This window comes from Camelus bactrianus, chromosome 9, assembly GCF_048773025.1.
Source record: "Camelus bactrianus isolate YW-2024 breed Bactrian camel chromosome 9, ASM4877302v1, whole genome shotgun sequence".
Classification (NCBI taxonomy): Eukaryota; Metazoa; Chordata; class Mammalia; order Artiodactyla; family Camelidae; genus Camelus; species Camelus bactrianus.
The window spans coordinates 11,899,800-11,968,707 of record NC_133547.1 but is presented as its reverse complement, the minus strand read 5'-3'; the positions used below and the strand labels follow the sequence as shown (position 1 = coordinate 11,968,707).

The 68,908-nt window shown below is 41.3% G+C and overlaps 2 protein-coding genes and 1 long non-coding RNA gene across 3 annotated transcripts; all 3 read right to left on the bottom strand.

Annotated features, from left to right (window-relative positions):
* Positions 1–8,203: 8,203 nt before the first annotated feature.
* Positions 8,204–9,581, bottom strand: LOC105062846 (EP300-interacting inhibitor of differentiation 2). The gene has a single exon (XM_010947236.3). The coding sequence runs from the start codon at positions 9,410–9,412 to the stop codon at positions 8,729–8,731; it is 684 nt and encodes a 227-aa protein (XP_010945538.1). The 5' UTR covers positions 9,413–9,581; the 3' UTR covers positions 8,204–8,728.
* Positions 9,582–24,311: 14,730 nt separating this feature from the next.
* On the bottom strand, positions 24,312–28,945 carry LOC105062845 (galectin-10). The gene is made up of 4 exons (XM_010947235.3): positions 28,798–28,945; positions 26,751–26,827; positions 26,042–26,252; positions 24,312–24,568 (listed from the first exon to the last, which is right to left on the bottom strand). Exons 1-4 carry the CDS (start codon positions 28,810–28,812, stop codon positions 24,455–24,457), a joined length of 417 nt encoding a protein of 138 aa, XP_010945537.1. The 5' UTR covers positions 28,813–28,945; the 3' UTR covers positions 24,312–24,454.
* Positions 28,946–35,267: 6,322 nt separating this feature from the next.
* On the bottom strand, positions 35,268–37,884 carry LOC141578747 (uncharacterized). The gene is made up of 3 exons (XR_012509401.1): positions 37,714–37,884; positions 36,695–36,869; positions 35,268–36,316 (listed from the first exon to the last, which is right to left on the bottom strand). It is a non-coding gene; the product is annotated as an uncharacterized LOC141578747 (long non-coding RNA).
* Positions 37,885–68,908: the final 31,024 nt, after the last annotated feature.

Below are 68,908 nucleotides of genomic sequence, written 5' to 3'. Positions count from 1 at the left end.
GTATCACTCCCATGACTGTGTCACATTATACAACAAAAAGAATTTTGCATTGAGTTTGAGGCCATCAGATAGATTATCTTGGGTGGGCCTGACCTAATCAGGCGAGCTCTTCCAAGAGACAAGAAGCATCAGAAGAAATTCTCTGGCTTACTTTGAAGAAGTTGTGGATTGTTGTGAGAAGGCCACTTGGCTAGGTCTTGAGGACAACCTCTAAGAGCTGAGAGTGACCTCCAGCTGGCAGGCAGCAAGAAAATGGAGATCTCAGTCCTACAACTACAGGGAACTGAATTCTGCCCACAATAGGAATAAGCATGGAAACCACAAGTGAGGGTATAGTCCCGGCCACCCATGTGATTTCAGCCTAGTGAGACCCTGAGCAGACATCCAGCTAACCCAGGTCTGGATTCCTGACCATGGAAATTATGAAAATTAATAATTATTAAATTTAATAAATAATAAAATAAAATATTTAATAATTATTAAATATTTGTTAAGTGCTTAATAATATTTAATACATTTATGTTGTTTCAAGCTACCAAATTTGCGATAATTTGTTTTGCCACAATGGAACACTAGCACAATTTTGACCAAAGGTTTTTGGCTATGACATTCGATCATATCAGTCACCATAATAACAATAATAATAAAAAGTGACACTTGGAGGACTTACAGTGTGCCATTTCAACATACCATTTGGGATCGTTCAGAGTTTCAACGTTTTGGTCTCAAAATCTTTTTATTTATACAAATTGAGGAACAAAGCACTTCTGTTTATGAGAGCTGTACCTACTAATATTTACTGTATTGAACATTGAGACCGTAAAAATATATGAATTGATTATAAAATAAGATCTACTTTTTCAAGGAGAAAAATCCTTTCCAGAAGGCTTAGCAGATGTGTGATCTTAAATCTGATTGGCTCTCCTCAGATCACATGCCAATCCCAGGCCAGTCAGTCCCTTGTAAATAGGAATGGGATTGCCAAATTTAGAGCAGCAATTCTCAAATTATTTGGTCTCAGGATTGCCTTACACTTGATCACCCAACTGCTTGATCCCCAGTTTTTAAAAAGTCATCCCATTTTTTTGAGGGGGGGTTTAAGTTTAATTACTATTTTTAATGGCAGTACTGGGGATTGAACCCAGGACCTCATGCACGCTAAGCACACTCTCTACTACTGAGCTATGCCTTCTCCCCTCCAAGCAGTTTTTGTTTCTGTAGATTCATCTATGGTTATTCACATCTTAGGAATTAGAACTGAGAAATTCTACAAACTATTTAAAACAATAAGCCCATTACATGTTAACATAAATAATATTTTTAATGAAAACATAACCATTTTCCAAAACAAAAAATAGTGAGAAAAGTGGCATGGCCTCACATTTTTGTAAATTTCTGTAACATCTGGCTTTAGAGAAGATACATGACACTAAATCAACTACGATGATAATAATAAAAAAGAAAGTGTGCGATAAAATAGTTCTGAGTTGGGCAATGGCAATACCTGTTTTCAGATGATTTGTTCTTTTGACCCCCATAGTTTTAAGTTTTTTTGAATTCATTTTCAAAAATGGAAAATAAAGCACTTTCACACAAAATCTCCATTCCCAGCTTTTCTTGAAGCTGTAGTGGTGCTGGACTTGTGTTTCCACATGGCACAACTGGCCAAAGTTGAGTAGTAGCTGATGCCTTTGGAGTCACAATCTGCGAGTCCCCACCACTCCCTGTTGTCCCACACTCACCTCCACTTTGGTCCTGTAGAAATTTGAGTTAATGACCTCTGATTATAAGGGTCATTTCTGGGTGCCTGACCCATCTCCCTCTTAGGATCGGGGCCCCTGCCTATCTCCCTCCTCTGTATAATCAGTACCTCAGGCCCTATAATCATGGCTTTGAGGACTTTGGAATTTCTCTGAAGGGTTTTGACTGGGAAGAGACTGAAAACTGGAGCCACTTATTCAGGGGTTATGAATTCATTAAATGATAGGCAGGAGGAGGGGAGCCAGGACATGTGGGGACCCAAAGGGGCCTGGGTTTCCAGAGAAGCTTATGGAAACAGAGGCCTCCAATTGTTTTAATTGAAGCATAGTTGATTTACAATGTTGTATTAGTTTCTGGTGGGTGGCATAGTGATTCCATGGGCACTTAGGTTGTTTCCATATCTTGGCTATTGTAAATAATGCTGCAATGAACATAGGGGTTCATATTATCTTTTAAAGGTAATATTGTCAAAGTCTTTGGGTAAATACCCAGAAGTCAGGTAGTGGGGTCATGTGGTAGTTCCATTCTTAATTTTTCCATAGTGGGTGCACCAATTTATACTCCCACCAATGGTGTATGAGGGTTCCCTTTTCTCCACATCCTCACCAACACTTGTCATTGTCTTTTTGATAGTAGCCATTCTGACAGATATGAGGTGATATTTCATTGTGAGATAGTAGTTTTCTTGCTTCTGGTGTCTGCCCCCTGGTGGTTGAGGCTGGTCTAGGGGCCTGTCTAGAGGCGCCTGTCCTGTGGTTGGTGGAGATGGGTCTTGGCTCGCTGGTGGGCTGGGCCGTGTCTAGGGGCGTCTAGAGGCGGCTCTGGGCCCTCCAGTCCCCAGGCAGCCCATAGTTGCCTGGCCTGAGGCTTCCCAGCACCGGAGCCCACAGATCGCTGGGCGGGGCCAGGTCCTCGGGCCAAAGAGCCAACGTGGGAGCCTCAGAGTGTCTTCCTCCAGTGTCCACGTGCCCAAGGCAAGCTGCAGCCCCCTCCCACCTTTCCAGGAGACTCTCCAAGATCAGCAGGTAGGTCTGGCCCAGGATCTCAAGCCACTGTGTTTGTCCTGGGTCCTGTGTACCTGAGACCCTGTGTGAGCCCTTTAAGAGTGAAATCTCTACCTCCCCAGTCCTGTGGGGCCTCCCTGCAATCAACCCCCGCTGGCCTTCAGAGCCAAATGCTCTGGAGGCCAATCTTCTCAGTGCTGGACCCCCAGGCTGAGGAGCCCAACTGGGGACCCAGAACTCTCACTCCTGTCTGAGAACCTCTGTAATACAAGTTCCCCAGGTTGTGGGTATGGGCTTTGATTAATTGCAAGCCTGCCCGTCCCACTTATCCCGTGTGGTTCCCTCCCTATGTCTTTAGTTGTGGAAGGTCCCCCCTGGTAGGCACCAGCTCCTTTTCATCGATGGCTGTTGTGCAGACAGCCGTGATCCTGGTACACTCATGAGAGGAGGTGAGCCTAGGGACCCTCTGCTCCACCATCCTGGCCACTTTCCAATTATTTCTTTAAATACATTCTCTGCCCCCTTCTCTCGTCTCCTTTTGGGATACCCACTACCATAATGTTGCCCTTCCTAAAAGAGTCAGGTAGCTCTCGTAGAGTTTCTTCACTTAAAAACTAGTATTTCTCTTTCTTCTACTTGCATCACAGATTTCTACGAGCTCACTAATTCTCTTTTCCATACGGCCTGCTCTATTTCCAATGCTTTCTAATGCATTCTTCATCCCGTTTATTGAGTTCTTCAGCTCCAGCATTTCTGTTTAGCTCTTTTTCAGAGTTTCCATCTCTTTGGCAACGTATTTCTTCTCTTCATTTTATTCCTGAGCTCGCTGAACTACCTTTCTGAGTTTTCTCATAGCTCCTTTGAGTTTCTTCACAGAGCTATTTTGAAATCCCTATCAGTAAGTTACCAGTATTCCGATTTAAGTTTGGTTTCTGGAGAACTGTCTTATTTTTTTCATGTTACAATGTTACCGTGGTTCTTCATGGTGCTCGAGGGGTGTTTCTTTGCTGATGCGTCTGAAGTAGGGGACACCTTTCCGCTTGATTCTAACGCTTTAACAGGTTAGAAATTGAGGCGTTTCTTCTGTTTTTCTAGTAGGTGGTGCTATAGCACAGGTTTGGGTTTCTTACTTGCGCTGCCTCTGGTTATATTTCAGCCTGCATTTTCCACGCTGCACTGCTTTTGTCAGAGGTGTTGCTCCAAGCCCTCCCTATTGCTTCTTGTGCCTCAGGGGTCATTGGTGTTTTGCTTCTGCCAATGTTGCTGGTGTTGCCGCCTAGGGCACCGAGATGGTGCGCGCTTCCCTTACATCCGGGATCTCCCGGGTAGGAGACTCAGCCACTGAGAGGAGGGGGCGGGGGAGCCCGTGTTGCATGGGCGTCACTGCGGTGTCCAGTGTTGTAAGGTTTGCCGGCTCCACCGCTGCGGATGGGTGGCCAGGGGCCGGAGTTGTGAATGCCTCAGCAGCTGGAGGGGCCGGATCCCAGGCGCCACTGCTGCTGCTGCTGCTGCCGCCCAGTGAACCGAGGTCGTGGGCACCGCTGCTGCTGGGAGGCCAGAGTCGTGTGTGCCACCATCCCTGCTGCTGCTGCCGCTGGTGGTGGTTCTCAGGGGCTGCGGGCTCAGCGGCCACGGCAGGAGGGCTGGGGTTGCTGGAACCACCTCCCTGTCCCTTCAGTTCCGTCTCCTCTACATGTCCCAGTACACCTGCCTCTAGATGTACAGATGTGTGGAATACTCTGGACGCCTGGTGTATTGGGCAGAGGCACCTTTGTTGTGTTGTGGATGTTTTACTGGTTGTAGACTGAAGAAGAGGGAGGAGGAGAGTTTTTCATCTGCCATGTTGCTGAGCTCATGCCTCTGAAAGTTATTTTTCATAAAGTTATGTTAACATGTAATGGCTTTTTAAAATATTACAAAGTAAGTCTACATATTTAAAAAAAACTGAGGGGACAGGGTATACCTCAGTGGTAGAGTGCATGCTAAGCATGCATGAGGTCCTGGGCTCAATACCCCGAACCGCCATTAAAATAAATAAATAAGTAAATAAACAAACCTAATTACCTCCCCCCAAAACAAAAACAGAGCAAAAAAAGAAATTAAAACTCAAAACTCTCAGTCTTGGGGGAGGGTATAGTTCAGTGGTAGAGTGTATGCTAAGCATGCACAAGGTCCTGACCCCTCGGTACCTCTATAAAAAACCAAAAACTCTCAGTCTTAATTTCTTTTTTGGGGGGAAGGGTGGGGGAGGTAATTAGGTTTATTTATTTTTTTATTTAATGGAGGTACTAGGGGATTGATGCCAGGACCTCATGCAAGCTAACCATGTGCTCTACCACTTGAGCTATACCCTCACCACCCTAGTCTTAATTTCTAATCTAGTAAATATTGACAAACAATCCACACAAACAAGAGCTCTTCTAGGCTTTTCCCACCCAGGTGACAGACATGTGAGTGAACCAGCCTCGGTATTGCAGCCCAACTGAGCTTCTGGCCAACATCAGGTGGAGCAGAACTGCTGAGCTGAGCAGGGTCAACTTGCAGAATAGTGAGCCAGGATAAAATGGTTGCTTAAAGACATTAAATTTTAGGGTGGTTTGTTACACAGCAATAGATAACTGGAACATCAGTGTTTGGAGATGGAGACTTACTTTCCTCAGAATTCACAGAGAGGACAGGATTAGTTTGGAAGAACCATCAGATTATACAATAGATAATCTGATTGGCCTTTGTCCCTGATTCTTAGAAGCTAACCTGTAAATCTTTGGAATTTCCAGGGAGTGTCTTTGTGACTCATGGTGGGCCCGCTGGGCAACACTTAAGAGTTTTAGAGAGTTTGAGCCTCATGATTTCAGTCTGACTTCAGGGCACAGTGGCGAGATTCCCTGGTTGGTTATGTTCATCGTGCTTTCATATATCGTACCGGAGGATGACACATCCCTAAGGATGACAGCGATGTCGTATTTGGGTCCTCCCAGACCTAAGTCTGGGGAGTTGGTGTCAGAAACCACTATACATGCTGACACGCAGCTTAAATTGTTCAAGGAAGAGAAAATGCTCATTAAAATCCTTTGAGGAGGGGGAGGGCAGAGACCAGTGGTAGAGAGCATGCTTACCATGCACAAGGTCCAGGGTTCAATCCCCAGTATCTCCATTAAATATAAACAAACAAACAAACCTAATTACCCTTCCCCCTAAAATTAAAAAAATGCTTTAAGAAGTATTTACAATAGTCAGGACATGGAAACAACCTAAATGTCCATTGACAGATTACAGGATAAAGATGTGGTGTATGTATATGTATATGTGATACTACTCAGCCATAAAAAGGAATAAAATAATGCCATCTGCTGCAACACGGATGGACCCTGAGATCATCATTCTTAGTGAAGTTAAGCCAGAAAGAGAAAGAAAAATACCATATGTTTTAATATTTTTATTTTGGGGGGAGGTAATTACATTTATTTATTTTAATTATTATTTTTTAAATGGAGGTACTGGGGATTGAACCCAGGACCTCACACATGCTAAGCATGTGCTCTACCACTGAGCTATACCCTCCCTGAAAAATACCATATCACTTATATGTGGAATCTAAAAAGACACAAATGAACTTATTTACAAAACAGAGACTCACAGACACAGAAAACAAACTTATGGTTACCAGGGAGGAAGGAGGTGGGAAGGGATAAGTTGGGAGTTCAAGATTTGCAGATACTAACTACTATATATAAAATAGCTAAACAAGTTTCTTTTGTATAGTACAGGGAACTATATTCAATATCTTGCAGTAACCTATAATGAAAAAGAACATGAAAACAAACATACGTATGTATACGTATGACTGAAACATTATGCTGTACACCAGAAACTGACACACATGGTAAACTAAGATAAACTGCCTTTGTGAATGATGTAGTAATAGTAATATAAACAAAAATAGCCAGAAACACTCTGAAAATGAAGTATAATCAGAGGTTTGAGCATTACTAAACATAAAACTAGTTAGAGAATTTAAAATACAGTTTAGTAAATGATGAAGAGGCATCTTTAAGCTAAGTTAATGGGGAAAATATGGACTAGTTACTAAGTGGTACTGGGATAGCCAGGTAGCCATCTAAAAAGGAAATTTTGGATCCTTACCTCATACTGTACATCAGGATAAATTCCAAAAGGTTTAAAGATTCGAATATGAACAATGAAACCACACACACACACACACACACACCAAGAAAACCTGAGATTCAAAATCTTGAGGGTTTAAAAGAAACAAAAGCAAAAATCTTCATGCCAAAAGTCTTTCAGGAAAACCAAAAGCAAATGACAAACTGGGAAAAAAAATCCATAACTCACATTATAAGCTATTATCATATCTCATCTCACTATTTCAGTAATAGTTACTAGAGTTAATAAAGAAAGGACAAAATTATTCACGAGAGAAGTGGAAAAAGGATGTGAACAGATAGTCCGTGGAAAAAGAAATATATATGATTCAAATGAAAAGATAATTAACTTCACTCAGAATGAGAGGAAAGCAAATTAAAATTGATATACCATTTTTCAACTATATAGATTGGCAAACACCAGACATCTGATGACATTGTGTTGGCCAGGCTGTAAGGAAGCGTCTGTGTTCATCAGTTGCTGGGGGTGGGGGTGTAAAATGGTGCAACATGTATGGAAGGCTAATAAGCATTATCTATAAACTTTCAAATGAGTGCATTTGGCTCAGAATTCTCACTTTTGGAAATTCATGCTACAGATATTATACACAACGAAGAATCTAAGAAGCTGCTGGTTATAAAGTACAGCATTGTTTTTATGAAAATGCTGTTATTATGCCATCAAATGTAAGATATACCTCAATTTCAGAGACGTTGATATATGAAAAGTATACTTAGAATCACAGCAATACTGTATTTGTGCACATGCCCTATGATATGCATACTAGATTAAGATAGCAAATTTTTTGGCCAATATAAAATGATGGGAAGAAAACCTAAATAACCATCAATATATTCCTGGTTAAGTAAATTACACCATAACCACAGAATGAAATAAAATGCAGCTCTACAAAAGAATGAGGAAATGTCGTGGTTTGGAATGATCTTTAAGATAAGTTCTTACTGAAAATGCAATGCATAAATCACTAAATATAACTTGCCAACTTTTGTGAAAAAAATGAAAAGCCCCTGTATACACAAGCAGATTTGTATTTGCTTGTGTATACAGGGACACTGGAAGGATAGACAAGGTATTGGGGTTACAGATGGGGACTGAGGTAGGTAGTGGAGCGAGGGGGACAGGGATGGAAGACTTTTCATTGTACATTTTATATTTTGGGAGCTTATAAATAGATTATTTACCAAAAAAAGTATTAAAAACTGAATGAAAGATAAAACTCGGAAATTTCAGATATTTTTGAACACATAATCATGTAATATATACAGTATTTATTTTGCTTGCCCTTTGAAATGCCTCAGAAAACACAAAACCAATCTTACACTAAAAACTTCTGTTGAATCTGACAGGAAGAAAGCACATATTCTGACAATTTCACATTCTCCCCATGGCCTTCCAGTCCTAGTAACTCAGCTGGAACTCATATTTCTATCATTGCTATTTGAGAATTTCTTTCATCATCATTAGTTCCGTTACTGGCAATTTTTCTTTATCAAACCTCAATTTTATAAAACTATTCTTCACTTTAGTGAAGCAATTTTGAAAGACGTTTCTACAATGCAGGGAAAAGAATCTTTATCAATCACAAACTCAAAGGATTTTAGAGGAGTCCTTTTGACCTTTTCTTCTATTTCTTTTCTGATGCTTTTTCATGAGAAGCTTTCTTCTTCTTCTTTTTTAAACTATATTGTCATATACTTTGACTTTTAAAAGTCAAGTTGCAGGATTGGTATGACTGTCTTGAATGCAGACGTTCTTCTTTAAGTAGCTTCGTCACTAAACTATTCTCTACTTATAAACTTATCACAACCAAGTTCTTCTATCAGAGGATTGATAACTTCAGATGCAGTCAGAGCTATAGTCAATGTTAAAACATCAAAATCCATCCTTCGAGGATTCCGCTGATATTCGGCATCAAACGCCGCTTCCCTGGCTCTGCAGGCTTCCACAAATCTCCTGCGGCGTTCTTCAAGCTCCTGTATTCTGCCCGGAGCAATCGGGTAGTTTTCCAGATAGTGGCGGAGGAACTGCTGGTAATTAATTCCTAAAACTCGAAGCGGGTGACGGAGACGGAGATACGGCAATGCAGCCAGGCCTGGGCCGTTCCCCGGCCTGGACCGGGGTCTGCCCTCAGGCCCCTCTTCTTCCGCTGGGTCCGCCAATAATCGGGCGACCTCTGCCATCCGGGCGTCCCTGGCCGCGGCCACCGGACCTTCCCTGGGCGCCGCCATCGGACCTTCCCTGGCCGCGGCCACCGGACCTTCCCTCGGCACCGCCATCGGAACTTCCCTGGCCGCCGCCATCGGACCTTCCCTCGGCGCCGCCATCGGATCTTCCCTGGCCTCCACAGGCGGCGCCAGGGCTGGCTCCCGCCTCCCTCTGCCTACCTCCGCCTGCGGGATGTCACCGTTGTCATTCGCCGCGTCCGTCGACGGGACACTGCTGTCTGCGGGCAGCTTGGACATCTCCCACCGCTGGGTCAGCTCCGCCGCTCCCAGAAAAATAGGAATAACGAGACCGCACGACTAAGGGTGAGCACGTAAGTGCGCGTGCGTGAGCGTTATGCACACGGGTAAACGCTGTGTGCAAACCCACGTGCAAGAGCCTAGCGTCCGCGGCCGCCCCCTAAGAGCACACTGCGCACGCGTCATCCCGATGCGCCCGCGATCCTCCAGGTGCCTCCTAGCGGCCGGGAGAGCCAACACGTCTGAAATCATCCCCTGTTCCCCAGAACGTCGAAGGGCAGAGCTATATTTTATGTCTCAACCAGTTTAAATGTTTATAAGGAAAGTCTCACAAGATCACTTCCTGTTGGCTTTCCTAAGATTACAGCCTAGGCTATCTCTAATTCTATACCAAGATATTCTAGGCTTATGGGTTTCTTTGGGGGGGGGGTGACGTTCTTTATTGTTTTCCATTTATTCATTTGTTTATCTTCATACCAATCCTCTTAACTACTAAAGTTTTATAAAAATATTTCCTTGTTATTTTAAAAGTTGCTTTGGCTATTCTTAGACATTAATTTTTTAAATAAATCTTATTTATTAAATCTTATCTGCAATATAATGTGCAGAAAAAAGTATACAAAATGTAAATATACAGTTGAATGACATATCACAAAGTGAATATCCATGTAATCAGCATTCAGATCAAGAAATTTAATACTTCCAGTATCCCAAAATCCTTTTCCCCTTCTTATCACTATCCTCTCCTTTCTAGCCAGAGGTGACTGCTATCCTGATATTTATGGTAATCATTTCCTTGCTTTTTTTTTTTTTAAACTACCTAAGGGTACAGTCCTGATACTGTAGTTAATTTTGCTTGTTTTTTGCACTTTATGTACTCCTGTGTCTGGTTTCTTTTGCGCAACATTGTTTTTATGAGATTCATCCATATTTTTCACTGTGGTTATAAATAATTTTCTTGATAGTTACATATTCATCACCATTATTTTTAAGTATCCCATAATATTGTAACATGCATCTTAAATATTGACTTTCCAGTTACTTTCTCTTTATAGTAATTAACGTGAGAAACCTCATATAAGGATTTCACTGGTGGCGACTACCACCATGATGGAGTGATTAATGGATGTCAGCAAATTACTTCAGTGACTCAGTGTTCTCTGCCTTGTTGGGAATAGCTATTCTGAGGCATTAGGTCTTATCCGCAGATCATGAGGCTGCATTTTTATTTCCCTTGTCCAAGCACCACATTTATAAAACGCAACAATCAGCCTACGTGCTGCTTCAAATGTGGCTTCCCACCAAGCATCTCTGCAATCACTGGATGTGTGGCTTCCTTAAAAGGCAGCTTCCGGGCTAGGCTGGAGGCTCAAGGTCCATTGCTCCCATCCTCAGGCTGCCTGGAAAATCACAAATATGTAACAAAAGAATTCCCAGACTTAGGTAATAAAGTATATTATTCAAGGAGAAACTATAAATTGTAGTAATTTGCTATAATCCTACAGAGACAGACAGAATCCTGCCTTCTGAGGCCAAAAATCACCTTCCAGGAGAGGCTGAAAGTCCCTCTTCTTATGAGGGAACAGGAATGGCTTTAAACAAAATTGTGGTGTATTAAACAGAAGTGCTCATGTGGGGAGATAAGAGCAAACATCTGAAATAGATTCCAGGTTAGCTCTTGCTCCCAAGACTGTTCCCATAGCAGCTGCAGCATCTTTGCCTCTGACTCACTGCCAGTATTTCAGAAGCATTTGAGGACAATTTCAGTCACGCTGCAGACTAAACAACTAAGGAAGCTGATATCAGGAGTTCCGTGATATATTTTTACAGGAAAAAAATAGAGAAGAGAATTTAAACCCATGGTCATCAATTCATATTTTTAAAGAGGAGTGAAGAGTTTATAAGGAAAGACACAGGATCTGCTTCTCCCAAAGGCTGCAAAGCCTGAAATAATTAACACTGGTGGGAAATTTGTCCTTACTGTGAACAAAGATTTCCTTTAAAGGATAAATACTCATGTTGACCTTGGACCTTAAATCAGTACATTTAGGGCTGTGGGATGAAACCATGACTCAGAATCTGCACCTGGCTTAGGACAGTTGGGGAAATCATGATGTCATTCTTGCATCTTTATTGCCCCTGATTATTCTAGGCTTTACGACTTGTGCTCACTAGATGGGCTTGAGCTTACTTATGAGTAAGTGGTAGTTCTTTCTCTGAGCTCTGACTAGTGGATTTTCCAGATTTGCTTATTTCTCCTGAGATATTAAATGCTGTGCTGAGGTCTAAACATGATGTTACAAGCCTTGTCTCTTTTCCCAAGATTGTACTGTGCTAGATTAATTGTAAAAGTGGCCCACATTCTCCATCTTATTTCTGCACCCTTTGGACAATGAGTTTGCAGCTCTTCTCATCAAAAGGTAGATTCTTTTTCTCCGTGCCTTGAATCTGAGCTGGCCTTGTGACTTACTTTGACCAATAGGATGTGGCAGAGATGATGAGGTGTCAGTTTTGAGACTGAGCCTCGAGGCATTTCATACTTCCATTCCCGTCTCAACCATGAGAACAACTCTGAACTAGCTTTCTGGATGGTGGAAGACAATAATGGAGCTGAGGAAAGTGGTCTCAAGATCAGTCAGTCCCCAGCCGACCTACCAGCTGACTTCTAGGCTCATTGACTAAATAAATGCTTGTTATTTTATGCTACTGTGTTTGATGTGATTTGTCATGCAACATTGTTATAGCCATAGATAACTGCTCCAGAAGTTGGCATCAGGAGTTTTAGCCCTAACAAAAGGCTAATATACATAGGGAAAACGGGAAATATTTTTATTTGAGCAGGAAAAATGGTGACTCTATGTTATGAGGTAGTGAAATAATTTGGTAACCTGTTGCCTGTGATTACCCAAAAGATGGAAAATATTTCTAATGACCTGTGTTATTTGGCTAAGGAGATACCCAGGCATAATGCTGTTTACTCCCTCATGAGTATGATAAAGTGTAGCAAGAGAGGGTTGACCTATAGAAGGAACTGGCTGATTTTCCAGAAGAATTTAGAGGAAATATAGAGAGACTGTGACTTGCTAGGTTGGGAAAGGAAAGCTTTTCTCACATCCAGTCTCTCCAGCCACAAAATATGGTCAAAGTGAAAGACAGCCCGAATATAGATCAAATGAAAGGTGTGGCTTTATGATCCTTTGTTAAGAGTTCAATAATGAGAGGCAGTGCCTAGGACAGCCTCCCAACTAGACAAAAGGGTTTCTAGGAAGCTTATGGTCACAGTCCTGCAGAAACCTGATCTTGAAATAGCAAGAGATCTAGGGAGAAAGGTATATTTTATTCCTCAGTTTTATTGAGGTGAAATTGATACCTCAGTTCTCAACGACATTGTAAGTTGTACAGTGTGATGGTTTGATACACGTATATATTTTGAAGTAATCACAATAGGGTTAGTTAACACTTCCGTCACTTCACATAATTACTTTTTTTTTTTAGTGGTGGAAACATTTAAGTTCTACTCTCTTAGCAACTTTCAAATATATAATACAGTATTGTTAATTATAATCATCATGATGAACATTAGATCCTCAAAACTTACTAATCTTATAACTGTAAGTTTGTACCCTTTGTCTATATCTCCCCATGTTCCCCACCTCCCAGCCCCTAGCAACCACCAATCTACTGTCTGCTTCTGTGAGTTTGGCTTTTTAAGTTTCCACATATAAGTGATATCATATATATCCACATATAAGTGGTATCTGTCTTTCTCTATCTGGCTTATCGCATTTAATATAATGCCCTCCAGGTCCATCCATGTTGTTGAAAATGGCAGAATTTCCTTCTTTCTCATGGTAGAACAATATTCTATTATGTATATTACATATATTATATATCTGTATATCACTGTATCTATCTATCTATCTATCTATCTATCTATCTATCTATCTATCTATCTATCACATCTTCTTTATCCATTCATCCATAGACAGAAATGTAGGTTGTTTCCATATCTTGGCTATTTGTGAATGATGCTGCAGTGAACACCAGAGAGCAGATATCTCTTTGAGATCCTGATTTCATGTCCTCTGGACATATACCCAGAAGTGAGATTGCTGAGTCATATGGTAGTTCTATTCTTATTCTTTCAGAAACTTCCATATTGTATTCCATTGTAGCTGTACCAATTTACATTCTCAGCAAGAGTGCACAAGGTTTCCCACTTCTCCACATTCTTTCCAAGACTTGTCATCTCTTGTCTTCTTGATCATAGCCATTCTAACAGGTGTGAAGAGATAACTCATTGTGGTTTTGATTTATACTTTCCAGATGATTAGTTTTGCTGAGTATCTTTTCATGTACTTGTTGGCCATGTGTATATCATGTTTGGCAAAATGTTTATTCAAGTTCTCTGTCAATTTTCAAGTCAGATTTGTTTGCCTTTTTTCCCTGATATATTTTGGATATTAGCCCCTTGTCAGATAGATAAGTTTGCAAATAGTTTCTTCCATTCCAGAGGTTGCCTTTTAAATTTTGTTTATTGTTTCTTTTGCTGTGTGGGAGGTTTTTAGTTTGATGTAATCCCACTTATTCATTTCTTTTTGCTTTAGATGTCATATCCAAAAAATTATTGCCAAGACAAATGTCAGCATGCTTTCCCCATATGTTTGCTTCCAGGAATTTTAGTGTTTCAGGTTTTATGTTTAAGTCTCTAATTCATTTTGAGTTCATTTTTGTGACTGCTGTTAAATAGGGGTCAATTTTCATTCTCTGCATGTGATTAATCAGTTTTCCCAACACCATTTATTGAAGAGACAATTCTTTCCCCATTAGGTATTCTTGGCTCCCTTGTCAAATACTAGTTGACCATACATGGGAGGTTTATTTCCGAGCTTTTGATTCCATTCCTTTGGTCTATGTGTCTGTTTTTATGACAGTACCACACTGTTTTGATTATTATAGCTTTGCAATATAGCCAGAAACTTTTGTTTCAACGACTTGTTTTTTTTTGAGGAGGAAGATAGGTTTATTTATTTTTTTAATGGAGGTACTGGGGATTGAACCCAGGACCTTATGCATGCTCATTCGTGCTCTACCACTGAGTTATTACCCTCCCCCCTGGTGAGGACCTATTTTTCAACATGCAAATGGATAAGTTAGTTCCTGTCAATAAGGTTAATCAGTTTACTAGCTTTAATTTATGATTCTTTACAGTATCTGAGTTCACTTCAGAAGCAGCCAAGACAAAGATAGTCAAGATGTAGTCAAGACAAAGGCAGGTTTGTACTCATGAGAGATAGTTTCAGTCCATCCAGATTCAACAAATTGAAGTTATAAGCATATGAAAATTTGATGTCGTTTCACTAAAGATATTTTCCTTCACCCCACCCCTTGTCCCCAGGAATTAGAATGGTTTGGAATTAACTGTCAGTAGAGCTGGAAAGTTATTGGACAACTCTAGAATGCAGGTTGAATCCTGCTTGTCATCTGCCTGTCTTCAGGATTAAAGTAGACTCGGGTAGACTCAGGATGCTTTCAGGAGCACCCAGCATGATTTCTCCATGGTTTGGATCGCCAATGAGAAGTGCGTTTTGATTCTATTTGGGGAGAAAAGTCAAATCAATAGTAAGAGATTACTGAATTAAATTGCATAATTAAAAATTACTCCAGGGGGTTCTTACATTTTGTTGGTTACAAATCAGACAAATGTGGTCTTGAGCCCGAGTTCTGATGAGTAATCACCTTTGTAAATTCCAATAGATAGCTCTTGAAGCATGACTGAGATTCTATATTCTAAATCCACTGTTTCTCTAACTGGCAAGAAATTCAAGGACAAATTCTTGCCTCTGTACATTTCCCCCTTTGGTCTCAATGTGTCTGGAGTTTTGACTCATTAATTCCCCTTGTCCAGTTAATGTCAGTTTATACAGGATAAAACACTTTTCCAATATCCCACTGGATCAGAAAAAAGGAGAGGGATCAGTGTGGCTTCTGTTCGTTGTGGGTTTTGCCCAGCAAAGATCCTACCGCGGAAGAAATTACTCAAGACTTTATCAGGTCAAGAGAGTGAGAGGGAGCTGGAGACCAACTCCCTGAGCTCCTCCAAAGCTCTTGTATTTATTTAGACTAGTCAAACAAAGAGTCAAAGTAAAATACCTCATAGGAATGAGTAAGGGGCATGGCGTACCTGCAGGGATGCAGGTCAGCAGTTTCAGTTCTTGAAAAACAGAAACACTATAATCTTAATTTATATTTAGAGAAAAGGTTACAATATTGATAATACAAATGGTTATTTTAAGCCTCAAACAATCATGAGCAAGGTTACAGTGTTCCAAATAATTGATAATGAAAACCCAGACCACCACAAAGTCTCCATACAATGATTAGAAATTGTCTAAGCATGCGAAGCAGCCCAGCTGTTCCCAGCTAAGGACTAAGTTACAGTCTTCTGTGAGCAAGAACAGCCTACACCATCCACCTACGCCTGATAAGGGAAGCATGTCCTGCCAGTTAGGGCAAGGGACGAGTTATGGTTTTCCACAAGTATAAGCAGCCCTCAATCTATGACCTTGAATTAAGCAAAGCAAGCAAAGCATGTCCCTGCTTTTTACAGCAAGGAGACAGATTGTAGCAATTCCTGCTAGCAAAGCAGCTTCAAGGCAACTAAGCTAAGTTCCATAGATAAGGTGGTGACTGGTATTGAGAGTTTAGTCTTTTAAGCTTTTGGACATTTTGCTTTGAAGCAGCAGTATAAAGTCAAATATAGAAAGCATTGGTTTTTATTATACATTTCTTATGTGTTTACATAAAGGTGAGAATATGACTTGGTAAAAGCAATTATTATAATATCAAAGTTTGTTAACCCAAGTTTGCACTCCCACAGATCAACCTTGTAATAACATCTGTCCTGCAACAAATTATTTTCTAACCAAATCCTTGTAGTATGTGCAGTCACATTGCCCAATAGCTAATCAGACGAACAGTGACATCGTGCAGATCCATGATGTTAATTCAATTGTGTTATCTTCACTCCTTGTTCTTCCCAACCCACCCACATTGGAGACCAGCCTACCCTTGGTAAATATTTCACTCTAATAATTCTATGGGCCATCCTTTGTTTACTACTTGAGCACTGATAACAGTGTCTGGTACAGAGGAAATGTTGAACACATATTTATTGAATGAAATAGTAAGTTCTTATTTTTTTCACAGACCAAATTTTTCCAGCATAGCATGACAACCTCTTTCTTCTCCCCAGTTCTAAACAAATTATTTAGGTTATGTTGAGTCTCTGACCAATCAATAATCATTTAATAGACGGATGACCTAGCTCTTCTTCAAAAGGTGTATTAAAAAAAAAAAAAGATGGTCATTTTGCTTTACTCTCTAGCCTACAAATTTTTGGTAACATTCTTACGCTGTCCAAGTTTGATTTTTTTCTTGCTGTCCTTTTCCCCAAGTCACTACTGTGAACGCATCTTGGAAAGATAAATTTCCACATAAACCTCTAAAGAGAGTTCAGTCCTCAGAGGGTCATTGAAGTGCTTGTCCAGAATCCACACTCCGGTAGGACCATGAGGCAGTGTAGCCCAGCCCATGATTTCACTCGATTGTCACTCTTGGATGGGTCAGTCTTCTGCCCACTAGAGGGCAGTCAAGTTCAATTCTTGATGGAAACAAGGGCTTGATAAAAAGGAGTTCTGGGGCTTTTCCAGATTTGCTGATGGCTTGTGAGACCATGGATGCTGTGAGAAAACAATGCGTGAGCTGTCACACACCATTCATGTCTTCCTGTGAGTGTTGTCTGGGGTCATGTCAGAGTAGTGTATTAAGTACTTACTCTGCTGTTAACTTGTTGAGTGGACATCTTTTCTGGAATTTCATCTGTATTTGGAGATAGACTATTTCTGGAAGTACCCACAGAACTGGAACTGAGCTTCCCCATTCAAAATCTACTGGCTCAGTGACTTCAAATAAGCAAAAAAAAAAAAAAATTGGTGAAACATTCTTGTCTTGGTTCCTTTTTACCCTTTGTGCTTCACCGAGGGAAATGACACCAAAGTGGTCTTATTCATTCTGCTGGGTTTGTTAAAATTAGGCCGCATTCAAATAAGTGTTTCCCTAAAATTTCCCAGTGCCTCTTGTGGAGAATATTACTATGCTCCACAGAATAACATCAATCCTGGGACAAATTATTCTTTTAACCCACTGGTTCTCAGTTCACATTCCAAACACCTGGAGCTTTAAAAATTACCGATGCCCAAATCCCTTCCCTCGAGATTCTGACTTTATTGTCAGAAGCATCCTAGGATTGGGGTTTTTAAGAGCTTCCCAGGTAATTTTAATGCATAGGCAGCATTAGAACCACTGTTCTAACCAAACACTTGCAAGAGCCCCACAACTCTGGTTTGAAAGCTAATGAGAATAATCTACTCATTTGTTAATTCAGTTATGTTGTCTTCATTTCTCGTTGTTCCTAATCCACCCACAATCCTGGCCAGTTGAAACACTATGAACTATGTCACTGTAATACTCCTACATTTCCCATCCCTTGTTTATTCCAGCACTTTTAACAGTTTCTGACAAAGTATGTGTTAAGCATATATTTACTGGATTAATGAGTCCCTATTCTCGGGACATATTCTTTCACAATACCAAGGTCTCCAATATACCCAGAACCATTCTCTTTTCGTCCAAATTTTAAAATGTAAGTGACACTGTGTTTCCTGGGGAATCATTACTCCATGAATACATTGTTTCTTATGGGCTTTTACTTCACTAGGTGTATTAAAGAAAGATGGACATTTTGCTTTTGTGTCTAGCCTGTAAGACCAAGCTTACAAAGGAAAATTTCTGTTGTGCTTGATATGACTCCACTGGCTAGGAGAGCATACTCCGGCAGGAGGCTGGTGGATCTCCACATCAGGGAGAGACACTGTTCTCACGTTTCCCAGACCTATTGGAGTTTCACACATGCTTTTCTTTACAAATGAATGAATACTGCCAATGATGGGAAACCGTATTCATTACCCCAAGGGCATTATAAATAACTCAGGCTGAGCCCCTGAAACTTCTAGCCCTCGTGATTCTCTTCTAAATGCTTTTGAAGTTGTCCCACCTCCCTGTGCACGGCTCTTTGCCACGTGTGATAACAAAGGATGTGTATGTGTGTGTTTGGAGGGGATGTTACTTAGTCTCTTCCCTGTCCTAAGGATGTACTATGTACTTACAGGAACACTCAGAGGCCACAGCTGAAATGGTCAGGAACTTGAACTTCGGGGTCATTCAGATTCAAGTCCAAGCACCTTTCCTTTCCTTATGGTTTGTTTGGCAGCAAGCACCTCTTTCTCTAGGCCTGACCCTCTCATTAGGGGGCAGAAACTCTTTCCCAATGTATGTGGCCTCCTTGGGATCCCTCAAGAACCAAGTGAAGAAGACTCCAAGCTGGTTTCAGAAATCCAAGGAAATTCCAGGTGATTCTATGAACCTTTCGATGTCCACCGGCAGTGTCAGAGCAGGAAACGGTGAAGCCCAAAGTGAACTCTGAAGAGAAACCATTAGAATGTGTTTAAAGTTAAGGAGATGGCTACATGTTACCTTTGAATGTCACCAGTTTAGCAAAGCCTGCTGCTACTGTAAGGCTGTGGGACAGACGTGTAATAAATAAATACAGGGTAAACAATTCAGAAACTGCTATATTCTCAATCAGTGGGAGAATATTTTTGCTGAAGCAAAGAGCTCTTCTTCCCAAAGAATCATTCCAAATGGTTCTAAAGGGAAATCCAGATAAGTAACCCCAAAGGATGACTTGGTGTCCATCAAGCATTTGCAGTGGTAATAAACACCACCAAATTCTTAATGGTTTATGACAATAGTTTATGCTTTTTACTTACACCACATATCTGCTCTGGGTGGGCTATAGCTCTGCTCTCCGCACCTTCCTCAATTCAAGATTCAGCCTGAAGAAGCCTTGCCTATTTGGGACATCCCATTCATATGACAAGATGGAAAACGTAAATGATGGAAACGGCCAATGCTCTTCAAACTTGTATTCAGAACTGACATTTATCACTACTGCCCACATTTCACTGGTCAAATGGCCAAGCCTGACGTCATTGGGTGGTAGGTCTACTCCTCTGTTGAGACCAATAACATAACTGACCTCCCCAATGCACTTTTGTTGTTGTTGTTAGTTGAGGTCCTGGGGATTGAACCCAGGACCTTGTGCATGATAAGCACTCACTCTCCTATTGAGCTATACCCTCCCCGGTGAAGGCATTTTGGAAGAACACGTTAAGACCTGATAACTGTGATTCTGTGTGGGGTTGCAGTGGGAACTGAGTACATGGGGAAAAGGCAAGGAAGACTCTTCCCCGTATTTTTTATACCTTTTCTCTTATGAGCCTGGTGAAGCTACTACCTACTCAAAAAATAAAATATATGAAAGTGTAGAAGTTAAGCAAAAATATGTCCTTTTCATATTTCAGATGTTCTTGAAAACACTTTAACACATAATATATACAATATATGCTTTGTTGTATTTTGATTTCACCTGTCACTTAAAATATCTTGGAAGAGACAAGATTAATCTTCCACTAAGTAATCAGTCTTTATTGGTTATGACACAAAGGGATTACAGATTCTGAAATTTCCGAAGTTCCTCAGTAGACCTCCATTCCTAATTTTCCAGATGTAAGTTTAGAAATTTGGGCCTTGTAGTTGTTTCTTTACTCATCTTGGTTAATATCCATGGGTTTTAGTATTGGCAAGTTGTTGAGTCAAGTTTTATTCTTGTAAAACCAACCTTTGCAGTGAGGCAAACGTAAGATACTTTCTACAATGCAAGGGAAAGAATCTGCATCAATCAGGATTTTTCTAAAAACCTGCTTCAGAATATCCAATATTTATTCTACATGTTTTCTGTTGTTTTCTGCTGACACTCTTCCCTTTTTTCCAACGGTGCAAGAATTGCTTTCTTTTCCCTTATTTACAGCCCGCCTCCCCCCAATAAAACTGTTTTAGTTGTAGAATTAGCAAACGACTCTGTGTTACATGAATTGAAAAGAGAATGAATGGCAGGATTCTCTAAACGTAGTTTCCTCTTCGATGTACAGGACATTGTGTGTAACTATTCTCCGACTTTCAGCCAATCGCAGCCAAGTTCTGTGGCCAGACGACTTAGAGCCACAGATGCAAAGAGATCTTCGATAAACGTAAAATAATCCAGGTAGACGTTGGGGGTAACGCGTTCGCCAGCTGGCTTCGTGGGCTACTTCCCTTGCTCTACACACATCCAGAAGCACCCAGTTGGGTTCGTCAAATCCTCTTAGCCGGCTGCCGTGGGCGCTGGGCACCTCTTCCCCACAGGCTGCGCTTTCCCGAAGCCAGGCCCGAAGCCAGGCCCGAAGCCCCCGGGGCTTGTGCTGGGGACGTGTGAACGCAGCCAGGCCGGGCCGTCCCCGTGCCCGGCCCGCTCTCGGGGTCTCCCTCGGCCAGCCCTGTCCGTCACCCGGCCTTTCCCGGGTTCCTCACGCCGCGCTGGGACCGCCTCCCGCCAGCGGTAGGACGTCGCGGTCGCCATTCACCGCGCCCGTCGGCGGAACACTACTGTCCGTGGGCATCTCTCGCACCTCCGACCGCGGGGTCAGCCCGTACGCGCTCTGACAAAACGGGAATAACGTGGCAGCGCGATTGCGCATGTGAATACGTGCGCGCGCGTGAGCATATACTCGCGAGAGTGCGCGTTTAACTCGCGGGTTTATGTGGAGGGAGACGCTGCTGACCAGAATGTTACTCGTGCTAAGTTTGGGCCAGGCTGCGGTTGCTCCGAGTCCCAAACGAACGACGAGGGCTGCTTCCTATTTTAAAATTTAGTCAAGTAATTCTTGGTAAGACACCTACATCATCGATATTTCGGTCCCTGTCCTAATTTAGAAAGCTGTGCACATTTTGGTGCTGGAGGCCTGAAACTGTTCTCCGATGGCTGCTGTTACGTCGGATACTTTTGCCCCTCTTGACGTTCCCCTCGTGCTTTTCTCCTTCCCCTCCCGTCTTCCATTTCCCCCTCTTTCCCTTCTTTTCCACCCTCTCTTCCCCTGCTACCTCCTCCTTCCACCTCTCCCCGACTTCTCTCTCTCTTATCCTTTTCCTCATCTTCTCTCCTTCCGTCCTTTCGTTTTCCTTCTCCCAGTCTCCCTCTCTTCCATTTCTTCCTCCCCACCCCCTAACCCTTGCCCTCCGTCTCAAGTCGAAGTCCTTCTGGTAGGCCTCCCTGCCTACTCTACTGTTGTGACTCCCCGAAGTTTCAGCCCAGACCGCTTCTAACTTCTAGCAGATCTGTCTTCCAGACTCACTTGTAATGCCACCTTTTCTATTATTTGTTTTTTATCGACACCAATGCAGTATGTCTTACTCTGATTGTATCAAGCACTTTAATATGTGATCTGTTGACATCAAATGAAGCTGAGTCTTCCCTCCTAGTTCTTCAAGATTGTCTTACCTATCCTTGACCTTTTTACACTGTGTGTGAATTTTTGAGTCTGAGAATTTCTTTAAAGTCCTATTGGGATTTTGCTTAGAAATTCATGACTGCTTCGATTAATTTACGGGAGAACTGGAATCTTTAAAATTGATTCTTTTCCATTCATGTGATGTGTGTGTCCACTTATTCAGGTTTTGTATTACATTCTGTAAGTTCTATAGGTTTTTTTCCTAATTGATTTGTGGACATAGATAGTAAAACTGTAACTCGAATGAATGAGAAACAAATTCAAAATAGAGTTTGCTTGGGAAGGTGAGTAAAGTGGAGGCAGTGGGGAGGGACAACTAGGGAGATTATAAGGTACTAACGTTTTATTTCTGAAGCTTGGTGATGGGTATATGAATATTTTGTTTTTTTAATTTTAATTATTCTGATTTGTTTTGTAAGTTTTATGTGCATAATTTCACAATTTAAACAAATCCTTCGTGCCTTTTATTTGATTGAATTTTAGGAGCATTAAGGGTTTAGTTGCTATTGTGAATAAGTTCTTTATTGCAAATGGACTCTTAAACTGGTGTATAAGAATGCCATTGGTTTTCATGTCTTGTCCAGTAACTTCACTGAATGTTTGTAAGTTCTAATAGACTTTTAAAGTTTCTTTGCCAATTGTTAATAATTTGAGCTTTCTCTCTTTTTTCTTGCTCAGTATACCTAAAGGTTTGCCAGTTTTGTTAATCTTTTCAAGGAACCAACTTTTGGTTTTTGATTTTGTCTATTGTTTTTCTCCTTTCTACTTCATTTATTTCTTTTCTCATCTTTATTATTTCCTTCTGCTTGTTTTGGATTTAGTTTGCTCTTCCAGTTTCTTAAGGTGAAAGGTTATTTATTTGAAAATTTTCTTTTATGTTAATTTAGGAATTTATAACTATAAATTTCCCTGCAAACATTGCTTTTGCTGCATCTCATAAGTTTAGGTATGTTGTGTTTTTGTTTTTATTTATCTGAAAATATTTTCTAATTTCTCTTGTGATTTGTTCTTTGACCAGTTGGTTATATAGGAATGCGTTGTTTAATTTCCACACATTTGTGAATTTCCCAAATTTCTTTCTGTTCTTGGTTTCTAATTTAGTTCCATTGTGCTCAACATACTTTGTATGATTTCAGTCCTTTAATGTTTTTGAGAATTGTTTCATGGCCTAACATGGTCTATTCCGGACAATAATCCATGTGCCTTTGAGGAGAATCTGCATTCTCTTGTTGTTGGGTGAACTGTAGATTTCTGTTAAACCTAATTGTTTTATAGTGTTGTGCAAGTCTTCTATTTTCTTTTTTTCTTTAACATTTTTTGTTGATTTGTAATCATTTTACAATGTTGTGTCAAATTTCAGCGTTCAGCACAATTTTTCAGTCATTCATGGACATATGCAGACTCATAGTCACATTTTTTCTCTGTGAGTTATCATAACATTTTGTGTATATTTCCCTGTGCTATACAGTATAATCTTGTTTATCTTTTCTACAATTTTGAAATCCCAGTCTATCCCTTCCCACCCTCCACCCCCCTGGGAAAGTCTTCTATTTTCTTGATCTTCTGTCTAGTTGTACTATTCATTATTGAAAGAGGAGTATTAAAGTCTCCAATTGTTACTGTTTTTTTATTTTTTAAATTAAATTAAAAAAATTTTTTTTTGTTTTGGTGGGGGAGGTAATTAGATTTATTTATTTATTTTAATGGAGGTACTGGGGATTGAACCCAGGGCCTTGTGCATGCTAAGCACGCAGTCTACCACTGAGCTATGCTTCCCCCCTAGATGAAATGCTGCCTTTTACAATGTTCTTCTTTGTCTCTAGTAATAATTTTTATCTTCTTTTTTTAATTGAAGTGTAGTTGATTTATAATGTTAGTTTCTGGTGTACAGCAAAGTGATTCAGTTGTACATATATATATTTTTTTCTGATACTTTTCCATTACAAGTTATTATAAGAAATTGAAGATAGTTCCCTGTGCCACACAGTAGGTCCTGTTGTTCATCTATTCTACATGTATAGTAACGTGTATCTGTTAATCCAGAACTCCTAATTTTTCCCTTCCCTGCCTTTTCCCTTTGGTAACTATAGTTTGTTTTCTATGTCCATGAGTCTATTTTTGGTTTATAAATAAGATTTGTATCATTTTTTAAAATTTCACGTATAATAGATAGCATATGATATTTGTCTTTCTCTCACTTAGTATGATAATCTCTATGTCCATGTTGCTGCAAATGGCATAATTTCATTCTTTTTTATGGTTGAGTAATATTTCATTGTATATATACACCACATCTTTTTTAATCCAGTATCTGTCCTCGCTCTTTCCCATCTGCTGCCACACCCCTCTTGGTGGGGACCACTTACTCTTTTTTCCCTGAAGCAAGAACCAAATTCTATTAATTTCTTAGAAGTTTTAATGACCAAGTTTTGGGGAAGGGTGGGGAGGAAGCATTCTGTTAGTGAACTCTGGGAGTCTCATGGTCACTTAGATGGCGGGATCTCCTTGACGGTGGGGAGTCTGGTCACATCCCTCTCTAGCAGATACACACTGAGGTCAGGGAGACATCTCTCCACACCTGCACCAACTTCACAGATTGTGGTGGGAGTCGATGGTTAAGGCTGTAAAGATGCTTGCCATTTACCATTACCTGAAAGAGAAAATGTGTCAGAAATACAGTATGCCATCAAACAAACTCAGTCTTCCTTTCTGTTTCTGCCCTAGTATACACACCATCCACTAGGAAAACCCCTTCTCATACTTCAAAACCCGGTAGATATGCTGCTTTTTTATAGACTACGTTTGTGACTCTTTTGGAGTCTTGTTCACTCTATTTTCGGCTTCTCTTATTCCTCCAGTGAGGTTCTACCACTGTCTGTTGCATGGTCTATATTTGTTTGGCGTTTCCTCTCACTTCAAAGATTCTCATGGCCAAGAACTGTCTCTCATGAATCTTGAATCCCTGTATCTTGCCCAGAGTATCACAGGCTGAACGGTTGATAAGTGTTCATTGAATGCATACATCTCAGTTCTGCAAATCTTTGCTGCCATTTACTCTGATGACCCAGTTTTTCCTTTGAGTAGCCCAGATTTGGGGTGATGGTGTGAAGAATGAAACTCAAGTGATCTTAAAGAAGTAGAAGCGTATGTATGGCTAAAAAATAGTATATTATTTTAACAGCTTATAAACATATGAAAAGATGCTTCACCTCGGTCTTAAGAATGTTATTTTTTTGCCTAGCTGTTTAAAAAGTTCAGACTGTTTGAACATACTCTTTGTTGGTGAGGCTCTGGAGAAGCAGTCACTTTTTAGGTGTTCATTTGTCATATTTAAAATGCATGTGCTTTTTGAATCAGTTCCTCCAGTGTTAAGTACTGGGAAGTTGATAGTGACAAAAGTGTGGTATCAAAACCTTAATGCGGCATCATTCGTGAGAGAAGAATATTGGAAACAACCTAAGTGTGTGTTAATAAAGGTCAAGTTAGATCATGTTCGGTAATCCTTCTACTGGAATAATATGCAAACATTAAATAATGATAGAGCATAATGGATAGAAGGATTTCTCTATGATACATTCGTAGACTGCAAATAAACTCTAGTCCTCATGGTATAATATATAGAGAAACTTACAACACTGTTTAAAAATAAATGAAATGCTTAAAAATAAATGAAATGAAAGTACATATAAGGTAGACAGATGGAGGTACTTGTATAAGCATGTATTATCTCTGGAAGAAACAAAGAAACTAGGAACAGTTGTGCTGGCTTGAGAATGAGAGAAAGACTTAATTTGGGGTGGATTATGATTATTCGTATGCATATTTAATCATTTAGCTACACAAAAATTCAAACAATAACAGCATAGGTAGAAATAACTGTGGGTGAAGTCAGAGGAAATTCTCCACTTTGAGGGAAATGGCATGTGAGCTGATCTTGACCCTGATTAGATTTGGGAAAAGACCTGAGGATGGTGGTACAGGCAGAGGGTGCTTTGTCATTAAAGGGGCAGGAGTAGTTATGGGAGGTAGATCCTGAAGGACCCTGGGGCAAGCCAGGAAGGGAGAGCTGTGTCCTGTGAGGCCTGTGGAGGCCGTGGACCTGATGGTTCCTGGGCACCCTTACCTGGTACTCATTTTGTAGCACCAAGATGTGCAGTTCAAATTCTTGGCCCTCCACAAAGGGCACTTCGCAGGATGAAACCTCGCAGTTCCAACTCCCATTCTGACGGCTGTTTAGCTTCACAGATATGCCAAAGTACACTCGGAAATGGAAAGCGATGTCCGAGTTCTCATCAGTTCCAGTATGGAAATCCACCTGCATTTGTGGGTGCTTGCTGATGGGCAAAGCACATAGCATGTTGAACAGGCTCCCTTTCTTGTGGGGGACCCACATTTGACATACACATACACGTTCTTTCCCAACTCCTCCCTGGTAGAAGGGAGGCCTTCCTGGGGGATATAGTAATCCTTGTTCTGGGGGGCTGCTTCAGCTCATCCTGCCCAGGGTGGAGAGATGCCCTATTCCTTGGCCCAAGACTCAAATTGGGCAGCAGTCACTGGCCTGGCCCTACCCATGGCTCATCCCCCGGCAAGCCTGTGCCCCTTGATAAAGAGCCACAGCCCTGACTCCTTTCCCCAGACCCCACAGCCTGCCAGCAGTCCTGCACCTGTAGGCTTAATGCCTGATACCAGAGGGTCTCCAGGACCTGCAACTGCATGGTGCTGCCATTATGCTAGTTATGCATTTTAACATCACTCGTACATGAAGTGACCCCCAACTCTGATATTATCACTTCTCCTTCCCCTCCCCACCCCTGAAATAGAGTACCCACCTGAAACAGATAGCAGGTTTCCCTCTGACTGTCACTGAAGAACCAACAGACAAGGACGTAGCCCGTGTGTAGGGGACCTGCCGTGGGGAGGTAAGAGTGGATGAGGGGGCATGGCCAGGTGTGGGCTCCCCTCCTACAAATCAGGGCTTCCCAGGGGCTCCCAGGTTAGACATCAGAGGACAAACTCTGAGGACCCCCACCTCTCCACCTCAGCACGGTCAGGTCCCTGTGTCTTTGAAGAGATGAGAGGGTTGTAGTTAAGAGCAAGGGTTCAAGAGCCCAGCTGCCTGGATTCAAATCCTGATTCTGCCCCTTACTAGTGGTGAGATCTTAGATCTATTACTTGAACTCGCCCTGCCTCAGTTTCCTCGGGACAAGGAGGATTATCAGAAATTCCTACTTCATAGGGTGTTCTCAGGATTTATGAGCTAATATATGCAAAACCTTTAGCCTAATCACTGGCACATACAGGGTCCACCCAGGGGCGACTATCAGAAGGGGGAGGCCCTTCTGGAACACTGCCTTCCGATCAGTGTCTACTATCTGAAACTCTGAAGGCAAGACTTGAGGATGTAAAAAATATACAAACATAAAAGTTCACTCCAGTGAAAAACATTTGTTTAAAGAAGAGGGAAATAGTAATGGAAAAGGAAACCCCCGTGTGTGGGATGGACATGCATCAGAATTATCAAGGGGAAGGCATATCCTTTCCAGAATGTGTACAAGTTGTTGAGAACACAGCACTTGCACAAGGGGTGCAGGAAAGCAATTGGGGAGAATATGCAAGTTGTTGACTGATATCTCCCATAAATTCTGTCTGGACTGAGGCTGAATTAGTTCCTTCTAGCCTCAGGAAGGATTGATTCTCTGAAACCAAGTCCCACAACCGCCTTTCCCTGGGGGCCAGGGTCTGCTCACCCTCCTCCTGTAAGGCGATGGGAATGACTGACTGGAGGGCAGACGCCTGAGCCAGAGAGGGTGTCACTGTACTGACTGAGACTGGAGACACAGCCCCCTCCAGCCTGAGGTCGCCTCCCCCCACTCCACTTGAGAAGAGGCATCTAAGGAATCACTCATTCTGCTCTCATTAATGCTCAGAGATGAGTCTTGGGTAACTCACAGTCCCCGAGACTTCCAGTTCTGACCACCAGGATCCACACTGATATGCATGAAAGACCCACAGTCACTTAGACCATCACTGCCATGTAGGGGAGAACCTCACATGCAGACAAAGACATACACACATTCACAGGTGAGCACCCAGTCCCAGATTCACACACACACACACACACACACGCACACACAAAACATGCACGACAGGCAACTCACACGTCACACACAGCTCTCCATACTCCTCACTGTGACGTGCACTGTGAGCTGTACTCACACACAGTCATGAAGACACGCACAGTTTCACCCCCTCCTCCCAGTGAGAGGTCCACCTCCCACACGGAGTCACAGTGTCTCCACAGAGTTCACTCTCAGACACTGTCAGATGCTGACAGATAATTACACTGGCCCAGGCTCAACATGTGATTCCCCACAAGGATTCCATGTAGTATATCGCCAGGGTCTCTCTCACACACTCACAACTCTCAGGAAAACAGTCCAAATGGAAATGCACATATTTTCGTCTTGTACAGTCTCCTACATTTGCCTCCTTTTTAAAAAAATCAATTGCCCCTGGGAGAATACAGCTTAATGGTAGAGCTCATGCTTAGCATGCACAAGGTCCTCGGTTCAATCCCCAGTATCTGCATTAAAATAAATAGACAAATAAACCTAATTACCTCCCCCCCTCAAAAAAATAAACAAATAAATAAAATTTAGGAAAAATCAATTGCCCATTAGGCCAATGTTTAAATTTATTTTATTATTTTTTTGGGCAGGAAGAGACAATTAGGTTTATTTATTTAACAGTCCTGGAGATGGAACCCAGGACCTTGTGCATGCTAAGCACGCACTCTACCACTGAACTATACCTTCCCCCCTTCCTTTTTCTTTTATGTCCCCTGAGATTATTGAAGGCGATGTCTTTTCAGCTCACCTGTTGCTTTGACATTGTTGTGTCTTCCTTTGGGCAGCTCTTCCAAACTGTGTCCGGTTTGGTGTGTGAATCCCTTGGAGTTGCAGAATATAAATGATCCCTGGCAGCCCCACCCTTTGGCTTTGTTCCTGTTTCTAAGCCTAAATGTCCCAACAGGGTCAGAGAGGGTAAAGTGTCAGAAGTAGACTTAATCCCAACTCTGCCTGTGATTGTGTCCTTGAGCAGGATATATCTGATACAACAGGAACTCCAGTGAAGGGAATGCCCAGGGAGGAAGGAGTAGTGGGGGAAATGCAGGAATAGGGGTGACAGAGTGAAGGGGTGAGTGGGTCTAAAATCCAGCCTTCATGCCTCTTACCAAGTCTTTAGTCCACAGGCAGAATCTACTCAAAAGGTGCACATTTTTATAACTTGCACAGTGGCAAAGAATTGGTGATCCTGGTGTGACCCACCTGAACTTGGGTCCACTTGCCCACTGTGCAGCAAAACCAACTGACTGACACTAGGTTGTGGGAAAGGAAAGTAACAGCATTTACTGCAGGCACCAGGCAAGGAGAACAGGCAGCCTGGTATCAGAATACCTGAACTCCTTGATGGCTTTGAGGGAAGGGTTTTTAAAGGCGACATGTGGGATGAGGGCTGCAGGGATTATGATTTTCTGATTTTCTTTTGATTGGTTGATGGGGAGGTAACAGAGCGATGTTTCGGGAATATGAATCATCAACCTCCTGGTTCCAACCAGTCTGGGGTCTGCTAGCTTGTGGGCCATGTAATTGCTATCCTCCACCTGGATGGGGAGAGGTCTTAGTTTCTGCAGAACACCCCAGAGACATGCGTCAGATTGTTATGTGTATCCCCTAAGGAGGAATGAGGACTCCGAGGACTCCATTTTATCCTGAACCATGTTTAAGTGGTCATTGCTTTTCTTGCTCAACTGCTCCTCCTTTGTGTCTGTATTCCCTCACATCTCCAGTTAGCAAGTGCTTGAGTCTGCTCTGTGGAACTCAGGGAAGGCCTAGGAGACTAAAGCTTTTTTCTACAGACAAGAAACGGGGGACACGGAGGGAATTTGTACCTGGGAGCACCCTGCAGGATCCCACTCAGTTTCAATCTCCTCTTTCCTTTGGTCCTCAATCCTGAGGGGACCAGGGGTGAGACAAGAAAGGGAGTAGAGTTTTGAATAGAGATGTTAATCATAAACTTGGGAGAACTTGGTTTTGGGGGGACTTGGTTTCACTGGGGCTGAGGCCTCTCTTCCAGAGGTTGTGTGAAGGCACATTGACTCTCAGCAGACCCGAGACAGATGTAGAGAAAGTTTTTGAGTTATCGCCACTCTGCACTGGGTCCCTTGGGACCCACCGTGTCAGGTAAGGGCTGCTCAGACTGTTTTCTCACACACCTGGAGTGTAGCACACCTTCTCCGAGCCCTGATTCTTCTTTACGTTCTAGGAGAAGTGTAAGGTCCTTAAGTTCTGCTTGATTTGTGTGCTCCTTGATTCCAGGCTTGTCTGAGCAGAGGGACCAGTACAGGTAATTGCACTTTAGCTATAATGCAGGACCCCTCTTCAGATTCTTCTTTTGGGGTGAGAGGAGTCCCCTTCAAATCCTAAATTAGGAATTTAAAGAAGGGGTATATTAGAATTCAGTTGTCGTTGGCATGAAGTAGTGTTTTCATCACCTGACATTAAATTTGCTGATTATTTGAGGATTCTGTCCGTGGCAGAGATTGAGAACAGAAGTCTTTCAGCCACTTTGGGCAGCAGATGGGGTCACTTTCTGCCACTCAGGGTCTCTGCATAGTAGTTAGTGGTCCTTGGGCATCCTCTGTGAGGTGATGCTCAGTGACCCGCATCCTCTTGAAAATCCTCAAAAGGTGTTGGTGTTCATGTGATAAAAATAAGGTACTTGCTTTAATGTGCTGTATTCATTTGTTTAGATGGTGGGTTATGTTTATGGAAGAAACATGAGGTTATGATCTAAGCAAGACTCTGTAAAGGGGCTATTCTTCCATCTTTCTCTGTGGAGTGCAGCTGCATCTCGTGTTTGTTAGGTTCTGGGAACCAAGAGAGCAAATACCTTTAAATGTGGGATCACTTTAAGCTTCTCCCACAACAAATCACAACCTTGACTAGGAAGGCCATAAAATTTTTTTCTTTTGACTCCCTCTTCTTGCCAGTGCAAAGTAAAGAAAAACTAGGGGTGAAGGAGGTATGGCAAGATGAAAAGATTCTTGCCTTCAGAATAAGAAAATGCAACCAAATGTAAGGTACAAATATCTTTTGGAAAAATAGTTACAGACCTTTTGTTTCACCTTCTTGGTCAACTTCCAACATACATCAAGATGGAACAGTTGAAACGGACCATTATTTGTAACATTCAAACTTGAGTAAGTTATTATTTAACTTTGGGGAACTGTTCAATAAATTATAGCACACCCAATTAATGACACATTTTTAGAGTCACTGAAAGGAGTTAGATGAGAGCGTTTTCAAATATTAAGATTTCAATATGGTATAATGAGTTTAAAAAATAAAAGTCAGTTGTAAAAATCTGTTGAGTATAAACTTTATCATAAGTTCCTGTCTTTCGGTGACCTGATTTTGGCTCTGGAAAGATCTATGAAAATTTATCACCATACTTCCTTTGGGTAAAAGAAGCTTTAGATTAAAAATTTTCTGAACTATCGAAAGTTTAAACATAAGCATTTATCAGTTTCCTTCTGAATACTGTGTTCATAGCAGGGAGGAACAAATAATTTGAGATGGACCATTTCCTCCTTCCCTATTTTCTTCCTTTCTCTCTGTTTACTCTTTCAGAAAAATCTATGGTTCTCCCATAAAACAGCCATGAGGTGACCCCTTCTCCTCACCTACCAATTTACTGAAGGCTGATACTTTGTTTGTTGTGTTTAATACTGAGGGCCTGGCTTATAGTAGATGCTTGACAACTATTTAAAACACACATGCATTTTTAAAAAAATAACTTCCTTCTGGAATGCAAACAAGGTAACATTTCTCAGAAATCAGTGGTGTGTTTGAGAAGTGAAATGTATCTGGACTATGTGCTTCTTCAGAATGTATTTATGGTTTTATGACTAACAGAGAAAACGAAGCAAACCTGAATGTTCAGTTAGGTTTCACAATTTAGTCAGTACAATAAGGAACTGAAGTTCTGGAGAACAAATGCTGAGTGTAGGCAGGGTGCCACTGTGGATGGAATAGGGTTTAGTAACTGAGCTGTCCTTTTTTTTTTCTCATGATAAACCAGGAGAAAAATTTTAACCCATAATTCAAACGCTAATTACAGTATCTGTGATATATAAAAAGCACCACAAAACAAAAAGGACCATTTAGGAGAAGATTTGAGTAATGTATGAATTGGCCAAATCACAGAAGAAATAAAAATGTCCAGTGACTGGAATCATGCACTAACTCACTAGAAAAGAGGAAGTACAAACAACGTCAGGGTTGATGATTTTCACTTATCACACAGGCAGAAGAGGAAAAGGTGAATCATTTGCCGTGTTGGAGATGACCTGCCAGTGGGGTACCACTCTGCATTGTGCATAGTACGGCACGCTTTGGAGGGCATTCTGAGGAGTCAGTCAGTACTTGTAATGCTCACAGAGATCCCATGTGTTTGCATATGCACGGGGGAGAGGCTAAAAGGAATAATCGATAGAGAACCAACTCCACAGAACCTCGAGATGATGCGTGTGAATTCCTTGGTACTAGTCCTGCGCTGAATATGTGCTCAATCAGTGGCATGTAGGAGGAGAGACTGAAGTCAGAGTCAATGCTCTCTTGTTTTTTTGTTTTTCCTTTTAAGTTTATTTATTTATTTTTGGTGGGGAGAGGTAATTACATTTATTTAGTACTCATTTATTCTTGGAGGAGGTACTGGGGATTGAACCCAGGACCTCATGCATGCTAAACATGCACTCTACCACTGAGCTACGCCCTCCCCCCTTAATGCCCTCTTGTTTACCGTCAAAACCACACTCCTTCCTTATAGAGTTGTTTGGAATATGGTCTCCTACCCAAGGCAGTACATAAGGCTCCATGGTCAAGAATTCAGGACTGTTTCCTTCTTTTCTTCTCATATGGAGCTATGTTAAGATCCCTTTTCTCCTTGTCTGTAGAATCTCTGCCACCTGCTTAGACCAGATCCTGGGCTGAGGCCAACAGCAGGGCCTGTAAGTTACCAGTACAAATGATGCCTCTGTGTGAACTTCAACAAGGTGCCTTCTTCAGGATAGATGAATTTCTAAATGATGCCTTTTCTGTGACGATTCATTACAGCAACGTGCCCCTACTCCAGTGGGGTGTGTGCTCCTCTGCCTCTGTTCTTTTCCTCCTTATGGTGGGCAGCGTCTCTGAATCCCACTGCCCTTCTGCTGTTCAGGTCCTGCCTCAGGGTTTCTCTGAGCCTCTTTTCTGCTGCAGGTTTGCTGGTACTGAGGCATAGGAGCCTGAGCCCTAACTGTCTCTGGAAGTCTTCTTCCCTCATTGACTCTCAGAACTTGATGCATTGTGGTTAATCTCTAAGCTCTAAGAGTGTCTGAGCATCTTCAGCAACTTTCTGTTCTGTTCATCTCCCTGTAAAGGAAGACATTTTCATGCCCCTTGTGAAGGATAGTAAGAAAGGCTTCATTCAAGAGGGACTGCTGCAATGGGGTTTTTACAGTAGGGGAGAGGTGGAGCCTTATCTCTGATTGAAAGAGTGGGAAGTGGTGATTTAATAGCCAAGGAGCAGGGAGGGAACTGTAGATAGAAAATTTCCAAGAAGAAATGTCAGGGGTAAGGAATTCTGGCTAAACATCTTGACAGGGTTCTTGGGGAGGCAGTCCAGGGTGATAAGATAAGGGTGGAAGTATTTGTTCATTTATCAAGGATGATTAGACACCAAGGGTGGGGAATGAGAAATTTGTTCAGATACTGAATGTAGAAGATTTTTGCTAACCTGACCCAGCAGAATTCTTGCTAAAACCAGGCCAAGTGGGCCGAGGACAGAGTTTAAGGTCAGGGCCTAGTCAAGAAGCGGGCTCAGAATAGCCTGACTCAGGTTTGGTCAAGGAGAGAGTCTTTGTCGTCCCCCATTTCAGTGTGGTTTTAATTTGCATCGCTTCTGTTCTTAGTGTTGTTGAATATGTTCCTGAGTGTGTAAAAGCCATTATGTTTCCTTTTCTATGAAACGTCTTTTTTTTTTCATGCTCTTTGTCATTTTTTTCTGTTGGGTTTTTGGCATTTGTCTTACTACTTTTAAAGAACTTTTTATAGATTAAGCGTCTGAAACGTCATATGCCATTTATGTTGTTTTGCTCCGTTTGTTGTCTTTATTTTTTTGGATTCCTTCATATCATCTGTTGCCTTTAAAAATGTCGAAATTTAATGTGTTTAGTTATATTCATTTTTGATGGATACCATTTAAAATTTTTACTTAACTTTTCTTGACCTCTTCATTGTTAGTTTTAATCCAGTGTAAATTAAATAATGAATGAGTTGTGTTTTAGCTAATGAACATTTGCCCTCTGTGAAGATGTCCCGGTTCTCCTAAGTGCTGGGTTACGATGGTGAACACGACAGGCAGTGTATTTGATCTCATGGACATGACATGAGTGGAGGGAAAAAAAAACTCATGAATGGCCTAGAGCATAGTTACAGGTTGGCCAAGGGATTCAAAGAGGAGCACCTGATGTTGTGAAAGAGCAACTTATTTTGTGAAAGGCGGCATCCATGAGGGGCAGAAATTTGACCTAAGAACTGAAGGATGAGAGAGAGTCTGATATTTGGACACTGGGCTTGGATGTCCCTGGTTATGAGAACAGCACATCTAGCACCCTGCTGTGGGAAAGAACTTGATTAGTTAGGGATGAAGGAGCCTGGAAGGATGTCACGTGACCAGTTGAAAGCGAGTGTTGGACTATAGGGAAAGGTCAGTCATGGTGCCTTGTTGCCATTGAACAGGGTTCTATTCTATTCTAAGTACAGTAAGTGAATCATTTCTGGGGACTGATGGAGAGTGACATAATTCAGTCTATCTGGCAGCTATTTTGAGAACAGATTATAGGGGCCAGGAGAGGATGTGCAGGGCCAAGATGGGGTCTGGGCATTGCTCTGGGGTGAGGCCTCAGTAGCTTTGCCTGGGAAAAGGAGGAAGTAGTGCCAGAGATAAATGATATGAGGACAGGGCACGTTTTCAGATATTCGAAATGAAGGTGAGGGAAAGGAGGAATCAGAAAAAGGTATGGGTCAAGGGCTGGAGTATCTTAATGGCTAATAAGTATTACTTTAATAGTGAGGTGGGGGAGGGGATAGCTAGCTCAGTGGTAGAGCGCATGCTTAGCATGCACAAGGTCCTAGGTTCAATTTCCAGTACCTCTGGTTAAATAAATAAGTAAATAAACCATATCCCTCCCTGTACCCCTGCCAAAAAAACCTCTGAACTAATGGTGAGGAGAAGAGGAGAAATCATAAACAGTGATTTTGGTGGAAAAATTACAGATTTTTGCTTTAGGTATGTTATTTATACAAAGTAATTTATTGACTAGGTAAAACATTAGCCTGGAACCTGGACACATCTTCTGCACTGTACACAAAAGCATCTTATTTGCTCATAGTGCCTTTTGGCCCTGTTTCCTCCTGGCACCATCTGGTGATTTGGTATCCTGCCCAGGGAGGGGAATATTCAAGCAGGTGACAGACACTTTGTAGAAGATCTCAAAACTATGTTACTTTTGCTTTCCATCTTGCTCAGTACTTCTAACAGCCTCATGCAGAACCCTACGTTCTTTGGCACCAGGGTCTCCCAACCATGGTGCAGAACAGACGGCAGAAAATCTTTTGAAATGGAAACACACTCAGTGACTCTTGTTGCGCACATACATCCCTGTGCTGTGCGCTTGAGATATGGATGTAAATGAGACACACTGCTGGCTTTGTGGTGTTTCCAGGGTAGAAGGGAGATCAGACGATGCAAAGGCTAATACATTCCCGAGTGAGGAAACCGTATTGCAGGTGCGAGAGAAGCAGAAGGAAGAGAGGGCAACGTGGAGAAGGTTTCCTGTGAACAGGAGATACCATGGAGGACACTTGTTTGGGTTTACACTTAGAAAGGAACACCAGTGTCAAGGATAGTGGAATCCTGCATTTCTGTACCAATTTTGACTCTTCTAGGTAGTGGTAGCTGGAAACCCCTGCTGCAGCTTTGCCCACCACGTCCAACCAGTGTTGGGAAGATGATGTAGGTGGGAATGACGGATCCGCCTCAGCGGATGCCTCTTCGACAGAGAGGGAGCATCTTCTCTGTCGTGAGGAGACTCTTCTCTATGCAACCATGGCTCATCCAAGATCTCACTAAGGAGGAGGACCCACCACGCAGCACTCTCCCCGGTGGGCAGGCTTTGTTGCTTTTGAGGGAGAAAACATGTCATTGGACCCAGAGTGAGAGTGGGGCTACGGAGTAACAAGAGAAAAACATTCCCTTGATCAAGCAGTGAATGAAAAGTCATCAGGAACATCTGAAAGGGAAAAATACAGTAACATTAACAAGTATAAAGCTCTGTGGAGTTCCTATTGTGTAATATGTTCTTTTTGGTGGCAGCAGCCCATTTCCTACTTTCAGATGATCAGTGGAGCTGCAGTTTAGTTTGCCCTTTGCTATAATTTGATGGTGGTGGCTTAGCAGTAGACATGACTGGGAATTGTACGTGACTCTGACACCTAGAACTGCACTTGGATGAAGCATGTCAACATCTCCAACACAATTAGAACCGGCTTCTTGTTATCACAGGGGACCCTGGATAGTGCAGACTCAACACGCTTGTAGAGTCACGAATTTCCGAAGAACAGAGGGCAGGGCTCTGCAGCCTGAGCGAGAAGGGTCAGGAGTGACTCACCTCCTAACAGCATTTTAGGGCACCTTCTCCAGACAGGCTCACAACAACAGGTTTCAACAGGGAAGGCAGAATCACTAGGGACGATGGAATCCTTAGTGTGAGGGATGGGAAGGAGGGATCTGATCACCTCTGCTTCTTGGGCCGGGTCACCTGGTTGTAAATCATTGAATGCAACCTGGTAGAGAACGGGAAAGAGAATGTGTGTGTGTGTTAGTGAGAACCATTGGCTTTGCACACTTGTCTTTCTTTTGCATATGTTTTTCTCTGGGTTTGGAAGTGTTTGTATGTAATATGTGTATCTGTGCGTCTGAGTGCAGATCTGGACACAGATGAATATCTCCTTGTCAGAGGTGTCCTGATGTCCCTTCACTGCAAGAGGAAAGCATGTTCTCTGTCTGATTCTGCCTGAGCACCAGTGTGGGAGAGAAAGTGTCCCACATTGTTAGTGAGGTGAGGACATGGGTCCAGGGGGTGGGATCCCTCAAGGCCTGGGTGCCTCTCTATTTGAAATTCCCCTGGTTCACTCCTGGGCTCTGTTATAGGCCCCATAGTTTTGAGGATTGAGCAGACAGTGGGTAGAGGATCCTGTCAAGGCCAAACATTAAAGATGGAGTCAGCCTCCTTATCAGCCTTTCCCTCCTACCAGCACACTCGGGCCTTCCCGCAGCTTCCATCCAGTCCACCTTTACATCTCTGTCCCTGTCACAGCAGCTCAGGCCCAGCCTGAGTTATTGCTGCTCCTCTTTGTATCACATCAATGTGTGCTCTGTCCACAAGTCCTATTGGCTCTACCTGAAAATTCTTCATCAGTGGACCACTGCTCATCACCTGAGCGCTCAGTGCAGGCAGAGGTTGTGCCTGACATATTACTGCGCCATTCCCACGCCCCAGAAAGTGCCTTGCTCATGGTAGGTACTTCATAAGTATTGTATAATCCTTTGTTTATATGAATGTTCTCTCTTCCTTCTTTTTGTTTTTGTTTTTTTAACATTTTTTAAATTGAGTTACAGTCATTTTACCATGTTGTATCAAATTCCAGTGTAGAGCACAATTGTTCAGTTAGACGTGAACACACATGTATTCATTTCCTCTCTTCCTTGTGAAGTGAAAGCCACGTAACATTTCCCAGAAATGAGCACTGATTTTATTGCTTCAACGAACCGCAGATATTTCTTCAGAATCTCTTTGATTGCGTACCTAAGGAAAAATCAGTCGTTATCTCATGTTGAGTTTAAAAGATTAATCAGCATAATGAAGTGAAAATTCTGGTGAAAATATGCTGGGCTATCTGAGAACTTAGTGTAAACAGTATTTTAGAGCTGTGCCAACCTTGGTTGTAATGCCAAGCCAGGAGGAAATACTCTACGACTTTATAAAATACAATGAATGTGTATAATACACAAATAGTTTGAAAGAAATTATAAAAAGAGAACAATTGGCAACATTTTCAGGGAGGCCAGTTGGCAGAATTAGTAATTGTGTAAACTCTAAATCTGTGCTTAAAATTACTGTTGATGAGGAAATTGCAAATAATACCATCAGTGCTGACAATCACCTCATCTTCGAGGAGAGGAGACTACTGTCCTGTGTTTTGGGGCATCTTCCTAGGAGTTTGGCAGGAGTAGAATTAGCACGGGAGTCTTACTGTATCGTTTTGAAGAATCAGTCAAAATATGTGATCCTGCAGTTTACCTCATGTGAGGCAAAACGAAAAGTATGTGGGAAGTTAGAAAATTGTAGAAGTAAAGCAAATTTATACTAAGATGAAAGGTTTATTTGCTGGATTTGAACTGAGGCTAAGTGAGGCAGAAACTAAGACAAATGCCAGACTTAATGGCTTGAACATGTGACTGGAGGTAATTAACCAAGAATAGAGGTGGGAAAACATTTGGTGAAGAGATCAGGAATTATGTTTCATATGTTAAAATTTTAAAAATTAAAAAAATTGATTTACAGTCAGTTTATAAAATATATTAAGTTTTTAATTCCACGGTGCAAAGGCAGCTTTCAAAAAAAAATATATCACCAGCATTGTCTCCCAGCTGTGTCTGCTCTTGGCACCACTGTTTTGTGTATTTTGGCTTTCTGCTAAGAAGGTGATTTCCAAGCATGTTTCAGAGTCTTGTGGGCAGAAAAGGCTGCCAATCACGAGCTGATCTAGTGCCCGACAGAGGGAAAGAGGAAGGAAACAGCTCTTGATTGACCCTTCTGGGTCCCTAGTCAGTTGCTTCTTTAGAGAAGTAGGATTTGTGATATGTGTGTGTGAATCTTGTAGTCTCTGACCTTGTTGAACTCACTTATTAGTTCTACCATTTTGAGGGGGAGTGTCTTCCTTGGAGTTTTCTACACAGACCATCATGTCATCTGAACATAAGGACAGTATTATTTCTTTTCTGATTCCTAGTCAATATTTCAGTTCTATTCCAAAGGCAGGAAATGTCCCTCTTACTCTAGGTGGGGTCAGCCTTTCTGTTCTGTTCATTTTACGTCCTTTTCTTGCCTTATTGTACTGACAGACCCTCTAGTACTAGGCTGGGGAGCAGCGATGATAGTGAGTCTTGCCTCATGTTGGCTCTTAGAGGGAAAACATTCAGTTTTTTCATCACTGGGTGTGATGTTGGCTGTAGATTATTGTAATTTATTATCAGCCGTTGAGAAATTTACCTTCTGTATCTAGTTTGCTGAGTTTTTTTTTTTTAAAGAAAAACTTTTCTTGGAAAGAATTACAAATTCTCAAGAAGTTGCAAAGGTAGTGTAACCAGGTCCCAAGTGCCCATCACCTGGTTTTTCCATTAGTTCCACCTTACATAATTATGGTCCAATGTCAAAACCAGGGATTTCATAGTGGTACATTGTATGTGTGTGGTTCTGTGTCATTTTATGAGAAATGTAGGTATATTTGTAACCAGCACCACAATCAAGATACAAAATGATTCCAACACCCAGAAGAGAGCCCTCCTGCTGCTCCTTTATAGCAACATCTGACACTTCTACCTCACCCCCATCCGTAACCCGTGACACCACCAATCTGTTTCCTACCTGTGTAACTTAAGAATTTTGAGGATGTTGTATAAATGCAGTTAAACAGTATGCGACCTTTTGAGGTTGTTTTTTTCCCTCAGGATAATGCTCTTGAAATCTCTTGGTTTCTTCTTACCTCACTGGTGGTTCCTTCTCTCTGTCCTTCAGAACTCCCTCTTTTTGTCTCGGCTCCTTTATCCTGGGACAGCCCAGTGCTGATTCTTTGCTGTGTGTTTATTGATTTAGCTGTACTCACTCCCTGGGTGGCCTCCACCTGTCACAGTTTTAAAGGCCATCTGTATGTTAGACCTTCAAACATTCTCTCTCCAACCAGACCTCTCTTTCAGATTCATGTATTAACCTGTCTACACTGGGGTGTGTGTTAGGCATGTGAGCCTCAAATTCCCGAAGCTGAGTTCCTGATCTTCTTCCTCCCAAATTGTTCCCCACAGTTTTGCCCTTCTCAGTGCATGACTTCTTCAGTAGTTCAGTCATAAGACACAAATCCTAGTAGTCGTCCTCGATTCCTTGTTTTTATATTTTTAATTGAGGTAACACTGGTCTAGAATGTTACATAAGTTTCATGTGTACAGCATTATGTTTCTTCTTCTGTATATGCTACAGTGTGCTCACCACCCAAAATGTAGTGTCTGTCCATCACCATACAGTTGAGCAGCTTCACCCATTTTTCCTTCCCCTTCTCCCTTCCCTTCTGGTAACCACTAATGTTTTCTGTACCTGTGTGTTTGTTTTGCTTTTGTTGTAATTTTACTTTGTTTTTTATTTTTTGTGTTTCATACATAAATGAAATCATATGGTATTTCACCGATTATAATACTGTCAAGGTCCATCCATGTTACTGCCAATAGGATTATTCCATTCTTTTTTATGGCTGAGTAATATTCCATTATATACACCATGTATATAAATATATATTTAAAATACATAAAAATACATATTATAGTTATACATATATTTAATCTACATATCTATAAAATATATCTTATAAATTTATCATACATATTTCAAATATATCTATATTTATATATAACAACTATATAAATGTGTATATCTGTGTGTGTGTATATATAAAACATCTTTATTCATCTATCGATCGACACCTATGTTGTTTCCTTGTCTTGGCTATTGTAAATAGTGCTGCTATGAACATTGGGGTTCATGTATCTTTCTGTTTTTGTTTTTGGGGGTGTTGGGGTTTGAACCCAGGACCTCAAGCATGCTAAGCATGTGCTCTACCACTGAGCTATACTCACCTCCCCACCTTCCCAATGTATCTTTTGGAATTAGAGTTCTTGTCTTCCCTGGGTATGTACCCACGGTTGGGATTGCTGGATCATATGGTAACTCTATTTTTAGTGTTTTAGGGAACCTCCATACTGTTCTCCATAGTGGCTGCACCAATTTACATTCCCACCAACAGTGTAGGAGAGTTTCCTTTTCTCCACACTCTTCACTAGCATTTATTATTTGTAGGCTTTTTGATCATAGCCAGTCTGACTGGTGTGATATGATACCTCATTGTGGTTTAGGTTTACATTTCTCTAATAATTAGCAATGTTGAGCTCTTCTCATGTGCCTGTTGGCCATCTGAATGTCTTTGGAGAAATATCTATTTAGGTTTTCTGCTCATTTTTTGATTGTGCTGTTTGTTTTTTCGTTATTGAGTTCTATGAGCTGTTCGTATATCTTGGATATTAGTGCCTTGTCAGTCTCACGTTTACAAATATTCCTCTCATTCCGTAGGTGGTCTTTTCATTTTGTTTGTGGTTTCCTTTGCTGGGGTAAAGCTTTTAAGTTTGATTAGGCCCCATTTGTTTATTTTTGCTTTTGTTTCTTTTGCCTTGGAGAGTGATCTAAGGAAATAACTGCTACAATTTGTGTCAGAGAATGGTTTCCCTAAGCTCTCTTCTAGGGGTTCTATGGTGTCATGTCTTATATTTAGATTTTAAACCATTTTGAGTTTATTTTTGTATGTGTTGTGAGGGAGTGTTCTGATTTCACTGATTTACCTGTAGCTATCCAGCTTTCCCAATACTGCTTGCTGAAGAAACTGTCTTTTCTTCATTGTATATAGTCTTGTGGTTTTCTGTCATAGATTAACATAGGTGTGTGGGTTTTCAATCATTTGTTTTTGTCAGTATGGACTCATGGACATACATTTTACACTTTGAATTATAATCCAGATTTTATTTTTGTTGTTCAGATTGTCCCAGCTTTGGTCCTTGGGAGCTCTTTCAGTTGGCTCCTCTGTCCCTTTGACCTTCCCCCATCATTGTGGGGTTTTGTTTTGTTTTTGAAGATGTCCTTAATTTCTGAAACTCCAGGATGCTCCAGGCTTGTCTATTTTGTGCTTTAGTCCCAGAGTTAGTCATTTTCCCAAGGAACTCTAGTTCCTTTTATTGTAGGATTTCATTAGCAACCCAGATCTGGGTTTTAGTGTGATCATTACTACTGGAGTGTCACTGCTTTCAGGTCTCGAGCTGACAGAGCAAGGAAACCTGAGTATATACACATATCTATAAATATTTATATATGTAAACATCTATATTAAACCAAGCATGAATTCATACTGATATCTCCAACTCTTACACATTACACAGTGCATCATTTTAGCTGCCTCCTCATGCTTATCTATAAACTCTCACTCACGCATGCCTGGGCCTCATAAAAAGCTGAGTGGCTATGGAGAGGGCTTTGATCTTCACCTGAAAGCTGGAGAAACCATTGGTACGGGAGTGGGACGTGATTAGATGTGCGTTTGAAAATATACCCCTTGCTCCCTCCTGGAGAATGGAGTGCAAGAGACAGGGAATTGAATCAATTACTAGTTGTTCAACTGAGAGATGATGATACCTGGGACTAGGGTTGATTGAGATGGGAAAGAGGACATACCTGAGAGATGTTTTGGAGGATAACTTGACTTGGATTGGTGGAAGGGGATTAAGTTTGTGATTCATTAGACATGGACGGACGTTGCCGCCAGTTACTAAGATGGGAAGCACTGCAAGAAGTTAGTTTGGGAGAATAAAATCAGGAGTTTGATTTAGGAGATATAGAGATCTTTTGAGACATTCCAGATAAGCTCACAAGTCAAGCTATACAAGTCTCAAGCTCAGAGGAGAGGCTGATAATGATTAATACCACAGGAGTTCCTGAGGGCTATGATAAGAATTAAGATAGGAGACTTTGGATTCAGACTGAATGGGTACAAACCTGATTTTGCCACTAGTTAATCCATGAATAGTAACAAGTTACTTAAATTCTCTGTCATTTAAAGGTCTCATCTGTAAAGCCTAGACAACAATAGACCTGCATCACAGAGTTTCTGTGAAGATTAAAGGAAACAGATGAAATCACCTTAGAACCATACGTGGCACAAAGAAAATACCCGATAAACGTTAACTCTAATTATAGAACTGTGAGAGTGTTGTCTTCTCAAGTAGATAATCATAGGATGCTGGTTTCATAGCTTTGAGTCATTCAATGAGATTAGATTTTACAAATCTAATTTGTGCAGTAGGTTTGTACCAGTAGGTCTCCTGGTATGCTTGCTGAATTTTTGATGAAGGCAGTATTTGTGCTTTTTAGATGCAGGCATTCTTAAAGCTTTAAATTGTGTTATCTTCCTCTAAATAGATTAGCTTTTCAGGCAGTGAGAGTGGATATGTACTACATTCTTTCGTCCAAATAATAACAGAGCTGATTAGATTCAGTCTTACCTGCTTTGAGTGATGACTGATTCACTTATTCCTCTAGGGTGTATCCCTCTCAGAGCTTTAGCCTAAGCTGCTTATCAGATTCCTCCCCCCTTGGCAAGCACTAAGCTCCAGTTTTTGCACCTTCCACGTGACTGATAGATGTTCTGCTCTGCTGCTTATGAAGGGAGGGTAGAGCTCAGTGGTAGAGTGCATGCTTAGCATGCATGAGGTCATGGGTTCAATCCCCAGTACCTCTGCTAAATAAAAAATAATAACAATAATAAATAAGTAAACCCAATGACTCCCCCCAAAAAGAAAGACAAGAAAATTTTTTAAAAAAGAATTGTCAACTAATACATACTTCATATTTAAATTTCCCCAATTATCCTAAAACATGACCTTTATAGCAGATTTTAAGCCCAGAGTCCAATCAAGTTCTATGCATACCAATGGATTGCTGTGTCTCTTTAGTCTCTTTTAATCTAGAACATTCTTCTGCCTTGCTATACCATTTTTGTAAGTTTCCAGGGCAGTTTAGTAACCAGCAAGGGCTCATGTGCCCGTGGCCAAGAAAGACAAACTCTGACAGTGGGTGTATTGTAGGGAGTATTATGAGGGGCACCCAGCAAGGGAGTGGGAGACAAGCCCTCAGGTCTTTGAGTTAGGGGTTTTTATAAAGGGGAAGAGCAAAGAGGCTGGAATTAATCATCTTGTGACATTTCTATGACACTTCTTTTTTTAAAAATTTTTTTCTATTTTAAAAATATTTTGAGGGAACAGGTAATTAGGTTTATTTGTTTATTTTTAATGGAGGTACTGGGGATTGAACCCAATTATCTTTCTTACTGGCAAATTTGCAACAGATTGAATAAGATCTTATTTAACTTCTAGTAAACTTAGGTACATTCAAAGCATTATACTTACGGTGTTGACTCTAAAGACATGTCTAGATTAATTAACTAGTGTCAACTAACTCTAATATCAGATATTAATTTAATACTGATTATTTTCCAGGTCAGGTAATCCTGAAATTCTTCTGCTTAGTTTATTTTATATTTCTAAGAATTTATACAAGCCCTTAAGTTCCTTTAAGCCAATTGAATAGAACACATTTACAAATTAATTTTGATAATGCTCTTTCAAGGTAAACACATATTCATAATGCACACATAGATATATAGACAGATACAACCAGAGATTTCATACTTTCATTTTAAAATTTAGTCATGCATCAGGTATTACCATATAAAAGTCATTAGTTTATAAATAACAGTTGAAATAATTTAGGTTTAAAAGGATCTCTTGCCTTTTTTCCCGCCTCAGTCTCAGAAATTGGAGATGATCCAGATGAAGTGACAGGAGTTCCTGAGGACCCTGGTCAAAGATTTACATCTGAAGTTACAGGGAGAAAAAAAGCAAGCTCCTCCTAGAGAGACTTGTTCCCTTAGGGTCAGAATTCTGAAAAAATATTTTATCAAGTTAGTAAAACCAGTTTTGGATTGTCATATGAGCCTTATCTTGGGCATTTTTCTGTAGAGTCTGAAGAATATTATGGCCATGCAGTGTTACCAAAAAAAAAAAAGTCATTTTGGCTTTAGTAATGGAACCATAACAACTGAAAGTGGTCCAGTTTTGTAGGATGCATTTTAAAGGACTGTTTTTAGGAACTGAACTTCCCTTTTCCATGTCTGCCAATTAAAATAATGCACCTTCTTTAAGATAAATATATACTTACAGGAGAAACGTTGAACCACTTCCAAAAGGTTTAATGTCAAACCAGTTTCAAAAAATTTAAAGCCAAACCAATTCCAAAGACAACCTTAGGCTCTTTTATCAAACCCAGTTCCTCCCCCAATACCAGGCAATGAGCCTAGGAGGGCACCACAATACTGGGAATAAATGTTTTTGGCTCACACTGTTGTGCTGGTTGCTTAGCACTAGATGTAGGTCAATCCAAAAACTGTTTCTTACTGCAAGCCTAAAACTTTGCCTAGCGTTGCTGATGCTGGGCTGCAAAGGGGATTCCCCAGCTAGATCCCCAGGCCAAAGAGGCCTGGGCATCTGCTGTATCCGCAAAGGGAAATCCCTGAACCTGCAGAGAGCCAGCAGACCATGGACACTAACTTCAAAGGAACCTGAGAGGTCCCTTTGTGGTTGCCAGATTGTAACTGAGCAGGAGCTCTTGTACCCTAGGTGCAGAAAGACAGATTCTGACAATGTGTATTTGCAGCAAAGTAAGGTTTATTGAAGGGTGCCAAGCAAGGACTTTGAGACAAACCTCAGATCCATTCTGACATGGTTCTTTGCGTTAGGTTGCTTTTTGTTTGTTTGTTTTAAGGAGGAGGAACAAAGAGGCTGAAATTGCATGGCCCAGGGAGTCCCTGTCCTAGTGCCGCCCCACTAGTGGGTGAGGCTGGGGCATGAAGCTGCTGGCTGTGGAGCCCCAAGTGTTCCAGGGCTAGTGCTGGCCCACGGGCAGGCAGAGCCAGGCTCTGGTCTGAATGGCTGAGGGGTCAGAGTCCCAGAGCTTGTACTGTCCTGCTGACATATGGGGCTGGATTCTGGGGCAGCTGGATCAGGGGCCCAGGGTGTCTTGGGGCTGGTGCCAGCTTGCTGGTGGTGATCCAAGTCCTGACTCAACTGACTGCAGGGTTGAGGTGGTCCTCGGGCTGGTGTCTGCACCCTGGTGGGTGAGGCTGTGTCCTGGGGATGTTGCTGGACCACTGGTGGGTGGAGCCAGGTCCTGGGGTTTCTAGCTATAGGGCACAGGGTTCCCAGAGCTGTGTCAGCCCACTGATGGATGGTGTTGTGTCCCAGGGCCTCTGTTGTAGGGTTCTGGGGATCCTGGAGTTGGCATCACCTACTGGTGAGCAGAGCTGTGTCCTGAAGGCCAGCTGCAGGGCCCTGGGTCTCAGGGCTAGTACCAGCCCATTGGTGGGCTTGGCAGGGTCCTGGAGCCTCCGGTGGGTGGGGCCAGGTCCTGGGGCAGCCCCAGGACTGGTGCTAACTGACTAATGAACGAGTGTAAGTCCCGGTGCTAATAAGCTAAAGGGAGGATTCCAAAATGGCACTTGTCAGCAGCAGCAGTGTCCTTGTAATAAAACGAGCACCCCAGAATGGCTGCTGGCAGTGTCTGTTTTCCCAGGGTGAGTCCCAGTTTCCTCCTGCCTCTCCAGGATGCTCCCCAAGATCAGCACGTGTGTCTAACACAGGTTCCCTTCAGATTACCATGGCTGCCCTGGGTCTCAGAGCATGAGAGATTTTGTACGCACCCATTCAGAATGGAGTCTCTGTTTCCTACAGTCCTCTGATTCTCCCCCAAATCCCACTGGCTTTCAAAGCCAGATGTTCTAGGTGTTTGTCTTCCTGATGTAGAACCCCTGGGTTGGGGAGCCCACTGTGGGCTCAGACCCCTCCCTCCTTTGGAAGAACTTCTGCAGTGGTAACTATCCTCTCATTTGTGGTTTGTCTAATTAGGGGTGTGGGTCTCTGTTATACTGCATCTTTGCCCCTCCTGCTTATCTTGTGGTTTCTTTGTATCTTTAGTTGTAGAAGATTTTTCTGCTAGTCTTCAGGTCATTCTCATAGATAGTTGCTTTGTAAATAGTTGTGATTTTGGTGTGCCTGTGGGAGGAGGTGAGCCCAGGGTCTTCCTACTCTGCCATCTTGGCCACTCAGTGAATTTTTGTTTTTGTTTTTAACATACCGCAACTGACTCAACAAAAATATAAAATATAAATAGAACCATAAGAGTAGAGAGATTGAATCAGTAACCTCCCAATTAAAATCCCCTTAGATGAGATGACTTCACTGCTGAATTATATAAAACATTCTGTGAGGCCAAGGTTACTCTGATACCAAAGCCAGACAAAGATATCACAACAAAGGAAAATTATGGATCAGTATCCATATGTATTTTTCTACATGCCTGGGAAAGAGAAAATATAATTGGTGAGTATCTAGCTGTTCTCTCCCACAGTGTGAATCACTGGTGATTTTTACAGCATTGCAAATGACCCCTTTTAAACCAAATTCTCTCCAAATCATAGAAAGCACACAATTTCAGAAAACGTTAAAATTAAAGTCTATCCATAGTTGAAAGTAATTGAGTATTCCTGAAATTTTTAGACTTCATAATGACCTAAATTGAAATGGTTCTTTAAAACAAAAAACTGGCATCAAAACTTGATATTGAAAATATTTATAACAGATACAGAGTTGGCCTAAGGCTTAATAGTTCATCCATGAAGTCACCAGGAGGTTTCACTATATGTGAAAAGACTACCCTGGGGTTGCTAAGAAAACAGTGATCCTCAAAGTGTGGTCCCCAGACCAACAAATCAGCCCATCTGGGAACTTACGAAAATGTATATTTGTGAGTCCCAGTCCGTATCTACTGAATCATAAACTCTGGGGGTGGGACCCAACTTTTTGTGTTTTTACAAGCCTTCCATGTGGTCCTCATGCACCCTAAAGTTTGAGAACTACTGGCTGAAAAAGATCTCTTTTCTGGTAAAGTAAAACAAACAAACAAACAAGCAAACAGACAAACAAAAAACCCCCACAACCCTGCACACTCTCAAGAGAATGAGAAGACAAGCCAAAGATTGGGAGAAAGTAATTTCAGAACACGTATCTGATAAGATTGTTGTCTAAAATAAATAAAGAACTCTTAAAAGTCAATGACAAGGAGAACAAATCAGTTTTTAAAATGGGCCAAAGATCTGAACAGACCTCAACAAAGAAGATATACAGATGTCAAATAAGCCTGTGATAAGATGCTTAACATCAAGTGTTATTAGGGAATTGTAAATTAAAACAAGATACCACTACACACTTTTAGTATGCCTAAAATTTAGAACACTGACAACACCAAATGCTGATGAGGATGTGGAGCATCAGGAACTCATTCATTGCTGGTGGGAGTGCAAAATGGTACAGCCAGTTTGGAAGATAGTTTGATGGTTTCCTACAAAACTAAGAATATTCTTACCATGTGATCCATGAGTTGTGCTCCTAAATGGTTTACCCAAAAGGGCTGAAAACTTATGTCCCTAGAAAAACCTGCACACGAATGTTTATAGCAGCTTTACTCATGATTGCCAAAACTTGGAAGAAAACAAGATGTTTCTCAGTAGGTGAATGGATGAATAAATTGTGGTACATCCAGACAATGTGATATGATTCAGCATTAAAAAGTATGAGCTATGAAGCCATGAGAAGACATGGGAGAACCTTAAGGTGAAAGAATCCAATCCGAAAAGGCTACATACTGTATGATTCCAACTATAGGACACTCAAAGGTAAAACTATGGCGGCTGTAAAATGATCAGAGGTTCCCAGGGGTGAGGGAGATGAGTAGGTGGAGCGCAGATTTTTAGGGCAGTGAAAATACTCTGCATAATATTATAAGGATGAATATATGTTATTATACATGTGTCCAAACCCATCAGATGTACAACACCAAGAGTGAACCCTAAGGTAAACTGTGGATTTTGAATGATTATGATGTGTCAATGTAGGCTCATCTATTATAAGAAACGTACCACTGATGGGGCATGTGGAGAGTGGGGAGGCTCTGCATGTGTGGAGACGGTGTACGTGGAAATTATTTTGCTCTCAGTTTTGCTTAGAACCTAGAACTGCTCTAAAAAATAATGTGTGAGAAAAGACATTAGTAGGAAAAGTGGTGAAATCAAAATAAAGTCTGACTTACCATATGGATAAAGATGTGGTATATTTATACAATGGAATACTACTCAGCCATAAAAAAGAATAAAACAATACCATTTGCAGCAACACGGATGGACCTGGAGATCATCATTCTAAGTAAGCCAAAAAGAGGAAGAAAAATGCCATGTATATAGTAGTGTGTATCTGTTAATCCCAAACTCATAATTTATCTCTCCTCCCCCTTCCCCTTTGGTAACCATAATTTGTTTTCTATGTCCATGAGTCTATTTCCAGCTTGTAAATAAAATTTGTGTTTTTAAAAATTCCACATGTAAGTGATATCGTATGGTATTTGTCTTTCTTTGTCTGACTTACTTCACTTAGTATGACAATCTCCAGGCCCATCCATGTTGCAAATGGCATTTCATTTTTTCTGGTTGAATAATATTCCATTTTACACACACACACACACACACACACACACACACACACACACACACACACACACACACACACACACACACAGCTCTTCCTTATCCAGTCATCTGTTGATGGACATTTAGGTTGCTTGCATTTCTTTGCTATTGTAAATAGTGCTGCTATGAATGCGGGGGTGCGTGTGTTTTTTCGAATTAGAGTTTTCCCCAGATACATGGCCAGGAGTGGGATTGCTGGATCATATGGTAATAAGTCTATTTTTAGTTTTTTAAGGAACCTCCATACTGTCCTCCATAGTGGCTGCACCAATTTACATTCCCACCAACAGTGTGGGAGGGTTTCCTCTTCTCCACACCTTCTCCAGCATGTATTATGTAGATTTTTTGACAATGGCCATCCTGATGGATGTGAGGTGATACCTCATTGTGGTTTTGATTTGCATTTTGAGAGGCGTGATTTTTTAAAAATACAATTCATATGTTAAGTTCCCTTACTTAGAATTCTTCATGGGATTTCACCTGTCGCAAATCCAAACTCCTTCACAAACGTTATGAGGACCTCTATGATTTAAGCTCTGCTAAGTTCTTCACCCAGGTTTGCTGCTGTCTTGTGTGGGAAAGGCTGGGCGACACTGGATGCTGGGGGCTTTGACAGTCCATCTTCCCCACACGCTGTCCCCTGGCACCTCCTGCTTGCACCCCAAGCCACACAAAGATCTGCCTACGCGTAGAGTCTCTTCCTCACCTTCCAATTTCGGGTGTCTTACCAGCTTATTCTTTCTCCCAGCACCCTTTTTGTTTACTCTTTTGTCCTGAGTGACAGTTGTGAATATTTTATCCATTTTCTTCTTGACTTTCATTTATTTTTCCTCCACTCTTTGAGGTCAGGGATTAGATCTTGAGTCACACTTTTATTCCAAGGACCCTGCACAACACCCGGCACAAAAGAGGTTCTCAATAAGCCTGTGCTGAGTGGATCATTGGAGGGTGTGGCATTAGGGAGAATAGGGTGGGATCTGATTGCATTAAAATTTTGCTTAAATGTTAGACTTCTAAGCCCAGTAGACACTTAGACTAAATTTCAGTCAGAAAACACACCTGGTTGATTCATTGCTCTTCTGAAGGATACATGGCAGGTAAGCTGGGGCAAAGGCAGTGTAAACTTAAGATGCTAGAGGCTGAGTGATTGGGTTGTAGATAAACTAAGGCGAGAGGGGTGAGAGTTTGTGGTCATCCCTGGGTTGTCAGTTTGGTGAACCACTGGGTTGTACCAATAGAGAGTATTTGAAAAACAATCAGTAACTTGACTCCTACCAGTAATGTGAGTTTTTGTTTCTCCACCTTTTAAACACCTGATGTTGTCATACTTTAAAAATGTCAATCATTTGGTGGTGTTCAAAACCAAAATTCAAATGAACAAATTTTGAAGATCATGTTGGCTTTATTCAACGATTCAAGAATGGAGCAGCATCCAATCCAGCAGATCAAAACGGGCTCCGAGGAGCTGTACAAAATGAATGACTTATAGGCAGGGCGGAGGAACTCGGAAGTTATACAAAGCAAAAAAGCAGATTGATTATTGCAGAGTTCCTTCCCTTTATAGGATGGCATGGGCCTATCAGGAAGTTACCTAACTGAGCTGATGGAGCAATTAGTGATTGATTTGTTTAAGATTCCATTTCTGGGAGAGCTGAAACTAAATTGTCTTGGTTTGTTGATATGGAACTTGGCGTAAGTGACTCCATTTTGGGTCTATTGTCTTGTTTTTAATAGTGGGTTCTTAAAATTTGATCCAATTGCATTTCTTTATTAACTAGTGCAACTGAGACTCTTCACTCTATTTTAAAGTCCATTCTGCTTTTCTTGTGTGCTAATTTCCCACTTCTCTCCTTTGCTGTTTCTCAAGTGTTTTCTTTTTTCCCTTGAGTTTTAGCAGGACATTTTTGTTGTATTCTAGACACTAACAATTTGTCTCTTACATTGTTGCAAATATATTCTCCCAATCTGTTTTAAAATTTACTCATGAGTTCTATTGTCCAGATATTTTAAATATTGATGCTGTGATGTTTATCAGCTTTTCCTTTTTATTATTGGCATTTAGAAAGCCTAGCATAGAAGTGTATTTCTTGTCCAGGCATGTGAAAATAATTTTATTTACCTTCTCCATTTCAATTGCTTTAAAAATTATTTTAATGTTAGAAAAAAAAGCAGTGTTATGCCTCAACACGCTCACTTATCAGAAATTGTAACTGGTTCCTTTGGTACATGTTCCATCCATATTGTTTAATACTGAACTAATGAAATTAATTCATTCATCAACTTTGATATTGTCCTTTCAGTTTGGTAGATGAAGATTTTAGACTCATAGCCACATCTCTCCTCAGTTTTACTCTATACAACTTACTAATAGAGGGTAAAAATTAACATTGGTTAATTAAAATAATTTAATAATAATGTAATAATAATAATTTGATTAAGTCACTATCAATTTTAATCACATGTAAATATTATTCACTGCAGAGTTAATTTATACTGAAATGATTCATGTAACATAAACTTTATAATTTGAGGTAATATTCTTTCTTTTTTCTCATATGCTTAAGATGCATCCTTCTTAACTTTGAACTGTCTGATTTATCAGTTTGGCTGATGGCATCTTCAGTATTTTCTCCCGAATATCCAAGCCAATTAGATAATCAAATGAATTAATTTTACTGATTGTCTCTTATGTGGTGTGTTAAAGAACAAAGTTCAACAGAGGGAATTTGAAGATCTAATTGGCTTTATTCAACAATTAATGAAATGACTAACATCCAATTTAGGAAATCAAAAGGCACTTCTGAGGAGCTGTACAAAATGGAAAGATTTTAGAGGCAGAAAGTGTGTGGGACAAGGAAGTCATAAACGAGAGAGGATTATTTCAGGCAGTCACCTTTGTGGGGAGGTAGAGGTCTGTGTGGCAGATTACCTCACCGGTGCTGGCCAGGAAATTCCAGACTGACTGGTTAAAGGTCCCATTCCTGGGAGAGGCTGAAACTGCAGTTAGGCTAAGTATTGAGTTTTGGTTTGCTGGTATGGGGCTTACACAGATGACTCCATTTGGGGCATGTGTCTTTTACACAGGTACTTCTGTCCTGGAATCAGCTCTGTTTGCTTTCCAGGCCTGGTGTATAGGCCTCAGCCTGGGACTTCCCCATGTTACTCTCTTTTCTTCTACATAAATTCCCCCTTGCTCTTTATTTTGCTAGGTTGAACTACATCATGTAGTGCATGGAAGGTAAGTTGGTTGAACCAATGAGCATCTGAAAGCGTCTTTATCCTGTCTTCACGTGGAAGGATAAATTTGACTGCTTAGAGAATTTTAGGTTGAAAGTAGTTTCCTTAAAAATGTAATAATAGTCCTTGATTCATTATATTAAAGTCCCCAACTATTCTTGTGTTGCTGTGTATTTCATCTTTAATATTTGCTTTCTATATTTACGTCCTCCTATGTTGGGAGCATAAATGTTTATAAATGTTATATCCTTTTGGTAGGTTGGCCCCTTTATCATTCTGTTATGCCTTTCTTTGTCCTTTGTTACAATCTTTTGTTTTAAAGTCACTTTTTCTGATGTAAGTATTGCTACAACAGTTTGCATTTCCTTTCCATTGGCATGGTATAGCTTTTTTTTAATCTCTTTACTTTCAATCTGTATCTTCAGGTGGTTTTTTTTGTTTGTTTTTGTTTGTTTTTTAGTATCTTTAGTTTTGAAGTGCATCTCTTGTAGCCATTGTATAGAAGGGCCTTAGGTTTTTGTTTTTTTTAAATCTGTTCAGCCACCTATGTCTTTTGATTGGAGAATTTAATCCACTTACATTTAAAGTAATTACTGATAAGTATGTAATGGTTGTCATTAAAAAATTATTTTCTGGCTGTTTTTGTAGTTCCTCTCTGTTCTTTCTTCTTCTCTTTCTCTCTTCCCTTGTGGTTTGATTTTATTTAGTGTTATGTTTGTATCTTTTCTCATTTTCTTTAGGTATTTAATAGAAATGTTTTCTTTGTGGTTACCATGAAGTTCCCATATATGATATCCTATGTATTTGATAATCTCTTTTAAGTTGACAGTAACTTAATTTAGAACACATCCCAAACTTTATATGTTTAATTCTCCCCTCCCAGGTTTTATGTTTTTGATGGCACATTTTACATATTTTTATGTTATACACCCTCCTTGTATCTTTTACCCTTTCTACTTGCTTTGTACGTGATTTATCCACTACCTTTATTATTGGGGATATTTTGGACGAAAGCCTTTTTTCTATCCCCATTACAGAAAAGCCGAGTACCACTCGCCGATTCCGCACACACTTTAGTCGGGGACAACTTAGAGTACTAAGAGATACATTTGAAAAGACCAGGTACCCAAATTGGTTCATTGTAAACCAGCTTTCTTCAAGTATTCATCTTGACGAGTCGATAATAAAGGTATGTCCCTGATTCTGTCTCTAGGTAGCTAGAGAGCACATCTAACCCAGAGTTTCACACATGCTTTCAGTCATTGTGTAATTCGAATTGCTCGAGCGATTGCTATGTGCCAGGACACATGTTAAGCATTTATGTGTTTATTCTAATGACCATTCCTTTTATTGAAGTTAATAGGGAGGAATTGTTTTCCAAGAATTATAAACAAAATAGCTAGAATTTGAACCCAGGCCTTTCTGACTCTAGACCCACAATGCTAGATGAGATCTCTTGTCCATGGATCTCAGATACTCCCATTTGGGTTTGTTCCTGTTGGTTCTCGTTAATCGTGACATTCATGATCATCTAGATACCTTGCAACTAAGTGCCCACAGAATGTTCAGGGCATAAGAACCCCTTGATGGATCCTGAAGGCACCCCCAAGCCAGACTCCCACTCCATATTCTCAGGCTTCAGAATCCTTGCTTTGAGAACCCAGAGTGTCCACCAAGACAAAACCAACTTTCCTAAACATACCTCCTGATCTAGGCTTGAAGTGCTCTGTCCTGGTCTCCCCATTGCTAACACAATCTTACACGCCCTTTGCTCTCTGGATCCCAGAACAGAAGAGGATAGAAAGAACTTTCCTCATTCAAATAAATATGAAGACATGTAAGAGTAGCTTTCACATGCCCAAAGCTGCCTAGTTTCTGAGGTGTATGAGGATCCCCCTTTGGACCTATCCCCTCTTATGCACCTGTTCATCTCTTCCCTCCCCAGACTTGGTTTAAGAATCAGCGTGTCAAATGGAGGAAGCAGGAGCAGCAAACTGGGGAGAATCTGTCACTAGAAGACCTACAACAGGTCAGTTCAGTGGAGGAGGAAGAGGCCTCCTCACCTGCCACTTCAGCAAACAGTCGTCCCACAGGTCTCAGCATCTCAGATGCCTCTGACCATGAACCACCTAAGTCTGGTATTGAGCAACCTCAGGCGGCCGGTGCTACTCCGTGCAGTTCATCTTGTGGGCTGCTGCCTGATGATCTCCAACAGATAAATTTCAGAGACTTTGACCTTCCTTGGGCCTCCACTCCTTATGACATGGATCAGTTTATACAATTATATGCCTTACCTGGGGGTGATGGTCCCTGGAGTCTAGATCAGGACCTCTTCCCAGAGTGCTCCGATTGAGGGAGTATGACGGGCATTGATCTTCAGTGTGATGGCTAGATCCTGAGAAAGTTCTGTGACCCAAATATTGACTAACTGAGAGACATTTCCAAACACCTTTCATAGGTCCATGTCAGTTTAAACAGGTCACAGTCCAGGAATTTCTCTTTTTCCCTAAGTAAACAAAACAAAACAAAAAACCTTCTATCTTTCATAATTGCCAGCAATTTCTGTGCTCTGAGTTGTGTCCTAAACCCAATTACAGTGTAAAGGACAGTCATCAGGTCTTTGGAGAAATAGCAGAAACCAGCTGGTTTTCCTAGCTTGTCCCAATTGAGCTCTGTGAAAGCACCCCACTGATGACAATACCATGTAAAAAATACCTATTTTCTATGTACTATCTTTATCTCTTAAAGAAAAATTAGGAATCGGCAGCATGGTGGACTAGGAGATCCCAGCACTTGTACCTGATAAAAACAACCATTTAATAATTATTCACTAATGATAATAGCTCTGGGAGAACTCTGGAGTTCAGTTAAGAAGCCGCAAGGCAACAGGCACATGAAAAGAGGCTCAACATTGCTAACCACACAGATCAAAACCACAATGGGATACCAACTCGTACCTGTCAGAATGGCTACCATCTAAAAGAATGCAAATAACAAATGTTGGTTGGCGAGGATGTGGAGAAAAGGGAACCCTCCTACACTGTTGGTGGGAATGCAAACTAGTGTAGCTGCTGTGGAAAAACACTATGGAGGTTTCTCAAAAAACTAAAAATAGAATTACCACATGACCCAGCAATTCCACTCCTGGGTGTATACCCCCAAAATCCCCCAGAACTCTAATACAAAAAGATACATGCACCCCATTGTTCATAGCAACATTATTTACAGTAGCTGAGACATGGAAGCAACCTAAGTGTCCATCATCAGATAAATGGATGAAGAAGACATGGCATAAAGTCCATGGGTGGGAAAGTGCACGGCAAACAGCTGGCCACTAAAGTTGCTGAGAAAAGTGCCCCTTCTACTGCCGGGGTGAAAAAACCTCATTGCTGCAGGCTGGCGACCCTTGCGCTTACCAGAAATCCACTGAGCTTCTGATCCGGAAGCTGCCTTCCCAGAGGCTGGTGAGGGAGATGGCCCAGGATTTCAAAACTGTCTTGAGGTTCCAGAGTGCTGCCCTTGGTGCCCTCCAGGAGGCTAGTGAAGTGCCCCTGGTGGGTTTATTTGAAGATACTAATCTGTGTGCTACCCACGCTAAGAGAGTCGTCATCATGTCTGAAGACAGGTTTGCTGGATACCGCACAAGAGAGCGTAAGTAAGGGCCATTTTTATGGTGGTGTGTAGTAAAATCTGTAAAGTACTTTGGTTTAACTTGTGGCTGTTTTGTTAAAAAATTGTTTATAATATGCTGTGTTTCTACCTGGAGTCATCCCATCTTTCACTAACGATGAATGCGAACAGAGACTCCAGTTCATGGAACCTCTGCCAGTTAAGATGGTGTCATCTGGTATAAGGTCCTGGGAAAATCACTTCATAGAGATGGCTTTCCAAGTGGTTTTAAAACTTAACTTTCTACTGAAGTTTTTAGGTCAATTATGTATGTTGAGTACATTTACACATGAACTTATTTATCAAAAAAATTGAAATAAAAAAATAAGCTACAAGGATATATTATACAACACAGGGAATAAAGATTTTATAATAACTGTAAGTGGACTATAACCTTTAAAATTGTGAATCACTATATTGTATACCTGTAATTTATATAATACTATACATCAACTGTACTTCAATATACATTTTTTTTTAAGAAGCGGCAGGGACTGTGTGGAGAATAAAAAAAAAACAAGGCTGGCCCCAGAAATGGAAACACCTTACCTGTGTCACTCCATCCTCCCGTCCCACTTAACTTTCTTGCAAGAGGCATCCCTTTGGCTGTGACCTTGCACTTGAGGAGGAAAGAAGAGCAAGAAGACCTTAGCCACGTTCACCAAGAAGTACCCAAGCAGCCCTTATGTTCTGCCCACATTTTCCATAGTGGGAGCTGTTGCAAGAATATGGCCTTGAGAGAGTGTGGCGTTGTTGAGACCATCCCGACTAAATATGTGACTGGACCCAGTTAAGGCCTCTGTATAAACTTTTTAAGATGTGTTGAGTGGGTGTGGAGATCTCTGTATCTTGTGACTCCCCCCCAGACAAGCCTTGTAGTTAAGTTCCCTTGCTTGTTAAACCTGCCACCCACCAATCTGGTGTGATCTTCCTCTTCATTCAGTCTCTCCTTGCCCTCAGTGAGTAGGGGGACAGTTTATGAATCATCAGGTGATTATTAAGAAATGGAATGAATAAAATGGAAATTGATGGGGCTCAGACAAAGGTTCTAAACCAGTACTACCAAACATTGGGTTGGCCCAAAGTACTCCTACTGTTCCTTCACCAGGGAGTCCCAAACAAGTCAGCTCTATTTTCCCTAGTTCGGAGAAATCTTAAAAGCCGAAAGTCAAATTATGAGAAATCTAACTTGCCATCACTTTGAACAATGGTTAGGCAGATTGATCCAGATGAAGACTGACCAAAGGGCCAGAGTCCCTTAACACGACCCTTTCTGGGGGACCCAAAGCCTTTCTGCAGAAGAGTGGGTAAAAGGGTCAGTGGTGGAAAGACAAGTTTCCAGAACTCTTTGATGTGGGAGCCCCGCCAATGGTGATACCAAAACCCACTGGTGAAGTTCTGACATGAGCCACAGCGAGACTGAGAACATCAAGATGTAAGGGCCGATGGGATTATAAAAATTGGAATGTTTACACAGGCATTATGTAAAAAGGTTGTGTCTCCTTTACCTGAATGTTTTATGGGAATGGACATTACCTCTGGCAGTGAAACACAAATCCCCTACCTAGAGGTGCAAAAGTAAAACTTAATAAAGTGCTATTGGAGGTTACAGTTAAGGATGCAAGAGCTGATTTAATTAAGGTGAATGTTTGGAGAACAGTTATATTTCAACAGGCTTTATGTGAAGAAGTGCATCTCTTTGACCTGATTGTGTTATGGGGGTGGACATTGTCTCTGACTGGGGAATGTTACTCCTAACAAGTACTGTAAAACGGAAGGCATGTGCATTCTCCCTTCGACGCCATTAATCGGACGTGCTAAGTCGGAACTGGTAACAAACATTGCATGTCCCAGCGATGACTACTGGTCCATTGGAATAGGGAATTTCTTCTTGAGAGGCAAGCTTGCTGTTCCTGTTAGCTGGCTAATGGACACTATTGGAAACTGTCCCTTTGACTAAAGGATTTGAAGAATCTTGGGACCTGAAATAGCCATGATATCTTGGATGATGTTGAAGAAGTGCTCTAATGGTGATGTCTGTTCTTAGAAGAATTCTGTAACAAAATGGAAATAATTTATACAGGATCATGTCCCTGGGGGATGCAAGGAGGAGGTATGATCAGGGAGCCTCTCTTCCCCTGGGACTGACTTTGGAACCATGTGAGGAGCCACTGGATTCTCATGTCACATGGACACTGCCCTACAGATAGCTCCAAGTGACCAACAAAGGGCTGCTAGATCTGTGGACCGAAGTTCCAGAGTAAATGGACAACGTCCTGCTTCTGATCAAAGTTAAAAATAAATTGGCTCAGTGGGCTGAACTGCATGCATTTTCCTAGCAGGATAATAGAATTTAACAGCGGCAAAGGTCCCTGAATTTTGATTTTTACTGACTCATTGGCAGTGGAGCAATGGCTTGGCTACGTGGTCTGGCAGAGGGCCTATGAAAAGTTGCCCAGATGAGGCATGGCCCTTTAGGAATCACCATAGGAATTTGAGGGGTGTATTAAAATAGGACATGTCTCTTCCCATCAGAAAAGCCCCTTATAGCTTTGCTAAGATGTTTGGATTCAACACACAGATATCCCTCCCTGTGCTTGCTTAAGTGGCCACCTCAGTCCATGAAATGAGTGATTCTGGGGGCACAGCAGCAATGCAGAGATGGGCTGAATCTAGATCTGTTCATCTTGCACCCTCCAAGGCAAACACAGCCCATTAGAGCTGTCCATCTTCCAGCAGATAGAGACTGCAGATGAATATGTGGCATCTCCCTGAGAAGACTGTTCATAGCTGGAGAGTGAGATGGATGCTTGTAGCCCTGGAGGTCTACAGAGGGGTCCGGACAGAAACAGACACCGACTCTGGACTGGGCTTTTCTTACTTGGTGGTAGATACAAATGCTCAGAGTGCTGGAAAAGAAGCAGAACAGAAGAAACTGCACCCATTTGGATGGCCAGCTGTCACTTCTTCAGACAAGGAACACACTTTACAGCCCATAATGTCCAGTAATGGGTGGAGAGACATCCTCCCCAGAGTACTGGTTTGCTAGAGAATTGGAGTGGGCAATTAAAACATTGGTTGTCTAAAATGGGAAGAGGGGAATAAAGGCATGAAAAAGGCTTACACACCTTCATGAGTGTGTGCGCGCTCTCAACATGGGTGGAATTAATGGAGTGCTCCCACTGGATGGAGTCCGCTGTTTTCTTGGTGGATCGGGTGGAAAGGGGGTGGGGAAGGATGCTAGTGTGACTGCAGTTCATGTCAAGGGGGCAGGGTGATGGTGTTATAACTGCATTTTTCCTTTTTTCCCCAGCGTCACTTAAGGTTTTTAAAAAATACGATACGTTGATTAGCGGACCAGAGCTGTGACTACAAATGCTGGGAGCAGGGATGATTGGTAAGCAAGAAACTAATTACTATACTTTAAAATCTTATGTTGTGGGGGATGGTACAGCTTAGTGGTAGAGCATGTGCTTAGCATGCACTAGGTCCTGGGTTCAATCCTTGATACCTCCATTAAAATAAATCTAATTATAAATGAATAAATAAATAAATCTATTCCCCACTGTTGGTGGCGCGATATCATGTACACACGAACACCGTGTGGAGAGAAGCAAAGCAGTTTTCTGTTTATTGATTATTAGAAAAGAATTTACATAGAACATGCATGGTGCCTCACATGTCATCTAAGTTATAACAGTGTTAATAATCTTAAGCTATTTAGGTTCCCAGGCTCCAGGTTCCCAGGCTCCTGCAGTAAGCACAGGATGTTACATGATCAAGGACAGACTGTTTTAAAGTTCGTCACAAAACTTCATTAAGTAGGCCATCTCTCATCCAGCCGGCTGTGCCTGTCTGAGGTTGTCCTCCTCTGAGGATCTTACCCGTCGTTGGCTATCCAGCTGTCCATACTGGATACATTAAGTAGGCCATCTCTTATCCAGCCGTCTACGTGACATTTCTCACAGCTTGTTTATCAGTTCAGCCCATGGCTTATTCTCTAGAGCCTTCAGGCAGGGGCCTACACCCACCCCCTAAAATCACATCAGAATTCCTTAGGGCCTGGCAAAATTGGGGCTAACAGTAAATATAACTGTGCTGCCTGGTGGTAAAGGCAACCTGCCAGTTCTGGATCTGTGTAGCTGCCCCGTTGGGAACAGGAGTGGACTGGGTGGGAAGGACTCACCAGACTAGGATTGCTGCCTGCAGTGTAGACCACCACCGTTATCACACTCTGTGTCTTTTCTGAAGGTGGAAAAGATTGGGGATAAATGGAGAAAGTAATGGTAACTGAGGGCAAAGGAAAGACTAAATTGGTTATGTCATAAGGGAACTCCAGTATTCAAATAGCACCTCAGAGCAAGAGATGCTATTGTCTGTTAGCTCAGTGATATCAGAGGCCTGATGGAGTAAACCTGTCTGTCAAGACTGTTCCTCCTCTTGGAAACTGGTGCATTCAAACGACAGCTGTCCAACCTGAGTGGCCTTTCCCTGGAGAAATTTTTATATGGTGATGATGGAGTGGATAATTATTGGTGACTGAATGTTATTCCAGTAACTGGTATCTTTTGACTTTTAAGATCATGTTGCTGTAAGGGGATCTGTGTTTGAAGCCCAGGGTGTGGACTGTGACATTGTGATATAATAAGAAAGATAGTTTGGTCTTCATCCATTGTTCCTGGCTCACAGCTCCCAAAACGCTTGTAACACTTTAGGAGATTAGAGCAAGAGGCATCTTTTGTTTTAATATCTGGGCTTTGCCCTCAGTTCCTAAAATCACATCAGAATATTAAGCTTAGTGAAACAAGTCAGATAGAGAAATACAAATAATGTACGATGTCACTTAATGTGGAATCTAAAAAATAATATAAATGAATGTATGTGCAAAACAGAAATAGACTCACAGATGTAGAAAACAAAGTAGTGGTTACCAGAGATGAGAGGGAAGGTGGGGGTGGGCAAATTAGGGGTATGGAATTAAGAGATATAAACTACTATGTATGAAATATAGACAAGCAGCAAGAAATACAGTGCATAGCACAGAAATTATAGCCATTATCTTGTAACCACTTTTAATGAAATATAATCTGTAAAAATTTGGAATCACTATGTTGTACACCTGACACTAATATAATATTGTAACTCAAATAGTCTTCCATTTAAAAAAGGTGAAATGAGTTTCTTGTTATTTATAACAAGCCATTTTTAAATCTAACCACACCTGAGTTTATGTTAATGAGGTGATTTTTTTATTTAATTGAAGTATAGTTCATCTACAGTGTTGTGTTAGTTTCAAGTGTCAGTAAAGTGATTCAGTTATACATATAGAACTATGTGTATATAAGTATATATATTTTCTTTTTCAGATTCTTCTCTGTTATATTTTATTACAAGATATTGAATACAGTTCTTTGTGCTGTACAGTAGGACCTTGTTTATCTGTTGTATATGTAGCACTTTGTATCTGCTAATCCCAAACTCCTAATTTACTGTTCCCCCTTGGTAACTATAAGTTTGTTTTCTGTGTCTGTGAATCTGCTTCTGTTTTGTAGATAGGTTCATTTGAATTATTTTTTAGATTACACATAAAAGTGATACCATATGATATATGTCTTTCTCTGTCTGACTTACTTCACTTAGTATGACAATCTCCAGGTCCATCCACTTTGCTGCAAATGGCAATATTTCACTCTTTTTATGGCTGAGTAGTATTCCATTGCACATATATACCACATCTTCTTTATCCATTCATCTGTTGATGGACATTTAGGTTGCTTCCATGTCTTGGCTATTGTATATAGTGCTGCTGTGAACATTGGGGTGCATGTATCTTTTCAAATTAGAGTATTCTCCAGACATATGCCCAGGAGTGGGACTGCTGAATCATATGGTAACTCTATGTTTAGTTTTTTAAGGAATCTCCATACTGTTTTCCATAGTGGCTGCACCAGTTTACGTTCCCATTAACAGTGTAGGAGGGTTCCCTTTTCTCCACACTCTCTCCAGCATTTATTATTTTTAGACTTTTTGATGATGGCCATTCTGACTTGGGTGAGGTGATACTTCATTGTAGTTTTGATTTGTATTTCTCTAATAATTAGCAATGTTGAACATCTTTTCATGTGCCTGTTGGCCATCTGTATGTCTTCTTTGGAGAAATGTCCATTTATGTCTTCTGCCCATTTTTTGATTGGATTGTTTGGGGTTTTTTTTTTGATATTGATCTGTATGAGCTGTTTGTATATTTTGGAAATTAAGTCCTTGTCAGTCGCATCCTTTGCAAATATTTTCTCCCATTATATAGGATATTTTTTCATTTTGTTTATGATTTCCTTTGCTGTGCAAAAGCTTATGTTTCATTAGGTCCCATTTGTTTATTTCTGCTTCTATTTCTATTGCCTTGGGAGAATGACCTAAGAAAACATTGGTATGATTTATGTCAAGGAATGCTTTGCCTGTGTTCTCTTCTAGGAGGTTTATGGTATCATGTCTTATATTTAAGTCTTTAAGTCATTTGAGTTCATTTTTGTGTACGGTGTGAGGGAGTGTTCTATCTTCATTGATACACATGCAGCTGTTCAGCTTTCCCAACACTACTTCCTGAAGAGACTGTCTTTTCCCATTGTATATTCTTGCCTCCTTTGTTGAAGATTGACCGTAGGTGTGTGGGTTTATTTCTGGGCTCTCTGTTCTGTTCCAGTGATCTATATGTCTGTTTTGTACCAATATCAGCTGTTTTTGTTACTATAGCCTTGTAATATTGTCTGAAGTCTGCAAAGGTTGTGCCTCCAGCTTTGCTCTTTTTCCTCAGTATTGTTTTGGCAATTCTGGGTCTTTTGTGGTTCTGAGACAGGCTGGGACTTGAGACCCTTTGCTGCAGTGCTTGCACCTAGACAAACATCTCCTTGAGCAACAGAATACAAAGGAAGTATAAGGGACTAATATAACTGCATGCATGCTCAGTTGTGGCAAATTATGAACAGTAAGATACAAAAAGAGTAAAAAATCAACTGCCATTTCTGAGGTGTTAGGCGCAAAAGTAGGGTACTGCACATGATCCCTGCACACCGGACCAAAGAGGGTGGGCGTACCACCTAAATCACCCCTCTGGCCTGAGCCCTGCACCCACCCCTACCCTCACCCCATTTAAGGAACCAGTTTGACCCCCCTCAGGATACGAGCAAGGGAACCTGTTGCTTGTTTTTACTCCCTTGTGCTGCAGCAGGAATCCCAATAAAGCCTTGCCTGAATTTCTTATCTGGCCTCTTGTCAATTTCTATTGATTAAGGAGTCCAAGAACCCTGGTCAGTAACGGTTCCACATAAATTTTAGAATTGTTTGTTCTAGTTCTGTGAAAATGTCATGGGTAATTTGATGGGGAACACATTAAACCTGTAAATTGCTTTGGGTTGTATGGCCATTTTAACTATTAATTTTTCCAATCCAAGAGCATGGGATAATCTTTCTATTTCTTTGAATCATCTTCAATTTCCTTTATCAATATTTTATAGTTCTCAGCGTGTAAGTCTTTTACCTCCTGGATCAGGTTTATTCCTAAGTATTTTATTTTTTGATGCATTTTTTTTTTAAAAAGGGACTTTAAAAAAATTTTCCCTTTCTGATATTTCATTGTTACTGTAAAGAAATACGACAGATTCCTGTATGTTAATCCTGTATCCTGCTACCTTCCTGAATTCATTTATAGGTTCTAGTAGTTTTTGTGTGGAGTCTTTAGGGTTTTATATATGTAGTATCATGTCATCTATATATAATGACAATTTTACCAATGAGGTGATATTTTGAAAGTTCTTTGATATGCACAGGTTGGTGGCTGATTGCCAGGGGGAACCGACCATGTGATAAGAACTTTCAGGCCCATCAGCTGCTCTCTGGGGAGGGGAGATTGAGCTAATTACTAATGGCTGATGATTTAATCAGCATTGGCCTAATGAGGCCACCATAAAAATTCTAAAGGACGAGGTTCGGAGAGCTGGGTTGGTGAAGAAGACCTCATCTACATGCAGTAAAGATGGCACATTCAAACTCCGCAGGGATGCTCCTGTGTCGGGACTCTTCTGGACCTCACCCTTTCTAACTCTTCATCCAGCTTTGCATTCATATCCTTTACTATTCTTTGCAATAAATCAGTAATCTGATAAGTAAACTGTTTTCCTGAGTTCTCTGAGCAGTTCTAGAAAATGATCCAACCCAAGGAGGGAGACTGTGGGAACCTCTGATTCAAAGCTGGTGGATCATAAGCACAGTGACAACTTGGACTTTTGACTGCTGGAGTCAAAAGTGGGGCTGTCTTCCCTCTAGGACTGAACTCAACCTATGGGATCTGATGCCAAGTCCAGATAGATGGTGTCAGAACTAGTTACACGGTAGAACTGCTAGCTGGTGTGTGAGAATGGCTGGGGGGTTGGGGAACCCACACACACCTGTTGTCAACAGTGAAGTATTGAGAATAGAGGAGAAACAGAAGTTTTCCTCTGCATCATGTATGTAGAAAACCCTAAAGACCCAACCAAAACATCTGAGGACTAATGAATTCAATAAAGTTGCAGGATACAAAATCAACATACAGAAATTGGTCACATTTCTATACACAAAACAACAGATTATCTGAAAAGAAATTAAGAAAGCAGTCCCATTCATGACAGCAACAAAAGTTAAATACTTAACTTAACTAAACAGGTGAAAGACTTGTACACTAAAATTTTTAAAAATTTGATGAAGAAAATGAAAGAAGATACAGATGGAAAGATAACCAGTATTCATGGATTAGAATTAGTATTGTTGAAATGTTAATGCTGCCCAAAGTGATACCCTGCAGAAGTCCCCTCGTGAATACAACAAAAGACAACCCTTGTGGCTCTCATCACAGGAAATGCCAAGGATTTTAGGAGCTCTGTGCCAGGAACAGACCGTATATATATTTCTTTTTTAAAAAATTTTAAATTGGGAGGAGAGGTAATCAGGTTTACTTTTTTAATGGAGGTACTGGGGATTGAACCCAGGACCTTGTGCATGCTAAAGCACATGCTCTACCTCTGAGCTCTACCCTCCTCTTATTATTTTAAGTTGCAATATCACAACTTAAGTGCCCAAGTGCCTGGAAAAGAGAACAGAAGTTCCGACAGGTCAGAAAATTGCAGAACAGGAATCATGGGTTATAAGGAGAAATTCTGAGGAAGTCTACAGAGGAGAGAGTTACAGTCTTGGTTCTTCCCTGTACAATGTGTCCCATCTTTCCTTTCCACTATCATCTATAAAATGAGTTAGGCTCCCCTAGCCGAAAGTTGGACAGATATACTGAATTTGATCAGGACAAGAATAAGCAAAAGTACATTGAAGAGGGGTAGAGGAAGAGAGGAACAGACAGGGGAGAGTCAGAACGGAGATGTAGTCCCCGTCGAATGGTGGCCAGGTAGAAGGAGAGACTGAGATACATGAATGAAAGAGGGAAAAACAGCTGAAAGAGGGGAAGGCAGAACTGAAGTGTATAAAAGAATAGGACCAGCTGCATTTATCCAGCAGTGATAGATAGCAGATCAGTGGAACGGCCAGCACTGGCTCAGACCTGGTTGGTTGAAGTGAAGACAATACACCTGGACCAGATCCAGGTGATGGCAATGTTCTGAGTTGCGTGCATCAGGCAGCCTGGGGGAGGGGGTCATTTGAGGTGAGTGCTTAGAGGGCTGAACTCATCACCCACCTGAATTCAACTCACCTTGGGGTATGAGGAAAGTCTGTGAGGCAAAGGGTGTAGTGCCCGGTGTAGAGGTTTAGGGAACGTGGTATTTTGCATAAAGACGGGGAGGAGACCCTGTAGAATGCACAGCAGGTGGAGGGAGAACATTTGACCCAGCTCCTATTTCAGAGGAAAGAAGAGAAAGGGAGCGATTTGACTTGAGAAAGCTGCAAGCGAGGAGGCAGGCCGTCTCAGGTACATGCAGCTCTCACAGTTCTGTAGCTCTCTATGACAGTGCTTTTTAAAACTTTAAGGTCCCTCTATGTTCCCTAGGGATCTGTTTAAATGGCAGATTTTGATTTCGTGGGTGTGGTGATTCCACAGGTCTGAAATTCTATATTTATAATCATCTCTGAGGTCGTCCAGACGCCTGCTGGTCTGCAGACTGCACTTAGAGCAGCTGGGCTCTATGGTACATTTTTATAGCCATTATCACATTATCCATGTATTTCTGTGACTCACAAATGATTCTTTTCAGACTCCAAGTTTCCTGAAGCCAGTGTTTTGTTTAGAGCTGAACCCAAAGGCCAAACAACAGTAAGAAGCAGGTACTCCGTAAAATTGCAAATGATTACATTTAAAAATATGGTTGTTGAATTGTGTATATATGACTGCCATACTGCGTATGTAGTCTTGTGTGTACAGAATTTTATGCATTATACTTGTTACTAAACTGAATTTGGATCTGCAAAGCCAGTCTGTTGACACTGGGTTGTGATGAAGGAAAGTGCAGTGTTTATTGCAACATGGGGTCGGTCAAGCAAGGAGAATGGGCAGATTTGCTTAAAAGACCCGAGTTCCCTGATGACTTTAAGGGAAGGGTTTGTAAGGACGGGGTGAGGGGGAGAGGGTTGCAGGGTTCCTGATCCGCTCGTGGACAGTGTTTGGGTTGGTTGGGGTTGAGGTAACAAGGTGGTATTTCAGGAATCAACATCAACCTTCTCCTTCCAACTGGTGTGAGGTCTGTGTCCTTGCGGTCAGCATGCAGTTAACTTCTTCCACCTGGTGAGGGTCTCATTCTCTGAAAAACAACTCTCACGCATGTGGCTCCAAATATTATCCATAGTCCTGGAAGTGGAACTAAAGGTCCTTTGTTTTATGGGTAAACAATTTTGATTTTTCTCTTGCTTGTCTGTTTTTCTTCGTTTCTGCATTTTGTCACTTCTCTGATTAAATTTGCTCTTTGGAGCTGGGGGAAGACCTAGGAGGCTAAAATTTTCTACAAACAAGAGGCAGTGGACATGGCGGTGTCTGTCCCATGGAAGACCCCACAGAGTCCTGCTCAGTTTCATACATAATGTGTCTTGTTCTTGTTTTGACTTCATGAACTCAGACACACAGCCTCCCATCTTCAGTTCCAGGTATCTCCTACTGTGGGGGAGGCAGTGAGTGATGACCAGTCTTGTCCAGGTAGGATCACCTGAAGTGGATCTGCCACCTCCTTCATTCAATCTTCTTACCTGTTATTGGACAGTTTTCTGCTAAAGTTGGTCATAATGGATGCATGTGCTGAATTAAATCAGGAAATAGACAAAGCAAATTGCTAAATTGATCCAGGATCCATCAGGTTGTCTGGGGAAGGAAACAGTGCTGAGGATGAGACAGAATATGGTTGAGGGCAGGATGGGGTGGGTCGGGGGAGAATGTGATGAGATGTTAATTATAAAAAGGCAGACCTTAGAAATTTGTGTTCTAATTGGCATGTAAGGAGCTTGGAAGTTGCCAGTCAATCCTAACAAAAAGGAAAAAGGTGAACATACTGGAAAACCAACAAAACTCTTCGTGGATACATACAAGAGGGGAGGACACAGGGCATACTGCTGCTCCCAAGATGGGAGAGCCCGACCGGCAAATATATGGAGTCACTGCTTGCTGGAACAGAGACCAGAGGTTCGGTGCTGGTGCAGGAAAACCTAACCTGTGACTGATGAACTGCTAGAGGCTAAGTGTGGACAATCTGAGAGTTAACACCAGTGGGGATCCAGTCATGATGAGGCTTCTGTAGTATTGTGGAGTTTACTCCTGGAGTTTGACCAGCTTCCCACATTGAATACGGAGGAAATTCTTGTGCTTCCAGTATGGGGAAGGGAAAGGAACCATTCTGAAATATGCTAGAACACTCTGTTCTTTTTTGTGGGGTGGTAATTAGGTATTTATGTATTCATGAGGTCCTGGGGATTGAACCCAGGACCTCCTGCAGGCTAAGCACGTGCTCTACCCTTGAGCTATACCCTCCCACTAGAGCATTCTGTTCTTAACAAGACCTGCCCTTGGGGCAAACTAATTAACCAGAGCCTAACCTGCTAGGGTATTATTATCAGAGCCTCACTAACCTGGAGGAAGAAAAATATCCAGTATCAGCTGGCTCTAGCCACACGGGAGAAGGAAATGCCCGCTCCAGCCCACTCTAGCCCTCTTGTCCAACCTAAGGCAGGTGGGGAAATCTGAGAAACATTTGTGAAGTTTAAAGTCCAGAGTCACAGGCTCAGTAAAAGGCTGAGACCTAATAGTAAGAGTATAGAATATTTCTCCTCTCCCCAAACCTAACTACTACATTACTAAGGTATTTTAAAATGCATTTTAAATGGTATTTTTAAACTTTCTCTTGCTGATATTTCATTATTAGTGTAATGAAGGGCAACAGATTTCCGTATATTAATCATGC

Bases quoted from the DNA above. Each gene is read 5' to 3' on its own strand.
- LOC105062846 (XM_010947236.3), bottom strand. From the start codon at position 9,412: ATGTCCAAGCTGCCCGCAGACAGCAGTGTCCCGTCGACGGACGCGGCG.
- LOC105062845 (XM_010947235.3), bottom strand. The intron at 26,253-26,750 runs GTGGGTACTCTA...TTTGCCCATCAG, and splicing joins AAACCTGCTATCTGTTTCAG to CAAGCACCCACAAATGCAGG. The intron at 24,569-26,041 runs GTAAGGGTGCCC...TTTCTCTTTCAG, and splicing joins TGCTACAAAATGAGTACCAG to GTAATGGTAAATGGCAAGCA.